This window comes from Colossoma macropomum, unplaced genomic scaffold, assembly GCF_904425465.1.
Source record: "Colossoma macropomum unplaced genomic scaffold, Colossoma_macropomum, whole genome shotgun sequence".
NCBI classification, from domain to species: domain Eukaryota; kingdom Metazoa; phylum Chordata; class Actinopteri; order Characiformes; family Serrasalmidae; genus Colossoma; species Colossoma macropomum.
In genome coordinates this window covers 33,874,259-33,931,948 of record NW_023494793.1, presented here as the reverse complement: position 1 = coordinate 33,931,948, position 57,690 = coordinate 33,874,259, and the positions used below count along the sequence as shown (strand labels likewise).

General features: G+C 38.3%; 1 protein-coding gene across 1 annotated transcript; it reads left to right on the top strand.

Moving 5' to 3' along the window:
- The first annotated feature begins 5,768 nt into the window (after window positions 1-5,768).
- Window positions 5,769-37,510, top strand: slc6a17 (solute carrier family 6 member 17). The gene is made up of 12 exons (XM_036579330.1): window positions 5,769-5,913; window positions 15,164-15,585; window positions 23,506-23,663; window positions 27,136-27,262; window positions 29,094-29,275; window positions 30,926-31,036; window positions 31,857-32,098; window positions 32,893-33,085; window positions 33,314-33,506; window positions 34,973-35,132; window positions 35,329-35,491; window positions 36,915-37,510. Exons 2-12 carry the CDS (start codon window positions 15,288-15,290, stop codon window positions 37,281-37,283), a joined length of 2,196 nt encoding a protein of 731 aa, XP_036435223.1. The 5' UTR covers window positions 5,769-5,913; window positions 15,164-15,287; the 3' UTR covers window positions 37,284-37,510.
- Window positions 37,511-57,690: the final 20,180 nt, after the last annotated feature.

The following is a 57,690-nucleotide window of genomic DNA, read 5'->3' as shown; positions in this document are numbered from 1 at the left end:
ATAAGGAGTGTTGTTACTGCATAACTTAAGTTTTTTTCTATATATATATTTGAGTCCAAACTAGCCAATCAAAACAGAAGCTATTTACGTATACAGTTGTATGCAAAAGTGTGGGCCCACCTGGTCAAATTTCAGGTTTGGTTGATTTTCTAAGTGAAAATAAGTTAACACATCCTCTACAGAGAACAGACTTCTGAACATTTTAATACACAATTACTATTTATTTGCTAAATTTAACATATTGGAAAAATGAAATATAAAAAGTGGCCTATGCAAATGTTACAGCACATTTTATAATTTATGTTTGTATTTTTTCCAACATGTTAAACTCAGCAAATAAATAGAAATTGTGCACTGAAAATTCAACAAAAAGGCCTTATTTAAGTGTGTTTTCTGTAGAGGGCTGTCACTTGGAAAATCCACGAAAAATGTCATTTGACTAGGGGGTGTTCAAACTTTGCATACAACCGCATTAGTCTTAAAGGCACAGTAACAAAACAGTTCATTTTTATGGGATAAAGAAAGACTGGAAAAACTGTCATTGGCCATTTGTTGTATTTCAAACAAGCTAAATACATTTCATGAAAAGTACAATTGTGACTTTGAGAAAAACAATACTAAGAAACAATACTTCTAATTAAGTGAGGTCAAAAGATGCAGATTGGTCCTATTTCCTCAGGAATCATTGTTTGTGAAGCTGTAAATGTTATATCATTTGTTGTCAGTAAACATCCACTGGTAGAATTAGATAACCTATTCAGTTCACTCAAATTCACTACCAAATGTCAGTCCATTCAAGTTCAGTGTAACAAAGGCTCAGGTTTTTAAAGCTTAACATAATCTCTTACATTCAAAAGTAATAAACTATAATGTGCTTAAACTCCCAACGACAACATAGAATGTATGTGTCACTGGCATCTTTGCGAAAAGGGTGACATCCCTGGCAGCACAGTTGATAACAGTTTTTGCTGTTTAATATCTATTAGGCATTAACTCTATATATAAACGCCCATAAATTCAGACCTAATAGCCTGTTTCAGCCATGCTGTAAATTCAGACCTTGTTCCATGCTCCATTACCTCAGTAATAAATATACAACCTGTCAGGCTCCAGCAGCCAGTGCCTGCAAACCTTAAACACAGTGCATGATGTCTTTATCTATGCAGAGGTATGATGTGCAGCCTCTAGGCACTGCCAATTTGAAGCTTGAGTGACAAAGTCTTTTGAAGACTTTATTAGTGGAAGTATTTTGATAGACCCCCATATTTTCCTTTTTTTCTGCTTTTGGTTGCTATGCCTATAAGACTGAAATATGTGAATGAGGTCTGTTTTGATTGGCTGCCCTAAAACACTCCTTATAACCTCTCCATGAATGCGCAAGGCTAAACTGCTATAGTTGGGTATATTCGAAAACATTGTTTTTTGTGGCATCATAAAATAATGGATTCAATACAGATTGTTTTTGTAGCTTTGTTAACTATGTATGAATATGAGAGTGAATTTTGAAAATGTTTACGTAGCATCTCAGGCTCTTTTATTTAAAAAAAAAAAAAACAATGGAAATTCAGCTTTCCATGGTCTAGGCCCTTTAATCTCCAAAGAATAATTTCCAATGTTCCCAAACAATCCCAACTGAAATACTTTAGACAAACTGTGATGTTCAAATTCATATGATTGTTTTTCAGATTTTGCTGCATATCAGGCGACAGGCAATCGTGGTTCTATCAGAGAGCAGATCTGATGTAACGGATTGTGCAGTGATATGAGTGGAAGTGGCGCACATCAACTGAGCAACATCACGCTCAAGGTCAGAGTGATGCAGAGGATTTTTCAATAATTAAAGGGAGACCCTTCATTGCTGCTTTACTGCATGAGGGAGAAACGAGACATAGCAGTAATTTATTGTAGCATATCATGCTGTGGTACTGTTACATGCTTTGCTGTTGTGAAAAAGGATATGAAATGTGATTCTACCAGATTGGAATCAAGAGATATTTTGCCTTGCACATGAAATAAAACTACTGTCAATTATGAGATGCAACTCAGCATTCAGATATTTGATCCTGGATGCTGAGAGCAGGCCAGCGGCTGTGTTATTGCATTAATATCCGGTGTCATCGTGCTGTACGTGCCTCTGTGGCCCATTCAAGCTCAGGATGGTGGGAGGACTTGGTGTTGGGGGAGTGGGGCACTTACACTGAGAATGAGTAAGAATCATATGATCTGCTGTTGCCATAGCAACAGATCCCAGCAGTGGGCCCTGGCGAGGTGAGTCACATGAGAGCGGCGAGGAGCTTTCTGCGTGCGAGAGCTACACGCGCACATGCTGCAGGCTCAGGGTGCTCCACTCAACCCAAGGCTACATGCTTTAGCACGAGGGATGGCTCCGTGCCTCCAACCTAAATCTTTCAGTTTCAGTTGATGTTTGTGTGCTAAATTTCAATAACTCCAATGTACAGATATTACAAATAGGTCCCTATGTTTAAATGGATATAACATCTCTGTTGGCTTATTTCCATTTTAGGAACTGTAGGTCTAAGTAGTTTTTCTCTATGGGGAAAAATAATAGCTTTTTCGAAAATCGCCACTGTTGTACCAATGTGGTAAACAAAAATGATCTGCCAAATACGTTTTGTTCTGTGTGCATTTTCTCCCTGAATATTGCTGGATCCTTAAGCAATTAGTCCAAATAATGCTACATACATGGTACAAACAAGCTAACTCTCCTGCACATTGAAATGATGTTGCATGGAAGTAAGTCTATTTTAACACTACACCGGCTACTCAAACTGTAGCCTAAAATTGTCAAAGCAACTTAACTACCATACCTGACAAAGTTTGCTGGTTTGTGTGAGGTATTTTGGTGATGTAGCTTGTCTTACAATGTCAGTTCAGTGTGCAGCAGTGTTAGCTTGCATGTAGCAATCATTTTGACTCTTTAACAACCTCGTATTTCAGAGGATCCATCAACATTTGGGGGGAAAATGCATGCACGGTGGGCAACAAGGCAAAAATATAATATGATGAATATTGTCATATTCACGCTACACAATATTTTGACAGGCAGACACAATTCACTTGTAGTGCCACATTTAAAAACAGCCATTAAAAACTCAAGAAAAAGCACTCGAGCAGTTATTTCCACCCATACATGAGCAGAATCCTATCTCTATGAACAGAGAGAGACCTCTAAATCTGAAACTAAAAGCCATCTTAATGTTTCAAAGACATATTTGAAATCAATGGTAGAATCTGACAAAAAATCACCTAAATAGTGTAGCATTCCACTCAAACTTTGCAAACTTTTCAGCTTGTTCTGGCTACTGCACATACCTCCACAATGAGCGAGGCACTTTCCCTGCTTGCATCTTCATCACCTAGCCGATTGGCTCTTCTGATTGAAGGGCAATACGCCATGTGTTATGAACTGTCGTCTCCTCCTTTATAATGATCTGACTGCACTAAATCGAATTAAACATGAATAAGTATGCTCTCTCTTTAATGAGGCATGCAGATGGTCAGTGTTATTTAAGTACTGACAATATCCACAATATGCACAAGTCTTAAAATGTCAGTAACAAAATGACACAATAAAATATCACAATAACAAAATAACAATATCATCATATTGCCCACCTTGAAATGTACGTACCGAAAAATGTATTGGGTTCGTAATATTTTAGTTTAACCTTAGGGCACAATGGTGATTTTTGAAAATGCCATTCATTTTTCCTATAGAGAAATCTGCTGAGAGCCAGAATTTCCTAAAATGGGCATGAAACTCACTACAGAATGTTGACATGATTTTCCAGGTCTATTCTGAAATGTATATCTTCTATATCATTGCTCTCTTAACTCATTTTTACACCATTAGAAAACACCAGCTGCCCTTTACATTGTAAATATGTAAACGTCATGACAAATGTACCAATAGAAATGGTCTTGTTACATGCACATAAGTAAAAATGAATAATGTTTTGTCTTCTATAATGTTATAAATGCAATGATGCAATTTTTATATTTACTGATTACAGAATTTGCTTGCTGACAATAAAGTCATTCTACTCTGTTATGACATCATGATGTGTTGATCATATCTGCTTGCAGTGAGGGAAATTAAAATGCTTGAATTTACTGTAGATCTAAGGCAGAACTATATATAATTCAGTGTAGTTGTTATTTAGGTTAATGACCTCATTTACAAACATAAGAGAGAGAGAGAGAGAGAGAAAGGGGGAGTCTCTCTCTCTCTCTCTCTCTATTTCTCTCTGTCCCCCTTCCACACTCACACCTGGATAACTAGAGCTACCTGTTTATTGTTCCAGGAAGCAGCAACGAGGGCTGAACAGCTGTGGCTAAGCACTGATCTCCCAACCCAGGGGGTGCGGCACCTAAAGTCACACACTCACTCAAACAGAGATGCCTTTCAATCACATCTCCACAGGAGTCAAATCCTCTGTTTGTTGTTCTCTTCGCTGATGTATTTAATCTATTACTGTTTGAACTCCAATCTCATAATTGTGTTATGCAGATGGCATTTTTCCCATGATTCACCCACATGCAAATTTCCATTAAAACACTGTATTCAGTGTAAACTTAAAACATGCTTTCTGTCATGCCTTCTCACTTTGACTTGTTTTCATGTATGACAGGTAAATAGAAAAGTTCATCTGAATTTACTTCCTCACATATCTAGTAGAGCAGTAATCCCAGTTAGCACAATTTGCCTGGCCCACTTCTGGGCCACATCCTCGGGTTTGTTCTGGCCAAGTATACAGCCGGGTCCTCGGCCCAGATCAGGCCCACACACTGTAAAGTGAGTAGAACCAATGGATGTGGCCCAAATGTGGTGCAACACAGTACTGGTCCACAACATTCACGCCGGAATTGGCCTACAAATTTAGACACAAGGCAAAACTGTATGAAAAAATCTGGCCCTGGCATTGGCATCTGGCCCTCCTGGCTTGCACATCTAACATCTGCCCAGTAGTAAACCAACCCTCACATAGGAAAGCCGGAAATGGCCCAAAACTGTCTGCTATCTGGGATATCTTCCTGGAAGGGGAGTAAAACAGACATCATCACAGCAAGCACCATTTTCTGGCCAGCATTAATGAGTTGTGCTTGATATCCACGAACAGCGAATATGTACTGAATAAAGTCAAGGGCAGAATAAATTCACTAGACTTGTCAAGAAGAAAAATGAGTCAGACACAGTCTGACTCCTTTGCAGACCACACTCCGGTGTTGGGAGCCTTACTGTCACTACATTATCTTACTGACAAAAAATCTCATAAAACACAAAACAGTGTTAAGCGACCAAACTGTTCAAGTTACAGCCAGAGTTTCATAAAAGCAGTTAGTTACATAAAAAGACACAGTATAAGTAAACGTTAGCTTAGCATGTCTGTGTAACCTGAATAGGTATTTCATCAGAAATTTCCCGCGTTGCCCAGGTTACGCGGATGCTGACGTAGGAGCGCGTGGGTGACTCACGCGCACCTATAGTAGGCTAATTTGCTAATTCGCTCTCCACCAATCGCCATCAGAAAGAAGTAGTTGCGTTACACTTTTTTTTTGTTTTTAACCGCTGGAGGGCGAACCGAGAAGCTGGCCGCACGACCCTCCCGCTGCATATGACCACCGGCTCGGTGCTCAAAGTTGCTATTTTGGGGGTGGCTAACGAGGCGCTATCGGCTCCCGCGGGGGCTTTGCGTCAGGAGGCAGTGAAGCTCGCGCTGCGCACTGTGTGACAGTTTCAGCACTGACCGAGCAGAGGAAACATCCAGCGCCTCACAGAGAGAAAGAAGACATCTTTCTACACGGAGAAGACGCTCTGAACCCGGAGGCTGCTCTCCCTCACAGACACGACTGACCTAATCTAATGATTATCACACACTGACATCCAGTAAGGTGAGAGATTTCAAGTGATTTTTCTCACGTGACCTGTGCATTTATTGCATGAATGGGTGATGTAGGTTAGTGCTTTATACCTGGGACGGATGACTTTCAGCTCTCAGCTGGAGCTGCGCACAGACTGGTTAGTGAGAAGGCAGGGTGGGTTGAGCTGGCTGCTCACCTGCTCTTCGAATAACTGCACAAACGGGACTGTAATGTGCTGAACGTGAACAGTGACTTTTAACTTTAAGCTAGAATTGCGCACAGGCTGATGGTGAGGCAGGCTGTTGTGATTTCCTTAGCTGAGGGTTTATTTTGGCTCCTGAGGCAGAGGGTCGAGTGGATGTCATTGCTGTTTCTCACCTCATTCTGGATTCCGCCCATGCAGTTTGTTTTGTCCTTTTCATATGCACGTCGATAGAAAATGTGTGCGGGTGAATTCACAGGTGAATTATCCTGATCGGTAGGTGATCTCTTGCTCGCGAGGGCTGTGACGCGTCAGTTTTAGGGTGTAAACGTGACCCACTTGTTTGACCTTGAGGATGCTGCGCGCGTCTTCCACGAATGGACCACGTGTTCATGTTTCCAAACAAATGTGCGCATCTGCTGGTTATGCCAAGAGGTCAGGAAAACCGAGCATGGTGTGTGTTGGATGTGTGAGACCTTAGCCCGTCAATGCAGTGGAGCGCATCCTCAGCATAGTCATGTCCCAGTTCTGCATTTAAAACCAAAGGTTCCTCAGTGGTTCATGGTTTGGACGTTCTAGGAGAAACTTGTCATTGATAAAGAACTTTTTCTTTGTGTGGTGGTTCGTTCAACTTTACATCAACTAACATCCAACATCAAGAGAGAATCACACCATTTTTTTCCCCTAAATTACTTTTTTACTTCTTTTTTTCCCTTAATGACTCAATCATTAAAATGAATACATAAAAATGCTCATTCAGAGTGGTTTGATGTGAAATGCTTAGTTCTAACCCTCCTGTTATCTCCAGGGTCATTTTGACCCCATTCAGTGATTAACATCTCTGAATAAATGATTGACATCTTTTTTTTTTATTTTTTTGCTTAATATTTAATGATTTTTTCCTAATTTAATGGGGACAGTTGAGTAAACATAAAGTTAACTTGATGATATGTTTTCAATGTTCTGCACACATTTTGCATGCATCAGTTTTTAGGGGTCAGTTTGACCTCAGACTGTTTTAGCTGCAAAAAATATAAGAAATGTTAACACTGTACACAGATTTGTCTTGATTGTTTTGGATGATATTGAGGTCACTATGACAGGGCCCTAACCTAACATAACAATACCTGCAACATAACTGTAGTGCAAGAACCACTGATAGTTCACATAACATGGGGGAAGGGGAAACATTCCTACCAAAACTTTGATGTTTCCTGGAGGTTTAAATTGCTGGGGTCAAATTAACCCCAAGGATAAATGATATTTGTAAATTTGAGGATAACAGAGGAAGAGAAACTTACTGAGTTTTTCTCAGTGGTAGTGATAGGAACCAGACGTCCATAGCCTGTAATTACCTCAGGGAATGTTATTACGTGAAATTATTAGGAATGCGTTGCCTGATGTTCAAGACAGTGTTTCCCAATAATTTTGAGATGAGACCTAAACATGGAGGATGGAGAGGTACATACATGTAAGGCATTGTAATATAAATTAGTACCAAGATTTATTGATATTTTACAACATTATGTATAAAACCTCAGAAGACACATGTAGGTTCACTGGTCATTTTGGATATTAAATAAAATGACTATCTGTATTGTAGACATTGCAACCTCAACACCACTGTAAAGAAAATCAATCACTAAGTTTCTCTACAACACACCATTTGACATAAAACCGCTTGGAATGACTTTGGTTGCTTAATCTCAATGACTGAATTGTAAATTAATTGAATTCCCCATCAAAATGTTAATTAAGAAACCAAAGGGCTTCTTTTATAGCGTCGCTGGAAGGATCCTTTCTGACACCTTTATTTTTAAGAGAAGACTTTTAAGTCTAGGTCAACTACGTCATGTAATATCTGTGAGAAACCCTGTGTTATTCTATAGAAAGAGAACGCTTCAAGCTAAAATCTATTCCTCACGATAAATGTGCATAAATTATGTAATAAAACTCTCACAGTCAGGTCGTTACCAGTACTGATAACCACTAGTCTTAGATGCATGAGTCACTCCTAAGGACAGTTTTAGCTTTGCGCCTGACAAAGCCTATGTATCTTGAGTACCTTATTTGTTTGAATGAATCTTTTTGAGCTCTTGTGCCTCACAGCTGCTGCTGGCAAAGTTGGAAAGTTCAACCCATACAAAGGAAACAGCTATAGGACAAGGACAGTGCCAGCCAGGAATATAATTCTTTAAGGCATATGCAGTGTCACTATGCGTTATCTTCACTAGGTAGGGTTCCATCCCTGGACATGTGTGCCTGTGCCATTGTAGGCATTGTTGTAAAATACAGAATCGTGCCTTTTGTACTGCCTTTGTATTTTAATGTAAATATGTTCAGTTGTAGCCGTAAGTCTCCCCTCCATGCAGTACATTTGCTCTGTTTTTCGAGGAACTGTCAATCAAAGTGCAAACAGATGGATGAGAGAAAGCAGAGGTTCATATGAGGCATGGAGAGTGAGAATTTCATCGAGGCCTATTGCCTAGCAACCCTTTGAGATAAACTAGAGCAGTCTCCACTACAACTGTCAATTTGAATGTAATGTGTTAGATTAGCAGGATCTTTTTTTGCCTTTGGAGAAAATCATTGCCAGGTGAAAACCAGTTACAAGCTGAGGCACAGATAAGATGTCTTTACAATTTAAAAGTGTCACAGCGAAGATTAGTCACTTTATCGCATAATATCAATACTGGCTAGGTGGAATTTATTTTCCATTCACTGTTCTTTTCAATAATAATTAACACCACAGCAATAATATTCTTGTTATTCCAATGGTAATAGTGAGCTAGATGTCTCTCCTGCACATCAAAGAATCAAAAATTGAGATGTGTGAGTGTGAAGAACCCTTTTTAAAGGGCTCAAATCATGGAAAAATTACTGTTCCCTTTTTTTAACAAAGGAGTTTGAAATTATATGTAAATACAGCTAAAGTATAAAAATGTATCGTTTACTCTTCAGCTCATACAGTCCATGTATTTACAATTCAAGCTGCAAAAACAGCCTGGTTTGAAATCATTGTTTGGGTGATTAAGAGAGTGTTAAGAGAACCAGCTCATTTAGATCCCTTCGCCTATTCAACAGTTTACCATTCATATTGAAGTTCTACAGTGTCTTTCAGCTCTGAGTGCTTTTTTAATAAGGCACGGTACAGGACAGCCAATCAGAAAAGCTTATTTATGTTATATCAGTCTTAAAGGCACAATAACAGAAAGAGCTTGATTAATTCTAAGGGATAAAGAGAGACTGGAAAAAACAAAATGCAAATAAAATGTAGGACCATTTAAAGTTTAAAGAACATCCACTATAATGTAAAAGTTCTATAACAATTAAAGATTTTTCAACTGCAAAATATAATATTGTGACACATGAAAACATCTTGAATCTAATATATAAAATTTTTGAGATTGTTTTAAGTAAACTATAAGATTATTGCTTTATTAACAGTGTGCAAAATGGTGGATCAAACCCACCTGGGATTCATCTGAAGACAAGCTTCAGTGGAAGAGATATGACTAAAAAAATCTGCCTTTTTCACATGGTCACAAATATGATTACATTTGAATAGTAACATAGAAATAGTGCAGAATCTTCTGTATTTCTTCCTCATTTTACTCCTTTTTTTCAAGTTTAAATGCAAACAATTTTGCAAGATTTTAAATGTAGTCTCAAACTCTTGGAACCCAGTTATATTTCTAAATGTGTATTACTTGTTTAAGTAATTTTATCTAATGAAAGTGTCTAATTGTATAGGCAAAAAATTTTGTTTGTTTCCAGAAATAAAGCTTATTTCTGGAAACAAACAAATTGTCTAATAGAATAAGACCATTTCCATATATACAATCTTAAAGCAAGTAAAAATGTCTCAAAACAAGTTCATAAATCTTAATTTTATTCTTACAACAATCACTGAATAAGAAACATAATAGATATTGACTAGATTTAAATCATTTTCGCTTCCCAAGATGTAATTTTTTGCAGTGTTCTTGAAACCGTGCATCCAAACCAAGAATCTTTTAGAAGGCTTTGTGTTTAGGAGTGTGGTAAGACTGCACACACCTGCCATGATGCACACTAAACCTACAAGACAATTGGCCATGTTCTGCTGAGTGCTTCGTTGTGCTCAGAGAAGGGCAGTGCAGATGTCTGAAAGGCTACTCTGTCCTTCGCTCCCAGTGTAAACATAACTAGCTTCATTCTCTTGGACCATGATGTAAAATTCACTCCAGCCATGCTAGAAGTGTTTTAATACATGTAAAAGCTGGAGTGGACGTAATCAGTTTCAGTATTTTAGTCTTCAGTCTCACACATGCCAATTAACAACAGTAGCATTTGCTCTGTTTCTTATTGGCATTTTCACCATTAATACTTTGCAGTTATCCAGTTATGCTGACTCTGTATTTACAATGCACACTGTCTGTGTGGTGAATACTAAAATTCATATCTTCCACTGAACCTTTACTGCTGCAATGGAAATGACTTAAGGGTTACTGGATGTAGGCCAGAATGCTCTTCTTGTTCTCTGCTGACAGGTTGCATTTCTAAATAGATCTTTTCTGGGGAGCTTTATAAATAATAACTTGCGTACTGACAGCAGAGCATGGAGATTAGAATTTGCCAAATGTCTTATGGTCTGCATACACTGGACTGATTTTATGTTGGTGTGACAGTTTTTACTTGGTGTTGAACAAAGTCGCATTGATATGTCTTACTGAACAGATATATAAAGAAAATTGTTCTGCTCAGCCTTCATCAGAAAGGCACTACAACAGCAAAGAAGAGATTCAAAATGAAATATAGGTCATCATTTTCAAATGATTACAGTTTTAACAACTCCAAAGACGCATGGGCAGGTCCAGATGTCCACTACTCACTCTTGTAACTATGTATCTTGCATAGCACTTTCATAATACAACCCAATTCCAAAAAAGTCAGGATGCTGTGTAAAATGTAAATAAATGTTAATAAAAACAGAATGCAGTGATTTGCAAATCTCATAGACCCATATTTTATTCACAAGAGAACATAGAACACATATTAGATGTTGAAAGTTAGAAGTTTACCATTTCATGACAAATATCAACTCATTTAGAACTCGATGGCAGCAACACATGTCAAAAAAGTTGGGACAGGGCCATGTCTATCATTGTGTAGCATCCTCTCTTCTTTTAACAGTTGTCCCATTCTTGTCTGATGTAGGATTCTAGCTGCTTAACAGTCCTGGGTCTTCTTTGCCAGATTTTTCGCTTCATGATGCACCAAATGTTTTTTGTTGGTGAAAGTTGTGGACCGTAGGCTGGCCAGTTCAGCACCTGGACTCTTCTTCTGCAAAACCATGCTGTTGTGTTGTATGCAGTATGTGGTTTAGCATTGTCTTGCTGAAAAATGCAAGGTCTTCCCTGAAAAAGACTGGATGGGAGCATATGTTGTTCTAAAAATTCTGTATACAATTCAGCCTTGATAGTGCCTTTCCAGATGTGTAATCTGCCCATGCCATAGGCAACCCCATACCATCAGAGATGCAGGCTTTTGAACTGTGCACTGATAACAAGCTGGATCTCCTCTTGAGTCTGCAGGACACGGTGTCCGTGGTTTCCAAAATGAATTTGAAATTTTGATTAATCTGAGCACAGAACAGTTTTCCATTTTGCCTCAATCCATTTTAAATGAGCTTTGGCCCAGAGAAGACAGCGGCGTTTCTGAATCACAGGCAGTGATTCCTAGAAGTGTTCCTGAGCCCGTGCAGTGATTTTGTAACGCGACAGAATGACGCAGACGCTTGCAGATAAAAAGAGAATGAGAAGCTTTACTGGTGAAAACAGAATTCACAATCGTAGTCAGGTCACAGGCAATGGTCAGATCCAGAAAAGACAAAATATACAAAAATACAAACATAACCAGGCAAAAGTATCCAAAAGGGGTCAGGCAAAAGGCAGGTCAAAACACACAGCAAAAAGGTCAGAATATGAACAGACAATCAGAAAAAAGCAATACCTCACAATGAGACTAACTACAAGCCCGGGCTATAAGCTAAACTAATCAGAGAGAGACAGGTGAAAACAATCAGTACTCTGGGGAACTGGAGCGCTGGTTGGAGCGCAAAAGTGAGGCTGGCATCACATGATCTCCCAGGGGATTCTGGGAAGAGTCCAAAGAAAAGTTCAGAGCCTACGGGATTCGTGACATATTTCCAGTACAGAATCATGTTTTCAGTGCAGTGCCGCCTGAGGGCCCGAAGATCATGAGCATCCAGTAGTGACCGTCAGCCTTGTCCCTTGCGTATAGGGATTTCTCCAGATTCTCTGAATCTTTTGATGATATTATATACTGGAGATGGTGGGATATCCAAAGGCTTCACAATTTTACATTGAGGAACATTTTTCTGAAACTCACAGATTGGTGAACCTCTGCCCATCTCTGCTTCTCTAAAATGCTCTTTTTATACCCAGTCATGTGAGTTAGTTGCAAATTGCTTCTCCAGCTGTTTTTTTATTTGTACCACTTACTTTTCTAGCCTTTTGTTGCCCTGTCCCAGCTTTTTTGAGATGCCATGTTTCTGCCATCAAGTTCTAAATGAGTTAATGTTTTTTCATGAAATGGTAAAATGTCTCACTTTCAACATCTAATATGTGTTCTAGGTTCTACTGTGAATAAAATATGGGTCTATGAGATTTGCAAATCATTGCATTCTGTTTTTATTAACATTTACTTACATTTTACACAGCATACCAACTTTTTTTGGAATTGGGGGTGGAGTTGGGCTGATATTTCTTTTTACTGAAATGCATACATCATTACGTTTGCACAAAACATATATTTAAAAGAAACAGTTTTTCAAAGAAAGGATTATGTTTCCACACCCCCATACTTCAGTCTTAGAAGTTGGTTACATTTTCTGCTTTTCATGATCCAAGTAAACTCACATTCAATGATGTTGTGGTCAGTCCATTGTTCTGAGCAGACCAGCAGCTTCTTTGTTTGATTTATACATTCTTTGTCTATTTTCTTTTCTCAGTAAGGGCTTCTTGGTAGCTACACATCCTTTCGGACTTACAGTGCTGAATTGTCTTTTTACAGTTGGGTTTTTGTAGATTTTTTCAGATCTGCAGCAAGAAATGAACTTGATTTTCTCCTCTCTCTCAAAGATGAAAGCTTTAAGTACTGTTTATGTAATGCTGACAGTTTTGGTGGTCTACCAGGTCTTGCATGGTCATTAGGAATCCTATTTTTCTGTATCTTTTGATAATTTTTAACTCCTTTTTTGGAAACTCCTGTTTTTTTCAGTTATTTTCCTTTGACTGTGCCTTATGTAAGTGGATTATGTTATATCTAATCTCTTCAGAAATCTCCCTGGAAAAATGAATAATGTACTGGATGTTTTGATGAAATTGAATAAATAAAAAGTGGTCTCTGACTTTTGCACAGTTTTGCATACTTTTGCACACAAAATTATGATGCCAGACTCCTAACTAACCCTTGGTGTAACAAACTGTTTCTCAATCCAGGAACCCAGTCATAACTGGATAAAAGGGTTATCATAGATTGTGCTGCTGAAATAGCTTGTGTTGAGTGTGCTAATAAGTGTGCATATATCTGTCCTTAAACGTTCTCTAGTTGTAGAGTGTGGGTGGTAGATTGTACGTCCTCATAACAGGCCTGAGGCAGACTAGAATCATGCAAGATTGTTATGTTCATGTGAGGATGCAGTGAGCACTGGGTGGGCATTGCCTAGCAACGCCAGCATTCTTCACAGTCCTCTGACCTTCATTGATCAAACATGGCTCTATCTGTGACATGAAGAGCCTCTTTTTCGTTATATTTGGACAGTAAAAAAGGAGCAAGTTTCACTAGTTCTCCATTCTTGTCCAAAGAAAAAGAGGTTGCACTATAAACCAACATATAAAATTAAAAGTGCCAAAAAAGGTTGTTGGGGGCCTTTATTATGAATAATATTGTTGTGAATTTGACCCCTATGTAGTTTACCAGCTCATTTGCATAGCCTCGCCTTGTTGGAAGCTTCTGTTATGGTGTAATCAGCCGTGTTATGCACTGACATTATGCACCACAATGTTGTATGTGTGATGTGAGCCAGCCAACGAGTTTGGTTGGTACACGTTAGTTTTTTCGTTCACATGAAGGCTGGCAGTTCTCTGGCCAGCAGGGTGCCAAACCTATATTGTATCACCTAGCATGTATCTGCCAATAAAAGAGCATTGCATGTTTTACAGTGCTTACTGGCCCTCTTCTTGGACTCGTCAGGATATGTTACTCAATTGAGCAGTTTCATCAAGAAATACTGTAATTAACCAATTTATTTTTTTATAGAACCATTCATTGAAAAGTTCTTTAGGGACCCAAAAGTGGTTCCTCTGTGGCATCGCTTCAAAGAGGCTTTCATGGCACCTTTATTTTTAAGAGTGTGTTTACAAATGCAGTTCACCTTTTGCTCTTTGTAAAGGTAGTTCAGTAGGTCAGTAGGGAGAATGGCTGCCTCTTAGCCAGTGGCCTGCCCAGACTTCCTCCACTAGAGAAGGGATCAACCAGCTCCTTGCTGGAAGGAGCCACTGATCATCATCCTCTGGAATTTGCGGATTTTCTAAAAGCTCCCCCTGAATTTAGCACGAGCGGAATGTTACCATAGTGAATTTGGGTCTGAATGATTCAAACAAATCCCTCTCCCCTTTCAGAGACATAATTGCCTAGTCAGTGCTGGCCATAAGACTCAGCTTTTAGAACTAACAGCTGCAGTGCAAGGCAAAGCTAGAGAAGCACGTGTACGACTTCCTCAGCAAATTAATTCTATTGACTACTGTTATCTTTCTTTTGTAGATAAGCTTTTTAAACATGGGCCAAAAAAGAAACATGGGTACCACATTATTCTTATGTCAGACTAATGGGAAATATTTCTTTGCTAGAGGCCTACAATTTGTGCCGTGACAGCTGCATCAATCATGGTGGCGCGCTTATCACATATGGTCGGGGTGTGTTGAGTTTCAGCTTACTGAATTCAGGCTTTTAATGTAGTGTCTTATTCTTGTCATGCCTAATCTCTCCCATTCTTTCTCTGTTCCTGTACAGCACAAGCTCTTCTTCAGCCGCACATCTAGCGCACATCTAGAGTGGTGGCTAGCGTGTCCACCATCTTGTTCCACTCTCGTTTCTTACCTACACCTGTTGTGGCCGACACAAGTGCAGCACAACCATGCCCAAAAGCAGTAAAGTGACCCAGCGCGAGCACAGCAATGAGCATGTCACAGAGTCTGTGGCGGATCTGCTGGCCTTGGAGGCCCCCATGGACTACAAGAGCAGTCAGATGAGCATGAACATGGCCGGAGGAGGACCACCACCGATAGGCAAGCAGCCAGACATCTCCCCTGATCTGGAAGACGGACGACCAGCCTGGAACAGCAAGCTGGAGTACATCCTGGCCCAGGTGGGCTTCTCAGTGGGTCTGGGCAACGTTTGGCGCTTTCCCTACTTGTGCCAGAAGAATGGAGGAGGTAAGGTGTTAATGGTCTCAGTTGATTTTTGTGATTTCAGTCTGTGTGTGACCTTGTAGGTCATTACAATGCCAGATGAAGCAAAAGAAAAGGAATCCTTAATTTTTTCTAAACTTTTGAAAATAAATGTTCCTAAATGATTGTTGGCATACATGGAAAACATTTAACTGGTATATAACCTCTAGATTATGTGTAGTTCAAAAAGGTTCTTAATACTCACACATCTCATTTACAGACATGGTTCTTTCAATAACCATCAACTGAAAGGTTTGTTAGGGTACCAGAAGTGGTTCTTTTGTGATATCACCCAAAGAACTCTTTCTGGCAGAAGTGTTTGCTAATATTTGTGGGAACTTTCTAATAAGATTATTGAGTAAACATAACAAGTAGGGGTGGGCAAACTGAAAAAAAATGTCGCTATTAATTTACTTGATTCAAATGTGTATATATGCGTATATCACAGATATCATCAGTGTTTAAGGAATAATGACCAGCTGCATACTTCACTGCAAACAGAGCAGGATTTAGTGTAGCACAGTATGTGAAAATGCTGAATAAATATCATTATATTTATAGTTGTTGATAGTATTCTATATAGCATTACTGAGACTTTTCTGTCTATTCCAATTTATCAAACCTCAAAAAAGCTAAATATTGTTATGTATATTTTGTATCAAGAAAATTTTAAGTATTGTGATCGCCCCCCATTGCGCTAAAGAAATCTGGCATCAGACTTATTTCTTACAGAATATGATTCATTAATCACTAAATTAACCTTTACATAGCACTTTACAGAAAGCCTATTTTGGTCTTGGAGTTTTGTAGTCCTTGTGTGCTGAATTTTCTGAGCTGACAGTTTAGTGTAGTTATTTACAGCTGCTGAAGCTAAAGGCACTTTATAAACAGGCTAGTCAAGGCCACGGGGGCATGATTTAATCTTACTTTCCCAATTATAGCTGCCATCACTGTGGTTGCTTGGTCTAACTATGCATTGTGAATTCTTAAAGGAAAGCTGTTTTAGTAGTGTTGTATGTGCTGTATTGCTGTTACATTGTTGTATGGAGACATCAGGACAAAGGCCTGACAAGTACATTAAATGAGACAGAAGTATTTCCATTTTTTGTCTTTGTAAGGAGGCATGGTGATTAACATAGAGACTGAATTCAGCTTGCACTGATGCTTCATTATTAGCTTCATCATGAAGCTTTCTAAAATCAAGGGTCCAGGATTGTTGTTCCACCTCAGCTTGCAGATTCACTCAGGTGTAAAAGCTAAATTCAATATTGAGATTCTGTCCAGATACTGATTTTGTTGCATTTCTGTATAGCCATATCTAATGATTAGCGACAAGTTTTGTTAGTCCTCTGTAGAAGATACATCAAATGAAATTTTGTTAGTTTTAGTCATAGTTGGTTTTAGTTTAGTTATTGATTAATCCTAGTGGATTCTCCACTGAAATTCGGTTTTTATTCTAGTATTAGTGCCTCTAGCATTAGGAATTCCTGCACTTTGCACAGAGCATTCAGGAACAGCTGATAGATCTTTAATACACTTGTAAAGGTTAAAGGGGCCATTTTCTACCTTTAACTTGTGTTTTATTTTTTTCCCTGAGGTCCACTTACATACCACAAACAGTCAGAATTTATTTTACATGACCATTTTCTACCCTTTTCTGTGCCTTTAAGACTGATATATGTGAATTGAGTCAAGTGAAAGTTTATTTATATAGTTCTTTTTACAATAGACGTTATCACAAAGCAGCTTTACAGACAATCCAGGTCCAAGCCCCAGTGAGCAAGCCAAGGTCAACAGTGGCAACGAAAAACTGCCTAGGAGCAAGAGGAAGAAACCTTGAGAAGAACCAAGACTTGAAAGGGGAACACATTCTTCTTCTGTGTGATATTCTGACTGGCTGTACTGTATTGTGTCTCATTCGAAAAAGCAGTGCAGGCTGAAACAATCCTTATAACTTCAGTGTGAATTGGCAGGGCTAATCTGTTGTAGGCTGAATAGGTGGATATATGTAAATGTGTTGCTTTTTATGGCATCACAGAAATAGTGAATTCAAAATGAGCTGTTTCTGAAGCCTAGTTTCCATAGATGGACTGTGTGGCCTAGGTCAGCCATAACTAGCTTTGAGCACATGAGGTCCAGAAGTTTCACACGAGTTTCAGAAGTTTTTTTTTTTCACATATTTCTATTAATGATTTTTAATGTGAAACAGCGCTGTTCTGATAATACAGTAGCGTACTCTGATGCGTTTATGTTTGTTTTGTGTGAGTGCTTTTGCTGTGTTATGGCCAATCAAATCATTGCACTCTAAGCCATGCTCCACCTTATTTTCTCAGCCTTTCAATCACTGCTTAGCTCTCTGCAATTGCTTCTAGCCTTCGATTTGTTTTAGCACCCGTCCTCTGTAGTTTCTGAAAGTTTTTATGAGATTCAGTGTGGAAATATTGTTGCAGTGAAACTACCTAGAGCAATTTTGACTTCTTCAGATGAAACGTTACAAGTATGCAGCACACATACTTTAGACTAACATACAACATTGCTATGATAAAATGTGAGAGTGTGTGATGATAATTAACAAATTATGATTGTAAAATGCAAACCCTATAACTCATTTATTATTTGGAGCACTTGTAACATTACTAGCTAAATAGCATGCTTTACTCTAGTTCCAGTAGCTGCTCAGTTTAGGCTACAGGCTCTGTAGTGGGCAATATTAGCAATTAATGAAAAATTAATGGTAGTTCAAAGTTGTATTGTTTTACCTACTCATGACATAAATAACTCTGGCATGAGAACTTACTGTTAACTAGCATGTTGGTAGCACAGTATCATATAATGTAATTCAGAACTCAGCAGGTGCATTTGGCTGTATTATGATTGGACAGACTTTTATAAAGCGTTTTTAATATATTCTTTTTCAGTAATCTGTGAGGACAGAGAAAGAAAAGAGCAAAAGAGACAACCACAGAAACAAACACACACACATTTTCTAAGCCACTTGGGCCAGGTGCTGTAGCCTATCCCAGCGCTCATTGGGCAGAAGGCAACAAAGAACTAACAGAGTTAAATTAAATAAAATCAATATAACTGATTTAGTATATACAGGTTTTAGTATGTATTTTTAGCTGTAAATAAATGGGTAAATAAAGAGTTAAATTATTAAGTAAAAAAAAATCAACAGGGTAGCTGGAGTTTATGGAACAGGAATAGCAGTTTATGAAAGACTGGAGGGATGGGAAAGGAATAAATGAAAGGGAAACATACATAAAAGTTATGGACAGGTAAAAAGGAGCAATGATATGGTTTAAAAAAATAAAGGAGAAACTGACAGTTGGTGTCATACACATATTCAGCAATTAGTATGGTCACTGCGTGATGTAGGTCACTTTTGCCAAACTCACAAAATATTTTGATCCTAGTTGCAGCCCTGTGGACTAGGGAGTGAACAGTACATTTTGAAACTTTTACATACTACATGAAACTCTTTTATTTCAAGAAAGAGAGGAACATTCCATTTCCCACAATATTTTTTTCAAAGTTAGCTTATACATTGAGTTTATTAGGTACACATTTCTAGTAGACTGTTGTGCCTACTTTGGCCTGAATACAGCATTTGCCTGGGTAGAGATTTTACAAGATTCTGGATACATTGTGCAGGAATGTTGTATCATGCGGAAGTGACTGCATTGTTCAGTTGCTGCAGAATGGATATGTGCACAGTCTTGCTACAAACCGCCTTGTGACTTGATGCCTTATCATTGTAGAAGTGTCCATCTGAGTGTGGATAAGCTGTAACCATGGAAGGATGAACATGGTCAGCAACGATTTTCACATATGTGGTGATTCAGATGTTCTTCAGTGAGTATCAGGGCTTCAGTGCATGCCAGAAGAACACTCCCCACATCATCACACTGCCACTGTGTTGCTGATACTAAACATGATGTGTCAGTGGACTTGCACCAAATTCTGATACTTCGTTAAGCATGATGCAAAAGGAATACGTAGTCGTCTGAGCAGACAACAGTACAGTATATATATGTATGTATGCATATATATGAATTATTTATGTTCCCAATACGCTTGTACCAGCACCACACACACACTACCATGCCACTACCATATTATATTTCTCTGCAGTGCTGAGGATGGTCCACCATGCAAATAATGTCTGGAGTGGTCAGCAGTGGTCCTGTGGTAGTCCCTTTCCACTGATGGCTCATAAATTGTGCAGCAACAGTAGGGCTACAGTCAGTAACTGTAAACTTACAAAGTGCACCTACATGTTTGGTGATATTGATAAAAGGCAAATAAGTTTAGATGCAATATAGATGTACCTAATAGTCAAGTCGAGTCAAGGGGTCTTTATTGTCATACCTGAATATAACTTGTATATATTGGTATAAAATGAAATCAAATGTCATTCTTCAGGCCTCAATGCTGCAACACACAACAGCAGTGCATTAGTCAGGACTACACAGAGTGCAGATACGTGACAGTGTGAAACGAGTGCAGGATATACTATAAATATACCAGACAATAAATATACAAAAGCAATAAAGACTAGATTTGACATCAAAACAGTATATAAGACTGGGCCTCATTCAACTGCATACAAACATATATGTATGTGTGGATTGGCATTAAAGCAGCATGTGAGTGGTGAAGGAACTAGTGCAAACATTGTCAACTGTAATATGTACAGAAAGATTGTAATCTTACAGCAGCATTCAGATAATTCAATAATAGGTTTTGTAATACACTGTCAGAAAAAAGGTATGAAACCATCACTGGGGCAGTAGCCATGTTGTCATTGGGATGGTACCTTCAGGAGTACATCTCAGTACCTTTAGTCAGTGAGCATAATTGTACCATAATCCACTGAAATCATATTTTCTAAGCTGTATTAACTTCACACATCTCATCTCCCATTATTTTACTGTTCTGTTTTAAAACATTAGGTTATGAAAAGCTACAAATATGTATTTTTACACAGGGACAAACTTATTTAAGGTACACAGTTGAACCTTAAAACCACTGTTGTCCCTTCGAGGGTACATTTACACTGTTTGCACCTTGAAGAAAGAAAAATTTACCTGCACACTACCTTTATTAGAATTTGTGTAGTTATGAGATTTTTTTTTTCATTTGAGAGCAGAAATTGGATTCTGGAACATGTAAGAGCAGCTAGGAAAACTTGTGCTGACATGACTCCAAATCCCAAAAAAATGTTTGTCATATCATTAAGATAATAGTTGACACACTGTTTAAATGATCAGGTATAACATTTACTTAAAATAACTTTGAGGGTACAAAAAAAAGAATCCAAATTGGGGAGGGGTTGCTCTACGTTTTGTTGTCATATGGCAACAGCATGTGAAAATGGAACTGCAGTTTGCAATGCACACAGTGGAAGAAGATGTGAGCAACCATGTGTGCGTTAATGTTCGTACAGAGAAGTATGAAAATAATTCATCAACTTGGAATGTAGAAAAGGTGTAGAAATGGCAGTGTCCAAAAGCAGTGCATTAATTTACTGCACTGTGTATTGTAGGTTGCACTGCTGTTGCCATATGGCAACAATTATATTTTATCATTATATAAAACTGTTCTAGATCTGATTTGATTTTATTTATGAAAAAAAAAACTTTTTCCAATCAAGTTGTGACAAGAACCTGAAAAAAAGCCTCTGTGTTTTCAAAAAAATTCAAGAACAGAGTTGTTGCCATATGGCAACACCACACAGTGAAGGGTTAAAAGTGTTTAATGAACTTGACTGCGTAATTGATAAAGTTTGGAAACTACACGGTTTGTGTAATGAACTGCCAGCCTGGTGTATGTTTAGGTGTGAGTGCTGGTGTGCCTGTGAGTAAAACATAGCACCTTATGCAGGTTGTTATCTCAAGCCTCAGCTTGTCTGGTAGTCATGGAGTTCTATCTTCCCTTTGTCATCCCAGTGGGCCTTGTTTCCTTTACCCTCCATCCCTCGCTACTACCTCTCTCTCTCTCTCTCTCTCTCTCTCTCTCTCTCTCTCTCTCTCTCTCTCCCTTTCTCTCTCCATCCTTCCCTAGTCTCTTCTTCCTGTGTCCTCTGTTCTAAGAAAGACCTGCAATTTTCCTTTCATTACCGGCCAGCATAAATAACTCCCAGACAAAAAGCCCCAGTTGAGCAGTGCGTGTCGCAGCAAGAAAGTGTCACAATCAAACTGATAGCAGTAAGCTTTTTTTTTTTTATCAAAGCCCATCAAAGAGCAGTGTACTGTGATCAGCTCCGGCTCTAATTACATTCATAAGCTCATGGAAAACTAGAATAGTGGTTGGCGTAACATAAGCCCCGGTCTACTGAGCTGTTATTTTGAGAGTGCTCTTTGACTTCAAACAGAGGCTCGTGAAAAGGAGGATCAAGGTGTAGTCAGTCATCTCAGGATGAAATCTCCGTCACCATGGAGCTGCTTGACGTCAAGCCTCTGCATCATGATTTACCATTCCATTGTGTCTTGTTAGGCTTCTGTCTGCTCACTCATGCTTACTGGACCATGGGTTGTCATTAGATGATTCAGCAAGGTACGTTCAATGAAAAATCAATATAGGGCAATTACTTAAAGACATGAACTTGCCTTGTTTTAATGATGAAGAGGGATAAATGTGAGATTATGGAAATTATGGTCTTTTGAAAAATCAAATTTTACCTCAAATGTAGCTGGTCAGTCCAAAATTTGCTCCTTTAATTTTATACTAGAGCTACGAAGCTAATGTAGTTAACGAGTAGTGGAAGCTTATGCAACCTGCATTTATAAGTCATTACACACTTCCCTCAAACCATGTTAAATTGGTAAGTACTTGTTAAGTTGCTTAAGTTGATTGTTGTCATCCCAGTGGGCCTTGTTTCCTTTTAATCACTGCCTCATTCATTTTGAGACCTTCAAGTGACAGTTGCTGGTCCACTGCACAAAGCAGGATTGCTGAGATGTACATAGTTCTTTTTAAGTATGCTTTTGCAGCATGTCCAGCAGTACTTCAGTTTCATTTAGTTCTTTTGTTGAAATATACTGTCAGCTTTAGACATATTGGTATAACAGTTAAACATGATGTTAGCCCATGAGATTTTTAATTTCTGCATAAGTAGAAATGAAGTCAATTAGAGTATATTGGTGCTCCATTCTAGAGGAACTTACCGAGTCAGAGTGGTCTTAGTCTCAGTGGTGGTGATAGGCGTCCAAATCATGTAATGTTTCTAATACCTACCTCACAGAAAGAAGCATGAAACATGAAATGGTTATGAATATGCTACTTGATGCCTGAGACGTTGTTTTACAGTAGTTTTGAAGCATAGTTTTGGCCTAAATTGTCATTTTTTCAGGATGGAGAGGTGGCTGCAGAGTGTTGTAATGCAAAATAGACCCCGAAGAAAACATATTTTTCAGGTTTACCTCTATTTTGTCATTATCAACATTACGTATAAAAACTCAAAAGACACATTGTTTTGGATAGTAAATAGTAAAAAAAGTTTCATATATATATATATATATATATATATATATATATATATATATATATATATATAACATATATATATGATTCCTGTCACTGTAAAGGAATCCAAGTCTGTACATTTCTCGTTTGTGTACAATGCACTATTTCATATTGAACCATCCTGAATGGCTTTGCACATCTTTTTTTTGTGTACAAGATTGAATGTAGAAAAATTGGTGGATTTCCCTTGAAGAGCCCAGCTCTGGCAGTCAGTAGTTTATAATTTGGATGCACATGTACATGGTATATATAGGGCAATGTTGTGCTAAAACTGGCCTATGTTCGTGTAAGAGATAGCATCTTAGCCTATTGATTTAAGGCAACTCTCACTAGGGTTATCTCACTTTGTGTCCATAAATGCTGTTATCTTTTCTTCAGGTGCATACCTTGTCCCATACTTCATCCTGCTTCTCCTCATTGGCATCCCACTCTTTTTCCTGGAGCTGGCCGTGGGTCAGAGGATCCGCAGAGGGAGTATTGGGGTCTGGAACTACGTTTATCCTCGACTGGGTGGCATCGGCGTGTCCAGCTTAATGGTGAGTGAATGGATAAATGATAAAGGAAATAAAAGTATAGATATGAGCATAAATATGAATCTGATGAAGTTCCTCAATGTTCTTCAGCAATGATCGTTGACATGGATTGGCTTTTTTGGTTTTGTATGCTCACATTTCTGCAAGTAGTCCTCTATGTCTGTAGTGTATCTGGATTTGAAGAGCACAAGGGTAGGTGGGACAAGCCCCTAGAGCAGCAGCTAAAGCAGAAGCTACACTGAGTCTTCCCAGGCTAATTTATTCAGCACATTATCATACAGACTGCATGTTCTGTCAGTGCCTGTCTGATGTCAGCCCAGACCGAGTGACTGATGTGGTTGGAGATGCTAGTCTGGACATTAATGTGATTCTGGAAAGGGGTCAGTGTAGAGAAACTGTTCCAACCTATTTCATTCAGCCTAACTTTATCTCTTTGACGTGTTCATCTAGTGCAACTGAACGGCAGCACAACTGGCTGCACAGCAGTGACTGATTTCTGCTTAATTGTAGTCTCAAGGACTCAGAATAGAAGTTGACGTGGCAAGTTAAATGATGTGAAGGAACCATACATTTTTGATGAGTCACCCAGGCCGACAATGCTAATCCTTCTTCCACCATACTGCTGACTCACTCTGTAGCCAAAATTGTATCCTCACCAGTGATCAGCGAACATCTCCAAAATCTATCCAGGAGCAACACCTTGTTTGTTTGTGAAAGTCCACACCAGAGTTTGGGTTTTTGTGCCATTTTTCATGTGGTTTGGTTGGTTTCACACTACAGTGGTTAAAGTGCACCAAATTATACACATAGATGTTCTTTTATTGATCAGAAATTCAGCACTCTACTGTTACTGTTACATTTTGCCACCATTAAATGACCTATTTTCTTCTCTACTTTCACTATCCTATCATGGTATAAAATCTAGATCTGTCCCTCTCTTATATATGACAGAATGTATTATCATATCTCTTATGTTGCATGAAAATAAAGATGCTTAATGTCTACATATATGGCAATCAGAGTAAGGGAGTAAAAACACAATTGATTTCTGCTTCTTTATGATCGATTAGTTTAATTATGCATCAGTTGAATTCAGCCAATCAGATCACCGACGTCCAACCCAACCTATAAAAATACTTTCGTCAGCCCATGTGCCAAAATCAAATGCAATGAGAAAAGTATGCTCTGGTGTTGAATTCCTCCCCTGTTTGGTGCAGAAAATTGTACAAATACATTCCCACCAGCAGCGAACAGAGCCAAGTGGAATGACTTGAAAGCTAGAGATTCTTACTGGAGCATGGCACTGATTTTTTTTTTTTTTTGTGCAGACCCAAATAAAGAAAAGGTTTGATTGGTCCACACCAAATGCACCTAAAAGCACCTTTAGTGCTCCATCAAGAGCTCTAGACAAAAGTAAATGAAGCTGCTGCTGCTGAGTCTTATCCTGGTCATGTTCTACAGAAGAACAATGACTAATCTTCCATCACAACCGTCTTGACCCAAAAAGAGGCTAATTTAACAAAGAAGGACGGTTCTCATTTGAGGGCCCCATCAGTATTTAAGAGTAAGAAATCTGGAAGTGGGTCTGCGGTGACGAGAGCTGCTATTAATACCCACAAAGAGAATGTGGCCCAGGCCAGGGAGAGAATGTCTTTTAATAATTCATTGATTCCTCTGACTGTAGACCTGTGACATAGCCAGGAGCCATTTGCACGTTAAGCCTGGAGACACTGAGAAATACAGATGTATACACAAACATGTGGAAAACAAAATGGTGCTTAACTAAGCAAATATAAAAATACTGACAAATAAGTCATTAATTCCTTAATGTCGATGCAAAAAGTGCCTTTCTGCCTTTTAATCTGCTCTTGTCTCTTAACATTTCTCAGTGCTGTTGTCACTTATTATGACATGTAAAGAGCATGATCTACACTCTTAGAAATAGGGTTCTTTGACTTGTAACAATACAGGAAGCCTTTTTGACATATATAGAACCATTTTTAAAAGGTTCTTTGAGTAAGTTCTCCATCATTGTCATGTGTGAAGAATGATGAGACTGGATGTAGGACAAACTCTGAGAATGACACCAAATAACAAACTACAATACTTTTAACCAAGAAACACATAGAACAAACCAAATACAGGGCAAACATGTAACCACCACATGTAACAACATAGACTAGACAACCAAGGACTGAAACAAAGGGGTAGAAATAGCTAGAGACAATAGGGAGCACCTGGGAGAGGGAGGAGACAGGAACTACAACCAGGTGGGAATCCTAATAAGGGAGGTGGGGAAAAGGGCAGAGCAAAGGAACTAAAACAAAAACAAAACCATATGGCCTAAAAGCACATGGCTTCAACACAGGGAAAGAGCCAGGCACACTCAGAGAGTTGTCATTGTTCTATTCAAAAAATCTGTTTAAAATTACAGTAAATTATTAGCTACTGGTTGCATTATTACAACAGTAATTTACCTTACCATACTAACAGTAAAATAACAGCTGTAAACTGTGACTTTACAGTCACCTGAACCACAAGATTACTGTGATGTAGCTGTATTTTTCTGTACACTTACAGTAATACATTGTAATTAAATATCTTAATCTCCTCTATTTTTACATAACAGCTGTAAAAGTCATTCAAATTAGTAGCCAATAATTTACTGTAAATCTACACACGAATCAATGACTTTTAATTTTGCCAGATCTATAAATATGTTCTTTAAAAAAAAAAACAGTATCGATGAACATGTGTTCACCATGTTTTGCACTGTATGTTAAAGGAATATCTCAAATACTCATTTTTAAAATGTAAATACACATGTAAAAGATATTTTAACATGTCAACAGTGTTTCAGCATTTAAATAATAATAATAAATCCACTGTAAAATTTTAAATGTTTTTATAACAACACAACCAGAATAAAGACATTTTAAATGTTCACACATTTTTAACCTTTACTTGCTGTCATATCCCATAATGCTGTGCAGTACAGCTCAAGGTCAACCTCACAGTGATTTGCTATGTTATTACAGAAAATATTTAAGGATTAAACGATGAATGCAGTGTTTTAGTGTTAAATATTGTGAATTTTTTTAATATTTGTAGATTTTATCTTGCTTGTGTTGCAAACTTCCATTTTGAGCAAGAAAGCAAATGCATGGGAAAATACTTCACATTTCAGTTTTTTGTTGTTACTCAACAATAAGCAGTTTTACTGTTTTATTATGCCAAACATGGATGGGCACACGGTGCAACTTCTCTGTTTCACAGGCAATATGTTAAATAGGGTTGATTCTTTAAGGAGTAATAGAGCTGAGGTTTAGAGAAAATGCTGCTTTTAGTCTTGGTTCTGCTAATGATAAAAAATGTTTTTGTCATCTCTATCTTTTTCATTCTCTTTACCTCTCCCTCTCCCTCTCTCTCTCTCTCTCTCTCTCTCTCTCTCTCTCTCTCTGTCTCTCTGCTAAAGGTGTGTGGCTTTGTGGGTCTCTACTATAACGTGATCATAGGCTGGAGCATCTTCTACTTCTTCCAGTCGTTCCAGTATCCTCTGCCCTGGAGCGAGTGCCCCATCCGAAGGAATGGAAGCCAAGCCAGTGAGTCTGCTGCAATACCAACACCGACAAACTCTTCAGCGGCTTCTTCTCTCAGATATAAATAGCTGACCTGGATGGTTTGCTTCTGTAGTGCGCTAAATAAACTACAGCTTGCAATGTCGTGATTTTCCATGATTTGAGAGCAGCCCGATGAAGCTGACGTGCCTCAGATAATATACCTTGTAATTGTGTACTCTTCATGTAACAACAAATAAAACCAGTGAATATCTGTTACAGTTCCACAAGTTTGGATTTAAAATTATAAAATCAGTTTTTGCAAAATATATATCATTTTTTTTTAAATGGTTGAAAGCTGTGTAATAATATTACATTGAAAACAGTAGCCAGGATCCCTCATATTTGAAAAGGGATGGTCAAATCTGAAGGAAGATAATTTGCTGAAAAATACTGCAAATAATAATTAGTGTAAATGAATGGTTATAGCAGGCTAATTTCTTTTTGTTTCCAGAAACCTTAAAGCATCGAATAAAGTATCTAAATATACATTTTAGTGTTGATTTTATATGATAATCTACATATTCAGAGTTGTTTTAGAATAAAGTATGTCTATAAACAGTCGTTTGCAAAATGACGTTTTTGTTGATTGTCTAAGTGAAAATAAGTTAACATGTTCTTTACACACTTCTGCATAGTTTAATGCACAGAACACGCTTACAGTTTAACATATTGGAGAAAAAATAAAACATAAAATGTGGTCTATGCAAAAGTTATGGCACATTTTATATTTTAACAGTGATTGTAACTGATTACTTAGTTAAACTCAGCAAATATATAGGGACCATGCAGAAAAATGTCATATTTAGATTTTTCCCTGTAGAGGATACGTTACTTTATTGTTATTGTCCTGTTTTTGCTTCAACAAAACATGTAATCTGACCCAGAGGTGTTTAAGCTTTGGCATATGACTGAAAGTATCAGTATGTAATCCAACCTTTTAATGCTACTGTACATTACCATACAGAAACCATCTGGTGCCACTGAAACTGTATGTTTGGACTGAGCCCTGTTTTACTCCTACCAGCAGCTTTGCTGGTGGGCGTAACTGTCAGCTGTCTTTTGTGTGAGAGTTCCCAGCATGCCCTGTGGCCAGTGTCCACAGTGTGACTGACTGGAGTTCACACTGGTGCAGACAGAGCGTAAGCCCTGCAGTCACATCTGCTCTCTGCCGCTCCAGCTGAGGATGTGGCAGCAGAATCGTCTAAAAGAGCATTGAGCATTGAGCACTGAGAAACTGGCAGATATGGCTGAGACGAAACCTTGTATCTCTGAAAGAGTGACTTTATACGGAAAAGAAAAAGTGTTCTTAATATCTGTCAACAAAAGAAATTCCACTTAAATGTTTGCTTTACAAAATTTCTTTTGGTTGTCATGTAATGTTAATGCAAACATGACAATATATAGACTACAGATGAACCCTTAGAAGTCGATAGTTATTCCTTTATTGTACTTGAATATTTTTAGTAATTATTACAATGCATTACATGGATGGATTAAACATTTAGAATCTGCACTTTTAACAGAATTCCATAAGCTACAAGTGAGAAATAATTCATGTTGGATTGCTACATGCTTTCACTATTACTGGTGCTAACTGTGACTACTGGGAGTTAACAGTTATTATAACTGATTACAAGATTTGCAGTGATATTTTAATACTGCAGTAAATATGAAACAAAATATCCGTAATTTGATCACATCAGAATTGTAGGCTACATGATGCCACGAATATAATTGCTTGTCATATGAGCTGAACCTATATGAGTGATGCAGCAGAGTTGTATACTTTGTCTTGTCTTTTCTACCTGAGCAGTCGTGGAGCCGGAGTGTGAAAAGAGCTCCGCAACTACGTACTTCTGGTACCGTGAAACACTGAACATCACCAGCACTATCGCTGACAGCGGAGGGCTGAACTGGAGGATGACTCTGTCTTTGCTGGCAGCCTGGATCATCGTCTGTCTGGCGGTCATCAAGGGCATTCAGTCATCTGGCAAGGTCAGTGCAATCTTTAGTACAATGAACTGCAAATACAGTTTCAAACATTTGTTTTTTTCATTTTGATTTGTTCTTCACCTGGGTAACTGTTTTACATGCATACCACAAAATGCAAATGCTTCTGTTTTTTCCATATCCATGTTTTTATCATTTTGTATATGTAAATATGCACAATATGAGTAGTTACATTTGCTGGCCACAAACAACTACCTTGTTGGTACACCTTGTAGGTGTACAATTACATACTGTCTTTCTTTTTTCATACATAATAGGCATCAAGTAGCCCATCAGTGAACCACTGTTGGATGCATATTTTAGGTTGGCAGACTATTCTCAACCCAACAGTGACAGTGAGATGTGTAAAAACTCAGCAACACTGCAGTTCCTGATTTACTTGTACGAGCAGCAAACACTGTACCATGTTGGTGCCACTCCTGAGTAAAGAGATTATTTACTTTGCAAATAATATGTGGTCTGTAGTGGTCCTATGATAGCCCCTTTCCACTGACGGACAGACAAGCAGATAGTTCCTGCTACTGCAACCAGGAACAGACTGTGAACTTGTGCACCTGTATGATAGTTGTTTCTGATAAATTAGCAGGTCTGTTTATTATAAGTACATATTGTCAGTGTTTGCACTATTGCAGCACCTAAATGCCCCCCCTGAGGGATGTATTGAAGCACACTTGTTTGTATCTATTTATTGTATAGTGATACAATTATAATGTGTGATTCTGATTTCTTTACAGTCTTATTGGCTGATGGCTGATTTTTTTGTCAGATTTTTATTAGCCTTTTTAACCCAAAGCTCACACTGTGTGGGCTAAATGAATACATAGAACACACTAGCACATTTCCAGAATCTTCTGTTAGCCAAAGTTGCAATATAAAAAACAATATTTGCATTTTAAAATCTTAAATGAAAAATCAGTTGCTTGTTTAAAAAAGGTGAATCAAATCAAGTGTTACATTGAAAATAAGAAAAAGCTGGGTGTTTAGCAGAGTCATGCATGAGTCATGCATAATTATGACATTTTGGTATAAGTTTAGCAGCATATTTAAATATAGCACTTACTCCTGCACATTATTTGCATTATAAAATTTGTCATAAAAATCACCCAAAATCAAAATAATGAACTGGCCAAAAAAAGTCCTGTTTGGCACGTTCTAATTGTGCATCCCTACTTTTGTACTTTGTGAAACTTACCTGAAGATTATAAATGCTTGTGAATTCTTTGATTAACCTGTGCGCCATCATTGGCTGGATCTTTGGTAGTAAACTCCTAAATATGAAGGTGCCACAAATGGATTTATGAATGTGAAGAACCTTTTAAAGGCTTAAAGAGCTTTACCAATTCAAGGGTTCTTCCTAGAACCTTTACGTTATGTAGAGTATCTTTAAACTTTAAAAAGGCTCTTCACTCTCCCACTTCTCTTGTACAAGATCCTTTAATTGAAAGGTTCTTTAGGGACCCAGAAGTTGTTCAATGGTGTCATGCAAAGGAAGTGTAGGTAGGACCTTTACTTGTGTAAAATAGAAAGTCTCTTAGTCTGAAAGAGCTGATTACTTTTTCTACATGAAAGTGAGCGTGATCAGAAAACTCTCTCTCCCTCTCTGCGTGCATTGTGGGAAATCATCCTCTTGTTTAGGTGATGTACTTCAGCTCCCTGTTTCCATACGTGGTGCTCTTCTGCTTCCTGGTACGTGGAATGTTTCTTAAAGGCGCTGTGGACGGCATTGCTCACATGTTCACCCCTAAGGTAAGAAGAGTGAGCACTCATGCACGTGCAAACAGGTTTATTTTTATATGATGGCAGGGCATGAGGTCATACATGTGTCCCATGTATTATTCATACATAACTACCTATGTGCAATATTACATACTACCTCCAACCTTAACCTCAGTAACAAAACGAAAATGCTTGTTTCAGTCAGAGTTAAAAACTGAAACATGTAGCTCTTGTGAAAAGCACTTCACAAAGTCACAACCATTTTGCTCATCCTGACATTGTTTTCATACATTTTTGTCCTGAAAATGCACAAAAACAAACACATACACACACTAGGTTAGTGAGAGGACTCAGGGTGTTTTTCCACATCTCTAAGCAGTGAGGCAAGGGGACGCAAGCAAAACTCCAAAATGTACTTAAGAGTCAGCATTCTAGAAAAGAAGCTTATTTCAAAGGCTTGAACTCTTCTCCTTATCTCAGTCCCACAGTGCACCACTCTAACCTTTGTCTCCCCCTGGTGGTGAACTCAGTGTAACTACAAGCAAATTAAGACAGCGACAAATGTATTACTCATTACTCATGCATGCCCAAAAAGAAGCATGGGACTTAAGGGAGGCCTGATAAATGAGTTATTAAGTAGGACTATAAGTAGATACTGGGAACTAATTTTAAGGATGACTAAGGATGGGAAATTGTCACACCGTTTTCTTGAAGTATTATGACCATATGCACTGGTTATACTTCAGTCAGAGAGCAGAAATGGAGGTAAATCAGCCCTAATATATATTTGACACCCAATAGTTTTGCTGAGTGACAAATATAAATAAATTGTCGTATCATATCCCGGCAGCTGGAGATCATGCTGGAGCCGCAGGTGTGGCGTGAAGCTGCCACACAGGTTTTCTTCGCTTTGGGCCTGGGTTTCGGTGGAGTCATCGCTTTCTCCAGCTACAACAAGAGGGACAATAACTGCCATTTTGATGCAGTGCTGGTCTCCGTCATCAACTTCTTGACCTCCATTTTAGCCACACTGGTGGTGTTTGCTGTGCTTGGATTCAAGGCTAACGTCTTGAATGAGAAATGCATAGTGGAGTAAGTGGCTCTCTCAAGTAGTCTTTAAAGGCTGTATAATAGTATATGTCATAGGATTATGGTGATTACAGTATATTGTCACTGTCGCGCACAAACTCTACATCTCCATTTTTGTCAATTTTTACTTTTTTGCCTAATTAGGAAACTCCAATTACATTTTGCACTGTGTTGATTAACAAGAAATGCTCCAAAATTACTTGACAAAAAGTCTTTTACATAAACATCCATCACAAGTTAAGAATGATATTTCCTTCTCCTGTAAAGTTGTCATTGTGGAGATATGAGGTTTTGTTCCGACAGCAACAATTTATAGTCATATGCCAAAGTTTGGGCGCCCCTGGTCAAATTACATGTTTTGTGGATTTTATAAGGGAAAATAAGTTGACAAATCCTCTGTAAAGAACATTTGTGCACAACTGCTGTTTATTTGCTGAATTTAATACATCGGGGGGAAAAAATAAAACATAAAAAGTGGTCTGTGCAAATGTTATGGCACATTTTATATTCTATGTTTAATTTTTTTCCAATATGTTAAACTTAGCAAATAAATAGAAAGTGTGCACTAAAATTTGCAGATGAATGTGCTCTAATTTGTTGTTTGTAAAGGATGTGTTAGCTTACTTTCACATTAAAAAAAAAAGTAATATAACCAGGGATGTTGAAACTTGCGAACGACTGTATGTATAATTAATATTGTGAAAATTATAATAAATGAGTCTAATGCAATTTCTTTGTGTAACATTTCTTAAGAACATTTTTTCAGCATTTGTGCATCTATGTTCTCTCCTTATTAGGAATGCTGAGAAGATACTGGACCTTTTGAACTCAAATGTGCTGAGTCATGATCTGATCCCTCCTCACGTTAACTTCTCCCACCTGACTTCTTCTGACTATGCCGAGATGTATGAAGTGATTAAAATTGTAAAAGAAGGCAGTTTCTCTCAGCTGGGCCTGGAGCAGTGTCTGCTGGAGGATGAACTCAATAAAGTGAGCTGCCACTGCAGTAGTGCTGTTCGGTCTAATAAGCAGTTTAGTGTACAGTCAAAGACAGACTGCTGAAATCTCCTGTACATTACCTGAAATGTGTTTTGCTGTAGGATTAGGGACACATTCCTTTGAAATATTGTTCTTTTGGCCTTGTTCCATTAAACTATAGTCTTTTGTGGTTGATCTAAGGACCTATTACAAAGGTTTCTCCTCCGATTTCTCTTGCAGGCTGTTCAGGGAACTGGCCTGGCCTTCATCGCTTTCACAGAGGCCATGACACATTTCCCAGCATCCCCTTTCTGGTCAGTGATGTTCTTTTTCATGCTGATTAACCTCGGTCTGGGCAGCATGATCGGCACCATGACTGGTATCACCACGCCCATCCTCGACACCTTCAAAATCCGCAAGGAGATCCTCACCGGTGAGAGCTTCCACGTGTTGTAATGGCTGGACAGAAAGTCATTAGTACTGTAGAGGAACGGTCATGTTTGGAGTGCTTTACTGATTTACTGATTACAAAACTGGCTCTTTGAACACTTAAACAGAGATAGGAAAAGAATGCTGTTAGATATTATTGTACCTTCAAACGGCATTTCATACATTGTCTACGCTGGAAAAAGAATACCTTGAATTTATTTGATTACATCATTAACACATGACTAAAATATATTACTGCCCAAAGTAAGTAAACAGAAAGAAATTATGTTGGTCTGTTACATGGAAAATATAGTACACGTTTTAAGTTCAATGAATAACTCTTAAATTGAGCCCCTCAACCCAAAACAACATACATTAAACATTCCACCCTTTTTGGATTATCCTTTTTTTGTTTTCTGTTTTATTTTTTACAACTTGGTACATAAAAAAAAGCCAAACTATGCTTTATTTATGTTTTAATTACCCTTCAAATAATGCCATGCCATGCTTATATAATTTTTACAAAAAATGTCACATATACTGTTTTTCATTGCAAGAGCTCAATTCATTCAGTTAAATTCATCTTTATTGCCATTATACTAAAACAACATAACAAAGAGTGTCTCTGTTATCTCTTGTGCAACATGGATTCTTAAATGTCACCACAGAAACATTACTGGATAGTAACAGTTAAAGGGGCAGTCCAACCTGAAACCACCATTTAACATGTTATCATGTTGTGTAGTGTTCACATTCTTCAGTCTCATCAGCTTGACAGAATTCACACTTTCTATATCATGTTTTTTCATAAATGTTCTCCCACTACAGTGCCCACCATCTATGATACATATCTGTGGTGTCAACCAATCGTAGTCTATTCACTGATCTATGGGCTAATAAATACAACCAGACTAGTATTAGTGTGACTCTTACCTTGGTCAGCAAAAAATTTAATAAAGTACACAGTGATTTTTGTCTTTATTTAGCACCAGAGGTGCTAGAAACCAGTTTTTAACCTTTCAGCCAGAGATATTAAGGTTGCTATCATGTTAACCTTTAGCTTGTTGTCCTCATCTGACAAGTCACTTGAGTAGCCCATTCTCTGCATTGTAAAAGTGATGTGAAGATGGTTACTGTAGTTATATGGCTGCAACTAGATATTTGGCATCTTAATGGTAACATTAATCCCTACCTTCCTTCTGCATGTGCCAGCTAGTGGAAAAAATATATAAAACAGCCCCACAAATCCACCAGTTCCTTCCATCTTCAAGATACATCATAAAAAGGAAGATTTCCTTTTTCCTTCAACACAAAAAGTCTCACTCCGGAGACTACTTCTGCACTGCTGTAGGATGTGTGTAGGCAAATGTACAACAGATTTAGTGATGGCTAACTGTCTCTTGACTGATATTGGACTGTGAGACACCTTTAGCAGACTCTAACCTAACTTTGACCCTTGTGTGTCCTCAGTGGCTTGCTGTATCGTGGCGTTTCTCTGCGGCCTGTTGTTCGTCCAGCGCTCAGGAAACTACTTCGTAACCATGTTTGATGACTACTCTGCTGGCCTGCCTCTCACTATCGTAGTCGTCTTGGAAAATGTGTCTGTGGCCTGGATATATGGCACCAAGAGGTAAGCAGTGTATTTTTAGCATTACATTCAGTTTGTGGAGATTGTTTACAGGTGCCTCAGGATAGAATTGCTGAGGTTCTGTTCACTTATGTGTGCATGAAAATAAATTTAAAGCTAAACTGAGATGCTTCATCTGTGTGGTATAATATATGAAAAATGGCAATTGTATTTTAACTATTTGTGTTCTTTTTACCAGATTCATGCAGGATCTGGAGGATATGCTGGGTTTTAAACCATACAGGTTGTATTTCTACCTCTGGAAGTACGTGTCTCCAGTCTGTCTTCTTATTCTTATTGCTGCCACCGTTGTGGAGATGTCCATAAGTCCACCTGGATACAATGCTTGGGTTCAGGATCTGGTGAGTGGAACACAGTTTAAAATATGTGTTTTGTTTTGGTTTGGTTTGGTTTGTTTTTAATCTACTTTTTTTTCATCTGTCATCTACTGTACAAAAGTCTTAGGCATCCAAGCAGATTGTTTAAAATCATTTAAATACACAATAACAGTGTTTCTGCTGATAAAAACACCATATAGCATTAGAAAAAAACACAAACAAACATTAATACAGGGAAAAAAAAATATTTCCTGTTTTCAGAAAAGTATTTAATATCTTTTGAACTAGTTGGAAATACACAAGTTTGATTCTTGAAAACTCCTCACTGCACTCCAGCCAATGTATTGATTTGTTCAATTTCATCACCAGCATACTGGAATTAATTTAATGAAGCATTAGCGAAACTAGGTTTGGGAAGATAATTACAAATAATACTGTGCTTCCTCATGGAGAAGTGTGGAATATCAGTCTCACATTAGGGCGTTTTCACATACAGTTCTTTTTAAATTAACCAAACTGAGTTCTGTTAAGGTGAACCTGAAAGGGAACCAACTGCAAATGACCTTGTTGTGTTCAGAAGTGAACTATAAAGAGGACAGTTCTACTTGAACGCAAAGTGGGCAGTGTTCTTTGATAAATCTAACCTTTCAGGTGGCAAGAGGAACTACTAAACACGCCTGTTGCTCTCCTATTGGCCACGCTGAATTGATTGGCTGCGTGTCTGCCATGGTGGGTTCCGTTTTCGGCTGTGCTCCTCACTGAGCTCCACCCGGCGAAAAACCACATTTGCAATGAAACAGTGTATTTGAAAGAGCAGCGGTGAATTCAGTGTGAAAGTCAGTGTGAAAGCAGCTTAAAACTCTGTGCTGCATGCATGAACCTTTAATATATATGTCAGGGTTGCTGTCTTGTCACAGATCACAGACAGACTTTATCCTGAGTAGAACCATATAAATGATCCTTGGTGGTCTGTTTTTACCTGCTGAACTGCTGGAAGATTGTGGCTGTGTGTGTATGTTAAGTCTCGAGGTCTTCACCATAAAGCAAAGCAAAATGAGACCACCTCAAGAGTTCGTTTGTCGTGTTCACATATGCACAGAAAACCATGACTCAGCGGTCTGAATCCTCTTCAGACACTGAAACGGCCAAAGTGTGAAAACGCCCGTAGTGTTTTCTGAGCAAAACACACTCCCTGCCCAGATAAATAGCTTTTTAAATATAAAAAAAAAACCCAGATTTAAAGACCTCTGTCCTAAAGAATCCTTATGCAATCAAGTTGTTGTGAGGTTAGAGATTTACAGCCAGAGCTTCTATGAATGCCCCATCATCTCTACGCCAGCTTGTCCCACAGCAGTCCCTCTTTCTCCATTATTCCATCTGTACCCCTGGCACATCCTATTACTTTGCTTGCTTTTGGTCTTCATGCCTCTGCATCCTTTTTTCCCAGGCTACAGAGAGGTTCCAGAGCTATCCTCCATGGGCGCTGGCCATGTGTTTCGCCCTCATAGTTCTGGCCATGCTTCCCCTGCCCCTGGTCTTCATTGCCCGCCATTTCAACTGGCTGCCCGATGGCTCCAACAAGCTGTCTGTCTCCTACCGCAAGAGCCTGACCAAGGACACGTCCAACCTGGAGGACGAGACACGCTTCATTCTGGGCAAGAACCCCAGTGAGGCGCCCTCCCCCATGCCCAGCCACCGGGCATACCTGGGCCCTGGCAGCACGTCGCCCGTGGAGCTCATCACCAACTCCACCTCCATCAGCGGCTACGGCAGCAGCTACCAGACCAACCCCGCCCCACCCAAATCTGAATCATGAACCCCCACCAGCGCATCCCAATAGGACTGAGGCTGAGCTGGATGCAGCAATGGAGAGAAAGTGGAGGAAAGGGAAATGGAGTGAAGTCACAGCATACGTCACACTTTAATCCAAGCCATACAGAGGAAAGGATAGGAGAAGAAAGGGCAAAAGGAAAAAATAGCCTGCATTCACCAAGTCACTAGAACTAGCCCAAAAGTAACAGAAGGTACATTAACACCTTGTCTCTCTCCTACTCACCCATCTGGACCAAAGCTGCTAAGCATTTCCACCGATGAGGGGGTAGACAGAGATCGCACTGAATCATCCACACAGTACTTAGAGGTCCACATAACCGTCTGGTGAGTGGCTTACTATGACTGCCCTTGCATATAGATTTGCTTATAGATGAAAATACTGTAGATACATTGTTAAAAACCAGTTTAAACCACTGACTAAACTCTGTATGGCAAGGCTTTGGGTCCAGTAATGGATGCAGGAGGGATGAAGCACATATTTGTAAAAGCTTTTCAGTATGTTTCTCTCTGTTGTAACCTTAGCTCGTGCAGCAGACCACGATGATGCAGTGGTTAATGAGCACTGTCTAAGCAGCAGGAACCTTTTAGACCTGTGTTTCCGTAAATGGATTTTCAGAGCGGGGATGAAAGAAAGCAACAAAAATAATTGAGCCTGCCATTCCGGGTGATGTAGCCAAGCACATAAAGACATAAAGGTATCACAACATTGAGAAATATACTGTACAGGTAATGCTTATGTAATCAATAGTATTTACTCTAACTCTTGTTCGTTGTAAGTGTTCATGCTTATAGATAGATAGGCCTAGCACAGTCTACCATGATCTCACCTAGTACTGACCAAACGTCTCCACTAAGGGGCAGTAAATGTACCAAAAAAAAAAAAAACAGAACACAATATAGTCTTAATGCAGTATCAATCATACACAGTATCAATGACAGCTTGTTTTTGTGGTTATAGGAAATTTTGTTGAATTTTTTTCCTTAAGGTTTAATTTTGGAAAGCCTTCATTAGATATAGATATATCTAGTTTTAGTAATCAAATGACTGCCAGAAGAGAAAAAGATAGCACAAAAAGAAGCACATTTATGTTTTTTTTGAGATGCAATAACAGTACAGGAGATTTTCAAGGCAGTCTTTACCAAGCACAAAAACTATGACCACACGTACAAAATCTTTATTGCATAGCTGTGACTACAGCTACAGCTTATGACTGAGAAAAATAGGCTAATGTTTTAGGCACACCCAAAAAAGCAACAAGTGGTAGCTTTTTTGGACACAACAAAGAGTACATAGTTTTTGTGCTTAGTGGGGACAGCCCTTTCTGACAGGAATGGATGTAATTATACAAGAAGAACTACAAGAATGGTGACATACCGGTTATTATTACATTTATATATGTTATTTACATATGCCAATATCATATTATTGTGTATAACAATCATTTTGCACATCACTTGCACTGCACTTCAGTGCTTATTGCCTACTATAGGCCGTCTAACTGATAGCGCCTCCCTAGTAGACAATGAAGTTAATTTGCTGAAAGAATCACACATGATAGGTTTTGTACGTTATTGTGACGGATTGTTGTACACCTGTGAGCACAAGTTGTTTGGAAAACAAAGCAGACACTGGTATTCTCCTCTAAAAGCAGGCACACTTCAAGCTATTCCCCAGTTCTGCACCTTGGCAAATGAGGCAGCAAAGCGTTTGATCGCTCGGCAGCTTGCACCTTCCCTGTGTTTTCTCCGGCGACCAGCACGGTGAGCACGGTGTAAAAATAGAGGCGAGCAGCGCGGTGCGCAGCAGCCGGTCCCCAGGGGAGCCCATGTCACACACAGTGCAACCGCATGCTAACGAATTCTCATCGCGTGAGGTGGAGGGGTTGGGGGCCAGATTCTCAGCATGGACTTGCTGTTCCTGCAAGAGCTTTGTGGAACCCCTGGCAACCACTGCACTACACACAATCTCTTTTATCCAACGCATGAAAACAAACAGAGAAACAAGATTCCACACACTGAAAAAAAATGTGATGCTTTGAATTTAATTTGATGTTTCTACAAATTTGCTTTAAGCGAACAAAAATGTTTACATCATTTCCATATGAATGAAATATATCACATCAACACAATTACTGCCTAAATTACGTAAACTGAAAGACAGAATTGTGTTGATGTAATACAGTTTATTCATGAGAACATCATGTATGCACTTGAATTGCAATTAGTGCATCACATTTTTTAGTGTTCAAATTTTTTAGTGCACTTTATTTTTCCACTAATAAATGTTCCAGATACTTTCTGAGTAATTATTCCGTTTCAAAACAATTCAAATCTAATACCTACAGCCTACTTTATGCTGCATTGTAAAAGCTATGTTACACATAACAGAAGTTTCAGCAGATTGAAAGTTTCAGTTTAGATTGAAAATTGTTACAGTTCTCCTTCAAAATATTAAAGTGTAACATTTCTTTGGATGGTCTAGTTTTTACGTTAAAGAGGGAGTGATGTGACACATCTGCTAAACCTGATAATCAACTAATGAATTAAATTAGGCATGTCGAAGCAGGAAAATCACCCAACTGTGCTGGAAAAAAGCCCTCCAGGGCTTTACCCCCTTCAGTTAGGCCTAGTGAGATAGTTGTTGATGTTTTGTCTGTAATACCGTATTGTAACCACAGTGTGTCGTCATCTGCCACTGAAAGACAGCTTGAAGGTGTGTCTCTATGCCTCCTTTTTCTCCTCCACAGCATCTCCAAAATGTCAGTGGACCAGCCCCCTCCACCCCCACCTACCCCATTTTCCCCTGCCCCAGCTAAGCACAGCTGCAAGACAGTGCCTATTAGTGATTTCTAGAACACAATCCTGATGTCCAATCTGTACGTACGCATATTATTGTGCTGGTCAGAGATGATTTCAAAGGCTTTATTCAGACAGGCAGCTCAAATCCAATTTTGGCATGTCCGGTTTAAGAAGGAAAGATTTTCTGCAGTGTGAAAGGCAAAAAGGATACTTGAAATTCTTATTTTTCCAATTCGAGCTGCATTTGTATTTCGCATTGGTTTCAAATGAGATTTAAATGCATCTTTGAACATGTCAATCAGTTTAGCCAGTGAAAAAGCACATACAGAATCAGATTATATTTTTGCCTGGACTGTAAAAAGTGTTTTAACTTAAAAAGTTAGTGACCTGCTTGTGTTAAACTTTTAAAGGGCCCATATCATGGAAATCTGAATTCCCCTCACTTAAGATAAATGAGTTGTAGCATGTAGATGTAGTATGCAAACTGTTAAAGCTTCAAAATGTACTGTTCACTCCCCAGTCTATGAAGTCCATATATGAAAACAGCTGATTTGAATTCGCTGTTTTTTTCATGTCACAGAAAACAACCCATTTACATATATCCTCATACTCAGCCTGCAGCAGTTTAGCCTCACCCATTCATACTGAAGTTATAAGTCTTTCAGCCTAGACAGCTTTTTGATGTGATACAATACAGGGCAGCCAATTAGAACAGAGTTCATTTACATATCTGCCTTAAAGACACAGTAACACAAACGGCCTATTTAAAGGTTCAAAATTCAAAAATTAATATTTGTTACATAAAAACTATACAAATATTATGAGTGAACCTCAAAGCAACAGATAAATAGAAGAAAAAGTGTTCGATATGGGCCCTTTAATGTCATTGAACTTCTCTGAGTAAGTGAAAATATAATCTTTCAGCTTATTATTTGAAGTTTAATAAAATCTAAATTTTAATTTACCAAGTTCCATTTTCACCAAAATGCATCCCCAAAGTTAAATCGGATCTCATCTGGCCAAACTATTGACACATTTTAGTGAAAAGGGTAAATGGAATCCCGTTCAGCTTCGTCCAAATTCGATCCAGGCACAAAACATGTTAATGAAAGGGGTAAATAGGCCCTAAAAATTGAATTTAAGAAATGCTGATTTGACCAGCTGTCTGAACAGAGCTTTCAAGTTTGCCTCATGTCACCCCTGCCGTAGTCGAGGCCCCAGACTTGCACCTCGCAAAGCACAATCCAACAAAAGGATGGTTTCAACAGCGCTCAATTGTGGGACTGATTAACAGACAGACAGAAAGAGTGAGAGTGATATAGAGGTGAAGGCTCTCTGTTCAAATTTCCATCGTGGGCTCTTCTCCTCCACTGCACCATGAGTACAAACATCAGAAATGTTTGCGGGACTTTGACAAATGAGAGCTACACAAACAGGGGGAACAAAGACTACACTCTGCACAGCTAGCGCACACACACACATGCACAGCACAGGAAAAGATGGCTTTAATGAGCTACATTATCACATACAAGCACATCATTCTAAGCACAAATGAATGCAGCAGATTGTACTCAAGGCTACATGAGTTCTTGTTGTTGCAGAGTCTTGAAGTGCGATATATCCAGGGGGAACAGGGATGCTGTTGACTTAAAACCTGAGAATATCTCACAGATCTTCAGTCATCGACTCCAGATTTATGTGCAAGTGTTTCCATATTAGGTGTACATGCACTTAAACAATTGCCTTATAATATAAGGTTCCAAAAGATGTAACTTCATAATGCATCCTGATCAGCCTGATTGAGTAAAAGAAGTCAAATAATCTATGACTTTAAAAAGGTAATTGTTTATTGATGAGCCAATAATACATCCTCTTATGATGAAAGCAAATTGTAGGCCTACTCTGACATCATACAAATGATGCTATTACTCCTACTTTCCAAAATCCACAGTAGGAGTTTGATATTTTATATGCTAAAATGTCTTGATTTTGTCTGGTTTGTAAAAATACAAGTTTTATTTCAAAATAAAAGTCCACACAGTAGGATGTCTTTGAGCAAAATAGTGAAACTGAGGTATAAACAATGCAGAAATTGACAGGACGCACCCAGATGCTTAGTTTTGATCATTGATGGTGGGAAAAGTGGCAAGTAACCCACATCCCTAGGAAATATATTGTCTTATATTTTTCAATAATATTATGTATATTTCACCTACATATGTGCAAATTGACATGTAGAAATATATTGACATATATGAAAATATATTGGCATTTAAATGTTTAAAAATGGCACAGTTAAATGTATTTAGCACATTTTAAAACATCACATACATTGCACATATATTTTTAATATGAGCAAATATATGTACATATGTTTTTCTTCCATATGGGAGGAGAGGTATATCAGTGGTAAAGTTTTAAATGTTTATTTTTCAGATTTTCTCAGTGTTGTCTCCAGTTACAGGAATGAACTGACCTCATAGTTATGTAAGTCATTAAGACAATCTAGAATTCACCAAATATATTAGGGACGCACCCATTCTATTTTTTTATGGCTGATAAATATTCTGATTTCTTTATGGCCAAATTGGCCACTTTTTGTGTGACACTGTGGGATAAATAAACAAACACACTAAAAACACACTAGCACATTTCCAGCACTTTGTATTAACCAAAGTCTCAATATAAACAACACTATTCACAGGCAGAACTGCCATTTTTATTCTTCAATAAAAAAAAATCTGTCAACTATGATATTAAATAAAGTGCTCTACAAGAAGTGAGAGGCAACTGGCTATTTAGCACATTGAGTCATCCATAATTATGTTATTACGTTAGTATAGGTGAAACAACAATATTCAAATACAGTGCAAGTGCACCTACCTGCTTCACATCATTTACCTTACAAAATTGCAACCTAGATTGGCCAAAACCAGAATAATAAATTAGCTTATTAGCTAGACTATATGTGAGGAGCAAAACTCTGATCTTAGCTGATTTCCATAAAAAACATATATTAAATCTGTACTCTTTCCATAGTAGGAGCCTTACTGCAACAAAATACAGCACACCATGAGCGCTAGGTGGTATAACTAAATTGACTTAACAAGGCACAATTGAATTTGTCGAAAACTATTAAGGCAATTGCAACTCTGGGGCCTCTGGCCATTTCCATTAAGTCTCACAAGTAGAATAGACAAGATTATTCTAGCTATCATTTTCAAGTGGTGCTGGGGGGGCCATGGTGTTTGTGAGCAAATGACTGTACTGTACATGTATGTAAATTGTGATTCTGAGTATAATAACTGTAAATATTGGTGTAAATTTTGTTAATTTACTGTGAAGAGTATATACTGTATGACTGTATACAAACGGGTGTATTCTTGTATCCTTAAGTATGATGTACATTATAAACTTAGAATATCTATTTTGTACATGTCTCCGTACCAGTGTACATGTTGTATGTGACGCTTGTGACTGATGTGTCAAAAAAGTGTGTGTTGAAAAATGCAGGGTGTTTTTTTTCTTTAGTTTTTTGTTGTTGTTGTTGTTTTGTTTTTTTTAAGTGTGATGTTGTGAGACCTGATGTTTTCATTGGTTCTTCCCAGTTAAAGGGCCTCAGGACCGTGAACTGTCTGTGCTACTGTCTGTCCTCTGGACCTCTTCACCTTAGTTCCCTTAAAACGACTTAGGTTTTTGTTGTAAACGTTGGTTTTGATAATCAGTGTAGCTGTCAACATATCATTTAATGCCGACTAGACCTTCTGTACTTTACTCAGTGTGGTTAATCTGCAATATTATTGTTTTTTGCTGCTGTCAGATTTTGTGAAAATGTCAAAAATTCATGCACTTCTTAGTTCAGTGTGTTGGTTGTCATTAGAGCAGAAAGATGATAGAATAATTTAGCTAAAGCAAACCCATTCTTTATGTCTCCAAATATAATGACACAAGATAACAATCAAAAATGAAATAGTAAAGCACTCTGGCAGTGCACTTTTTATCATTAGGAATGTTTATTGTGAATGTAAATGCATTTTGATCCCCTTAAAGTGCTGTAATATTATTTGACTTATTTAATGTGAAACACAGCCATGCCTTTTCATTAAATGTTTATGCTTTTATCTTAAAAAAAATGATGTAAAGTCTACACATTTGTGCTGTACTAGATTTAGGTGCAAAAAAGCAATATTTCTGCAGGCACTTGAGCTAAATGTGGGTAGATGAACTGTGAGACAGATCAAGTGTGAGGTAATATCAGAGTCATGGAGCCTGTTGGGACCAGCACTGGTGGCATAGCTCTTTATCACGAAATAGAACACTGTTGTCGTGCAGTGTATTTTAGGCCTTTCAACTTGATATGACCCCACACCAAACCCTCTTCGTTAGGGTGCGAGCACATTCATATACTAGCCAAACTTGCTCTCTTACTCTTAGCTGTACCGAGGACTCTTCTGATGTCAGTGTCATTGATATTGTACAGTATTTCTGACACACAGAAACTATATGACTACTGTATATTGACCATCACAAAAGTCAACAATAAAGAGTTGATTCTCAGCCCTGTAGTTCTGTCTCATTCTGTCTGTATTAGTGGAAAGACAGCAATGTGTGTTCACCAACAGCTAGAAAGCACCAGCAGGGGTAAAATGTACATGGATATTTTATATAGTTAAACCAATTTAGACAAAATATGCTTCTGTTCATTTCTGAGTGAAAATAAGTTAACACATCCCCTACGGAGAGCATATTTCTGCACATTTTAATGCACAGCTACTATGTATTTTGCTGAATGTAACATAATGAAAAAAAATATATAAAATGTGGCCTGTGCAGAAATTATGACACATTTTATACAATGTTTTTTCAATTTTTACAATGTTTAACTAATAAATAAAGTAGAAATTTGCAGAAAAATCCTATACTTAAGTGTGTTCTCTGTAAAGAATGTGGTAACTTATTTTTACTTGGAAAATCAACAAAATCAAGAATTTAAACAAGGGAGTTCAATTTTTGACATACGTATGTAAATACATAAAATACAGAAATATCATTACCAAAAAAGTAGGCTGTGCCAAACATGGCTACAAAGTAAAAGATGGAATATTAACCATATAAAATATACTTTATTTTATTTATATGATATCTAGAGTAAATTTCTGATGAATCTGTGCATAAAACAACCTGTTTTAATTTATATGGGTAGAGTTTATAGACTTGTTTACCTTGGGAGCCTTCGTTGGGCCCATATCCTACTTTTTTTTGTACTTTTCTCGCTGATATCCACATCCTATATTTGTGTGGCTTTATGAACCAAAACCATAATTTAAAAGTTAGAATTTACAAGTTATTTATACAGAGCCCTTAGAATCCCTGCTTTTGTTACAGTCTTCTAAAACCGACATAGGTAAAAAAAAGCTCTTTTCTGATTGGCTGCCCTGTATTGTGCCTCATTCAAAAAGCAGTTCACACCGAAACACTCTTTATAACTTCAGAGTAAATGGGTGGGGCTAAACTAATGTATGCTAAATAGGTACATGTATGTAAAATTTCTTTTCATGACATCGTAAAACAATGGAGTCAAGGAACATCATAAAAACAACGAATTAAAACTAACCCTGCCATGTGGAGGCTGTACTTTAGCCTGGCTAGCTCTCATTGTAAGCTCTTTATATGCTTCAAAATGGTGCTACATTACAGACACCAAGAGGGTGATTCAAATAATCTGGGAGAAAACTCTGTGACGTATACACACTACTTAGTAACTGAGTAAAGATCTCTTATGATGAAAAGTTATTTTTATGCTTTCAAAAACAGTTTTTAGGGTGAATCTTGAGAAATGTCTGTCAAACTGCTGTTAAAACTCATAGCTGAGGTTGCTATGGGAATGAGATGACCAAAAGCACATTCTGCTTAAATCTGTTAAGTTATATAAAAGGTCCATGTTACATTTTACCCAGTGTTAGATTGTTACCTGCTCTCCCCTGCTTGCAAAGTGCTTTCCAACTGTTAGTGAACACACACTGCTATCTTTACATTGATATACACCTCACCTGTGCTCTACAGAACTGAACACACATTCACTCTCCACCAGACAAACACACACACACACACACATTTGCAAAGTTAAACAGTCTAGTGAAAAGCCGTGGACGAGAGGCTGAGTCACTGTGTTGAGTGGTGCTTCTTTTCAGGCCCGATGAAAGCAAACACAACAAAGTGAGAGTGAAAGAGATGACACTCGCATGACATCCAGTGCGCTTACAAACAGAAAAAACATGACTTCTTTTTGTTGCACATTTCTGCAGTAATTTACTTCTGACACTATGCAAAAGTTTGAGCACCCTGATCAAATGTCACGTTTTGTTGATTTTCGAAGTGAAAATAAATGAACACATTCTCTACAAAGAAGACACTTAAACATGGCATTTTCTGCTAATTTGTGTTGTATTCATATCTGACTCTACCTAGAACCTATAAGAATAAAGTCTTCCCAGTCCTATGCGAATAAGATGGGAATTTAGATACATTTAGCGTAACAAGGTCTTAACAAAGTGTTTGTGCATTACTGCAACTGGTAACGTAGTAGTGCTTTTCACATAACAGACCTCCATGTCCATACTAATACAGATCATGATGAATAAGAGTTCGTATATAAGGAATAAACCTTTTGAAAAACAAGACCTGTGTGTTTCTAAATAACTAATTGCCCATTTCCAACATTTTTCATTTATTCCCTTGAGGTCCATTTGACATTTGTGTTGATTCATGTACCAAAAACTGTTCTAATTCATTTTTACATGACCATTTTTCAACCTTTCTTTGTTCCTTAGATTTAAACAGGCTGCTTTTTTACTTTGCCTTTAAGTTTGACATGAGCTCTGTTCTGATTTAACTGTATATATGTAAATGAGTTGTTTTTCATGTGAATTCAAATCAAGCTGATTTTGCAGCTTAGTTTCCATATATGGACTGTATGGACTGGAGAGTAAATGGTAAGTTTTATAACTTCTGATGATTAAATATTACTTCAAACTCTTGTATTTAAAAAAAAATCACATTACTGTGGACTGAATTAGGTGTGAAAATGCATAGCTCAAAATGCCTGTCCTGCACCGTCTGGCTAAACCTTTAGCCCTTAGATCATTCGCAACACTTCCTATGCCTAAAGTGAGTATCTGTCCAGCCAAGCGTGTGAGGCAAAAGACCATTCGCTGACAGGAAGTCAGGCAGAAGGCCAAGTGGAATTGACAACACTGGCTGGCTCGGAGGCAATCCTCTCAGCTGACTGGAAACAATTAATGCCTCCAGATCGATCAAGAGGTCTCTAAGGAATCAGATGAAGCTGACATGAAAAAAATATGGGTTTATGTGGGTCAGAGTGTGTGCGTGTTCTTGCTTTAAAGTAATACTGTAAGTGAAAGAAACATAAAGAAACTGTCTTTAGTTTGCTGCCACCTCAATGTTACTCCTATATCTCTACATCTACTGGAGCTGAATGTACAGATTTGAGTGAATAAAGGGCTGTGAAAGCCCCACTCCACCCAAGCTACATGGTTTAGCTTTCTCAACACTTTGCACATGCCTTTTAGGACCATCGGACTAATTGAATAAAATTGCTGTAGGGATGCCTGATCGGGGTAGATTTCCCCTGTAAATGGACACATTTGACGTTTTTTCAATGCATGTTTGGTGGCCATTACTGTCACATGGGGTAATTTAGCCCTGGACAGCTAGCACGCAACCCAGCATTAGTGGGGCTCACTATCTCGGCTCTGGCACAAATTACCTAGTGTGAATCTGGAGGAGCCAAGTGGCACTCACCCTGCAGAAGCCGGCATTAGCAGCTGCTGTTGACAAGAGGACATCAGTGGCAATTTGAGCTGTTGAAGGCTGACTTTCCTCTACAGTGCAAAAAGCTTGCTGATTTAGTAAAGATTAGAGGAATAGCTTCTCAGGTAGGCTAACACTTCCCATATTAGCTTCTCTCACAAAAGTGAAAAGCTAACATGTCCTTGTAAAGATATTTTAATTCTTGAAGGAATCTGTTGCTTCCATTTGCTGCACTGTCTGACCCCCCTTACTCTGCCTGTCCAGAATACTGATCGCCTGTTCCTCATCACCATTCACACCACTAGCCCCTACAATTACACCAAAACGTTCCACCTGTCTGTGAAGTCTTGCCATTACTGAGCCTTCTATGACAATAACCCTTGCTCCTGGCTCTCCATGCTTTCTGCAGTTCTGGTTCATCATTTGTCTGTCCATTTCACTTTGTTGCTGGATTCCATTAAACTCTGTGTCCTACCTAACCTGTTTCTCTGTGTGACAGAAGACTTTGCCACAAAACATCAAGCCCAACAGCAATCCCACATTCTGAGGCTACAGCAAGTTTAGATACTGAGGTACTTTTAGCCACAGCAGTAAAAGATACCGCAAAACCAGGACCAGATTCTGCATCAATGGGAACTTCTCTCGTAACATCTTTCGCAACAGTGACTGCTGTCAGAACGACCTTTCTAATCACCCCACCTCAATGTTGGGTTGCCAGGAAAAGCAAGCTTGCACTTCCTGTGCTCAACGAAGGCCTGCCATGGTTTCCTCCCCTAGTGCTCCCTGTACTTCACTTCATCATGTTTTTTCAGGTCAGTGTTCAACAACAGAGCAGTGTAACAAGAGACAGGAAAAAACATTGGCTAAGAGAAGACTCCTACTGAGTACCCTCCAGACATGTCTGTGAGCAGTGGGTGCAGTGTTCTTCTGGTTTACAGAAGAGGTCTGCAGGAGGAGATCCAAAATAAGCTGGCCAGTAGAGATGACTGCATACTGTTTCAGCATTGATCAACTCCACCCTGGCCCACTCTCAAATGGTTTGTGGTAAACTCTTTCTAGAAGTCCAAAAAAAACACTGACCATAAACACCAACAAAGGAACTGATTTCTGATTGTCTCATTGACATTGATCTCTCCAAGAAAAACATTTTTTCCTGGTTACCTTAATGTCTCTGCACAGTTGTTCTGCACCCCTGGTCTATCATGAGCTCCCACACAATAGAGGCAATCTTTGTCCCAGCAGTGCTTCAAGACCTCGCAGAGGTATTCAGCAAAACCAGGGTTAAAGTATCATCACCAAGTGGATAGATTCTCTGGGCCTTCTGTCTAATGATGATGGCCAGGCTCCCTACCACATTCCAGGGACTTTTGGAACAAGTGCTTTATGGATACAGGCTGTCAGAAGATGTTGTCAGTGGCCACGGTATGCAGTCCACATCCCAGGTCCATCTGAGTGTCATATCTGGCCACCATACATAAGCTTGGTAGGCCAACTCAGTCAATGTCTGGTATAAGATTCTCCCTAGAGGAGAGTATGTATACAGCTCACTTGCCTTGGTGTGACTCCAGTGCATGCCTGGATATCAGCTTCCCCTGTTCCTCTGGAATCCAGTCCCTTGGGATAACTGATTCCACTGTAGCAAAGTGAACTGAAACTTGGTGTATTGTCATCGGCAGTGACCATCAACAGAGACAATCACTGTTGAAAAGCACTGGAATACCAACCAGGGAAAAGAGCCTTGGAGAAGGTCACCTTTTCCTCGCCAAACTTGTTTAACACATATTGATGAATTAACCAGGTCACATGCAAGCACTGGGTACCCCCAAAGTACTGTGGGCCTCAGTGTTTTATGTATCTCTCATTAGATCATAGGTTTCGGCCCACTGCAGGAGACAATAAATGTAGGGAAATGTTAATTTACTCTCACCCTGGACAGTCGGCCAGCTTGTGCTGTCTCCTGTACCTGGTTGACTGAGAGAGATCAGCCCAAAGAATGATGCTGGATACCTGCAGGGGACAACCTGGACCAGAGGAAGAAACCCACTGTCACCATCAAGACTGACCTCCAGAATCCCAGAATAGTGCAAAAGGAGCTGTGTTTTTGGGGGTTATTGCCTCTCGTTGCAGTACTCAGCTCCATCCACCTCTGGATACTTATTACTCATCCATTCCTTAACTACATTGCTGGCAAAAAAACATAAATAGACCAGACCGTTCTTCCTACCAATGCAAAGGCTTGCAATAGGAGGCTTCTTTGAGGATTATCCATGTTCCTAGTTCTATGTGTCTCTGTCTTCATTCTTATCCCCAAAAGGATCCCTCCAATCAAGCAGAGGCACCAATGATTCCATTTGTTTGATCAGTTGGTTTTAGTTTTCAAACAGCTGATTAGTGACATTACGAGTACTCTTGCTTGGTTGGAATGAAAACTTGCAGCCATACATTTGCAGGCAAGATTATCAAAACCTGTTTTAGTTCAACATGTGTCATTTTCCTTTGACCTTTTCATGTTCAGGTTCTGTTTTGTTTTGTACCTGCTTTCCATTAAACTCTTTGCACACTTGTGTCTTATCTACCTTTTTATTTTTTCCTTGATTTCTGTGCTGTTGTGATGAGGTTTTTTATTCACTGTTTTCACAGTTCTCTTTTTCGAGAACTCCCGCTTTTGTCTGTTCCAAAGGCTACATATCCGTTATCAGTGGTGCAAACTGTGACTTTGATTTTCCTCAGTTGCACAAACATATGGGTTTTGGGAAGAGTGCAGGAACTGAGAGACAGTCTTGACTTGAGAGAGACAGTCTTGGCTCATGACCGTGTTTCTGTTTTGCAGTGGAGGTGCGTCATGCCTGAACTCTCACATTCTCCCCTGTGTTCTCTTTGAACAGTATCCTTCTCATTTATATCCTGTAAAAACACCTCGCTTCCATCGTGCTCCTATGATACACAGAGACGCTATCAGACACACTCACACATACACATCCTTTCTCTCCCTCACTCACACTCAAAGTACTATGAAGCACAACTGCACACATCCTCTTTCTCACATACGCTCTCGCAGTCACAGCTGGGACTGACATCCTGACAGGCTAATTAAAGAAGAGGATGCGCTGGTTTCCAGGTTCCTCTGTAGATGTTTACTTGGCTGAGAGGCCAGTGACGAGAAGCTGTTTCCCCTTTTCCCACCACTGGAGCACCTGATTTAGTAACAAACTCTCTGCACTAGATACCCTTTCTCATCTTGCCAGCTTTCACAACAGTAAATGCTGCTAACAAATATCTTTTTGTTTCCTTTTCTATTACAGTAATACCCAGTGGTGAACCACTATTAGAGCTAGGCCTTAGTTCGGGTCATACATTTCAAAAACAAGGAAACATAAAAACACCTGGACGTTAAAGCTAATTTCCAGCGGTGAACCATGACTGTTAGAGCAAGGCCATTGGGACGTACATGTCAAAACCCAGTCAAAACATAAGGAAAACACCCACCTCAGTGATAATGCTAATGTCTGCTAGCATCCATATAGGAATCCGGTATTTTGTCAGCAAATAACAGCATGAATGTTTTCTGATGTCTTAAGTTAGGTTCTTATTTGAATTATCTGTTCCACTTCAAACAATGCAGCAGTGTTCAAGGTGGAACAGAAAATTGGTTGGCACTAGAATGTAACTGCTGCACTGTTTAAGGTGGGATTTGAAAATTCGAAATCCATCAATTTGGCTGCCACTTGTATTCAACTGGTGATGTCTAGAATATCCAGAAAGCCTAGAGTGATGTTTTTTCTCATGAAATTGGTCCTACCTATTGGAAAATAAAACATAATTGATTCCTCTGTCAGTTTATCATAATGTCACGTTAGGACTTTTCTTCAGCTCGTGTAGGCCTGACCAATAAAAGAACTTGCTGTGCTATATCTACCCAGATAACACGGAGAAAAACAAATCCTTCTTGGCCAATTTTCCACTCTGCTTTTAAGGAATTTAACACTTTTGTTTTCATCCTATACTTATTATACAATAAACCAAGTATAGTACTGCAATACTTGCAGAGTTTGAATACAAGCAAAATTTTATTGAATAAAAATTAATTTAAAAATTACAGGCCTGCATTTTTAGTCCCCAGAAATCATTAGGCCTTCTCTGAAGGCCTAGAAGATCTTAGATTCCCCCACTGCTATGTTCTGCTAGTAACCATATGAGATTTTAGTAGAATGTTAGCGCTTAGCTAACAGCGATTCACATGAACTTTTTTGGCCATTTAAGATTAAACACAGACATTTGTAGCTTGTAAAATACATTCTATGGATTATTTGAATTGCATAAAAGACATATTAACATATTTCACTTTAAATGTAGCAGTTTTACAGCGACTTCATGTAATAAGCCTCTGCTGCTCTTTTCCATTTCTAACAACTGACTGAAATAATGCATTGGACAGGCACTTATTCAGTAGTCATGCAGGCAGTGAGGTATCAAGGACTTCTAGAAGGCATAGAGTGACTTTTTTTCTCACACATCACATACTGTGTTCTCTGATGCCTAATGTTGGAAAAGTAATCCGAAATGCCTGGCGATCCTTTACACACAATGTTATCACACCCCCAATACTTCAAGTAGGGTCACTCAGTGATGAGAACTGCTGTCATAAACCTTCTAATAGCAAGAGGAAACATGTTTTTTCAGTTGGATTTAGGATGAATGTGGTGGAAAAAATAGTAACAATGCTGTGTTACATAACACATTATACAACAAGTGCAATAGTAGAACAAAGGCTCTACTTGCAGCACCTGTTTTCATTTCAGATTATAGAGGCCGATGGCTTAGACAAAAGGCTGCTGATTTTTGGTTATTTAGAATTGTATGCCAGTGTGCTTTAACAATATTTGTCTATGAATTTAAAAAAGTCTATATATGCTAACTCTGCTCTGTTTGATTGAATGGAAACATGTGGCATAATGAAGTTAAGGTAATACAACAGTTAATTTTTTCAAGGGGAGAGAGAGAGAGACAGAAAGAGACTGAGATATAATGAGGATATTCTGGGGCAGGTAGAACAGACAGAGGACAGAGGAATACAGACACTGCTTTTGTTTTTTCCTGTTGGCGGTAGAGAGTGGTGCGTGACTTTTCCTCTGTAAGATAGCTGGAAAGAAGAGAGAGGTGACCACAGGGCCATTGTTTTCTCCTGGCCCAAGGGAGCAATGCTCTAAGGGTGTGTTGATCCGGGAAAGCGAGGCCACTGCCAAGAACGTGCACTGACCGCCTTACACTGCCTGCATCCTCACACCTCTAACATCCAGCATCCTTTCACACCCAAAACGCCTGGAACGCCTGAAATTTCACACATTAATCAGCTAAATATAACACACAGCTTTGAGTTGACTGAAATGAACACTGAGCATTACTTCCTATTGTATGATTGCATATCTAGGGTAAATATATCATTATTTCAACGGACGCTCATGACTTCTCACTGAAATGTTTCTTGGACATCTCACTTCATGTGTAAATGTGTTTTACTATAAGCTTGAACTGGTTTACAGAGAATAGTTGGACTCATTTAGAGCTGCTCTTTCATAAGGTTGAATTCCACTGATTTTACATTTCTACAAAATTTATTCATTGGGATGTAAGAAAAGTCATTCCGAGTGGTTTGATGTGGTATGTTTTATTTAGAGAAACTGACTGACTCTGATATCTTTACAGTGGTGCTGATAGGAATCAGTGATTGTGATGTCTACAAATATATCCAAAACCACCCAAAACTGTTCAAAATCACCAGTGAACCTACATGTGTCTTCTGAGATTTTTTTGTATGTTAATGGTAAAATGGTGGAGATTTTAGAGGCATTAAACTCTTCAGATGTCTGGTTCCTATCATCACCACAGTTCAGCAATTCTGACTCAGAACGTTTCTCTAAAACAGAGTATCTCACAGCATCTTAACAACGTAATTATGCAGGAATTAAAAAAAAAATCTGTGGAATTCCACTTTATTTTACGTAATTAAAATTAAAATGTATATATGAATTATAGTATGTATATATAGTATGAGTGCAATATATATATATATATATATATATATATAATATATATATATATTATATATACATATATATATATATATATATATATACACATATATACTTAGAATATATATATATATATATATATATATATATATATATATATATATATGTAATATTCTAAGTACATATGTATATTATATACATTATATATATTGCACTCATTGCTAGGTATGACACTATGTGGCCAATTATCTACATCAACAATCCAATTACCTACCGGTAATTACAAAATTCAAGACTGGATTTGGAGATTTTGAGATTTAAAAAATCTTAAAGCTTAAAATTGTTATGTTTCATCAAGTCATCACACCTTTTCTTGCTTTGACAAAAAGTCCCCTGAAATAACCATAAAACAGTTCCACATGGATATGTAGTGCAAGAGAGAATGAATTTTAGACATCATTACAGCATTTCATTATGGCCCTCAGGCCACTGGCTGTGTCATATTCCGAATTCAAACTGCACATTACAAGAGTTGAAAGCTGCAGAACAAAGTCTGCACCAATTATCCCTCCATCAGCCACTTCCCACAATGCACTAGGCTTTTAAACAGACCAATTAAAATCTGCTGCTTTACCAGCTTGCAAGCCACCAGCACATCCATGGACTTCACACGAATTTGTAATAGGAACTACTAAAGCTTCATTTTAGATGTAAGGAATGTAGCTACACAACAGGGGAAGTAATCTTTTCTGTTCTCTATTTGTCTGCATTTGATTTGTTGTTATGGCAAAATGTTCTTCCTCAAAGTCTTTGAATGGTCTCAGAGCAAATTAAATATACACAGGCAGCTTACACAGGTCTCAGCTTCTGACACTTTTCATTTATTTACTAAACTAGGACAAAAATGTTTAATGAAACTGGTTTTAGTGGGTTTACTGGTTTTTGTCTATTAATTGCCAGGACATTAAAACCGTTTCAACTATTCATTCTGTTAATTTTATTTCATTTCATTCCTTATGTGCTCTGGAATTGTTTATTTTTATGGAAAATTTGCGTCTTTTATGCGTGAAAAATGTGCTGTTGGTTTGTTGTGCGGTTTGTTGGTTGAATAAAGATTGATTGATTACTTAAAGCTACACTATGTAAGTTTTGGGGATTTGGAAAGTGCAATCGCACACAACATGTGGAAGAATAAAGCAATGAGCCACAAGAGGTCATGGTTTACTGCGATTTTATCAAGGGAACTCCCTTCCCATGATAAAATCGCAGTAACACACAGCCTTATTGCTTCTATAAAACAGCGTCCAACATAAAATATGATAGAATACATGACTTTTCAGAAAAGAATTTAAGTTATTATTAATAATAATTGACATAAGTATTCCGCCAAGAAATGTAGTTCATTTAGAGTATGGTATTGTTGCCAAGCAACCATGGACCGCTGAATGAGGAGAACATTCGGTCGCCCATCACTGTACGTATTCATTTCATGAATTTTTTAGGATTTTGTCGTATAAGAAGGAACATATGATAAGACAGCACTGTTTAATGCAAAAACTTCTCCTTTATAAGTACTTTTTTGGTCACCAGATTACCACCGCGAGTCTTATTAAGCACCAATCCAGCAGCGCCCCTGTTCTTACGCTGGGGCTGAATCACAAAGGGCTCCCTGCTCCCTAAATAGTGGTCTACGTAGGAATTGAAATACTGAATCCTGCACCCCAATGGTGCAAAATACAGCTAATAAATACTCATTTGGGCCACATCTATACTCGATTACTGGTGCACTATTTGGCTGTAGGGGCTAGAATTTCTAAACTTTCATAGTTAGCACACTATTTAGGGAGTACAGAGCCTGGGACATTCAGCCTGGGTTTGACATGGCTTCTGATTGAAACATGAACATTTGAAGCGTGTAAGTCATTCAAGTGACATTTTTTAGACTTTTATACTGCCATTTTACAGTTAATCAGACCTTAAGTACTTTAATTCAAGCCTGTGATATTAATGATGGAGTTGTTTAGCCTGTTAGCTAGCTGACCAGCCTAGTTCTAGTTAAGAACAAAAGTGACCACTTCATCCATATACTCAGTGGTCCATGTGTATATTATAATATTTATAATATTTTATAATGTCCGAGACAAAGCAAAAAGAGAGAGTTTGATGCTACTTTTGCTGTCGATCCTGTCTATGTTAATAGCGTTACTCTTGGTGTAGTGATGGCAGCCAAATTAGCTTTGCAGTGCTGAAGCATAGAGGGTTCCTGCTCATATCTGCTAAAGTGCACAGTCTGTGGCTATAAGCATAATTGGAAACCCTTGTGGATTTGTCATAGTCAAAAGTATGTGGACACCTAAATATCACACTGATGAGCTTGTTGGACATCCCTTTCCAAAACCATGGGCATTAACATGGAATTGCCCCCACCCCTTTTTGGCTATAGCCGCCTCCACTCTTCTGGGAAGGCTTTCCACAACATCTTAGAGTGTTTCTGTGGGAATCTGTGCCAATTCAGTCAAAGAGCTTTTGTGAGGTCAGGCACTGATGTTGGACGAGAAGGCCTGGCTCACAATCAACGTTCCAATTCATCCCAAAGCTTCGATGGGGTTGAGGTCAGGGCTCTGTGCAGGCCACTGGAATTCTTTCACACCAAACTCATCAAACCATGTGTTTATGGACCTTGCTTTGTGCGCGGGGCACAGTCCTGCTGGAACAGGAAAGGGCTTTCCCCAAATTGTTCTCACAAAGTTGGAAGCACATAATTGTCTGAAATGTCTTTGTATTCTGTATCCTTTACATTATTCTTCACTTGAACTAAAAGGCTGAGCTGTAACCCTGAAAAACAACCCCAGACCGTTATCACTCCTCCATCAAACTTTACTGTTGGCCGTGCACGTATAACTCAACAACTGTGAAAAAACTGTATTTTATACTGCAAAATTGAGGGGGTTAACAACAATGGATTCGCTGCCTCATCATGCCGTGACATTACAGTCTGTCACTGATTTTCTCAAACTCAAAAAGCTGCCAAAGATAAAGATTGTGTCTGTATAATTGACCTAACCGTGCTCTGCCACAAATGTGTTCTTTCACAGCAACTGTTGCTAGGTTGGTCAAGCTTTATAGAACATCGAAACTAATGAGACATTAGGCACTATTTTTGTTTGAATGGCCAAATTGTGCTCTGTTTCTTTCAAATTATATTTTTTTTGATAAAGTCCTATGCAAATGTGTTTGTTTTGTTGATTTTCTTAGTGAAAATAAGTTAACATCCTTTACAGATTTTAACACACATTTTAATGCACAGTTAATGTGGATGGCACAAATGTTCTGGTACATTTTATGAATATCAATAAAACATCTTATGTTTTGTTTTCAATATGTTAAACAATTTGCAGAAAAATGCCATATTTAAGTTTGTTCATTGTAGAGTATGTGTTCATTTATTTTTACTTACAAAATCAACAAAGTATTTAATTTCACCAAACTTTTGCATATGACTATATATATTAAAGGTCACACTGTTAGGATAGATGTAGTTGTCAACATGTTGGCATCATCATTGTTAGCTACCACAACAGCTCAATATGGCACAACAAAAGATTGTTCAGTTTCTTAGTAGGCTGAATGGAAATTTTAGCATGTATAGCTCAGCTGTATATTTAGGTAGTAATTATATAGTAATTATATATATATACTATATTTATAATATATATATATATATATATATAA

Excerpts from the sequence above, each read along its gene's own strand:
- slc6a17 (XM_036579330.1), top strand. The coding sequence starts at position 15,288 with ATGCCCAAAAGCAGTAAAGTGACCCAGCGCGAGCACAGCAATGAGCAT. Across the intron at positions 23,664-27,135 it reads TCGGCGTGTCCAGCTTAATG|GTGTGTGGCTTTGTGGGTCT; the intron begins GTGAGTGAATGG and ends TCTCTGCTAAAG. Across the intron at positions 35,133-35,328 it reads TGGATATATGGCACCAAGAG|ATTCATGCAGGATCTGGAGG; the intron begins GTAAGCAGTGTA and ends TCTTTTTACCAG.